This window comes from Ascaphus truei, unplaced genomic scaffold, assembly GCF_040206685.1.
Source record: "Ascaphus truei isolate aAscTru1 unplaced genomic scaffold, aAscTru1.hap1 HAP1_SCAFFOLD_645, whole genome shotgun sequence".
NCBI classification, from domain to species: Eukaryota; Metazoa; Chordata; class Amphibia; order Anura; family Ascaphidae; genus Ascaphus; species Ascaphus truei.
Window position 1 is genome coordinate 1,353 of NW_027456978.1, and position 72,089 is coordinate 73,441.

At 43.8% G+C, this 72,089-nt stretch overlaps 2 protein-coding genes across 4 annotated transcripts; one reads left to right on the forward strand and one right to left on the reverse strand.

Moving 5' to 3' along the window:
• Positions 1-6,724: 6,724 nt before the first annotated feature.
• LOC142485849 (uncharacterized) lies at positions 6,725-38,216 on the reverse strand (the record flags this gene model as incomplete). Its single annotated transcript, XM_075584556.1, has 8 exons — positions 6,725-6,812; positions 12,657-14,011; positions 14,944-15,004; positions 24,142-24,203; positions 24,292-24,346; positions 35,475-35,548; positions 37,214-37,280; positions 38,100-38,216. Coding segments are annotated over 8 exons (1,879 nt in total), but the record flags the coding sequence as incomplete, so codon positions are not given.
• Positions 25,646-32,547, forward strand: LOC142485850 (uncharacterized). Of its 3 annotated transcripts, XM_075584558.1 has the most exons (3): positions 25,646-26,342; positions 27,179-27,358; positions 30,523-32,547. In XM_075584558.1, exons 1-3 carry the CDS (start codon positions 26,099-26,101, stop codon positions 30,657-30,659), a joined length of 561 nt encoding a protein of 186 aa, XP_075440673.1. In that variant the 5' UTR covers positions 25,646-26,098; the 3' UTR covers positions 30,660-32,547. The 3 variants fall into 3 exon arrangements, 2 of the variants coding, with proteins under 2 accessions (XP_075440673.1, XP_075440672.1); XR_012798723.1 differs by having other exon boundaries at positions 25,646-27,358; positions 31,547-32,547; XM_075584557.1 differs by having other exon boundaries at positions 27,179-32,547.
• Positions 38,217-72,089: the final 33,873 nt, after the last annotated feature.

The window sequence follows — 72,089 nt, forward strand, 5'->3', positions numbered from 1 at the left end:
TTGCTTAAATATGTGTATGGAGTGATTCTGAGATTAAGTCACCGTACTAATTCATATGAGATATGCAACGCCACAAATTATAGCTATGAGAATATAAAAATTGTTATAATTCATTACCACTGTGTTGTATCTTGTCACTACAGTCTCACACAACATGTAGCTCACACTATAAGAATTAAACAATAACCCATAGGACTCAGGCTCCCACCTCAGTGATAGGCCATATAATCTGAGGTAAAATAAAGAGGGGTTATATGTATATAATATATATATATATTTTTTTTAATTCTCAATATATTTTAATACATAACACAAAAAAAAGCACACGCTTCATAGCGCGTAACTGTGTACAAAAATGGGTAAATTTATTAAGGAGAGTGTCCTTAGGAGATACACTTACAAAAGGTTAAAATAACATGTACATTGGAGAGAAACTGTATGGGGCGTCATCTACAGGAGCAGGGGGGGGGGGTGGGGGGCATAGTGATACTGTGCATCTGGTGTAGCTGCATCTGACTCCTGCCACGAGCCCTGCAGCGTTTCAAGTGCTCAAAAGAGCTTCCTTCTGTAATGCACCGTTGGAAATACAGGCAGAGCAGCTGAAAGGTAACGAGAACACAGTACCTCCTCCCACACGCCCGCCTGAGATGACGTCACCGCGTCTCTACGCGTTTCGTCACGTTGCGTGACTTCCTCAGGAGTTGATTGGTTGATGTGTCATAGCCAGTTTTATAGGGCAAAGTCCACGTAAACACGGCGAAAAAAGCTCAAAGAAGACTGGAATCAGCTCTGCTGATTCAACACACAATCGAAAACGGCTAATAGTATGATATTATTGTTAGAAAAATGATATAATCAATACTAAAATCGCATAAAATGCACTGTGTGCTATACAAAACTAACAAAAACAAACCAGTATAAATATTAAAGGTGGATACATTAGTGATAAATATAAAAATAAACACTAGCAATAAAAATCGGTGTATATATAATACCCGTAAATATAGCATAAACTAATCTAATCATTAGATCTTCAGTGGTGATAGAAAATAAATGCACTGTGGTATACAGCTACTTGAAGTAAAATTTATAATATTTGCAGTCCACCTACAATCAATGAGAAGCATTGATTTAATTATTTTGTCGAGGGAGTTTATGATTTTTCGATTAACTGGGTCAAAGTTACAAGATTATACAAAAATTGTGACAAGTTTTAGAAGTAGATAAAAAGGAATCTGTACGTTGCTTTGTATAGGGTTCCTGAAAGATTACGGGTAGATTTGGAACAGATATTAGCACGCATTAAAGAACTGCATCCGTTATAATAAAAAACAAAGAGAATATCCACCCAAGTTAAACTTCGTATCTCTGACCAACATTGTGTATATTTGTCAAGAGTTGGAAAACTTCAGAAGAATGTCAAATATTGAAAAGACCCAGAGCTAGATATTTATCCTGATCCCCTTCACCCATGATGTGATCAATGAAAAGTGTATGACCTAGATCTATATACAGATGAGGCGCGATACAAGTTCCCCGTGCATCACGTGGTGGACCGCGGCTCAAGTGCGGCCAAGCACGATCACAGCCCAGCGCAGAGGTAATTTCCCTAGAATTTTTAACGTTGCTGCCTATATCTATACTGTATATATTTGTTTATTCTCTAATTAAGTTTACGTCAAACCACTTATTTTGCTTAGGGAGTGTACAAAATACATATTGGGTGTTATTCATTCAATTGAGATGGAGCCGATAGAGGCACTATGGCACACAAACTCCCATGGATGTCAATGGCAATTTCCACTCGATGGTGCCATTACAGATGAATTAATAACCCCCATTGTCCCATCTGTAACCCCAGGGGATGCTATGTACAATAATGGTTGTGTTACCACTTATATAGTAATATTCTTTGCAAGTACCTAAGCAACTGAAGGTTCACATATCAACAAAATAACACTGCTGTACTAAAACCATGACGACACAGCACTGGTTGTTCCAAGAACAGTCTGACATTGATTGACCTGCTAAATCTGAAAGGAATTTCAAGATTAACTAAACCCTAGTATCTCTGCCTATGAAAAGAATATGAAAACCAGAAACAGGCACTCAAAACATTAATATTTGACATTTCAGTTACTGTACCAAAGTAATCTTTATCAAGCCTTAATGAATAAGCACAAGCAAAGCTCCCTTCATTACACCTTCTTCAATGTTATGGTTAGAGGTCCAAGAAAAATCAAGGTCTTGGCAATTAAAGATTGAATGCGTAATTGAGAAGACTCCCACCCCCTCATTAAGAGGTCCTTGATGAAAATAAAATTTTACTTAAAAGAAGTTAAAGCAGACATGTTTTAAAGTCTGATTACATTTGTTTAAACAAAGACCATTTCATTGCTACATTTTCATTATACCGCTCAACCCCCTTATAACGCTTTTCTTGGGGTCCAAAGAATCACATCGCGCTATAAGCAGATCGCGTTAGAAATAATGTATAATTGTATGCATTGTACAAGAAAGTATTTAAGATATCAATAATCGTGTTAAGTATTCATAAATAAGAAAAGTGGGAGCCACGCTTGCATCGCGGTATAAGCAGATTCGCGTTGTAACGGATCGCCTTATAATGGGGTTGAGCTGTATATATGTTTTGGTAAACTAGGATTGTGCATGTAAAGGCAGGCTACAGATTAAAAAAACAATACATTATGAGGCAAAGTAATACATTTTACACCTACGGAAGGGAATGCCAAACCAGTTTACATTCTTGCACCCAATACAAAATCCTTAGAATAATTCAAGGAGAACAAGTTATTGTAAAAAGTATGCCCTCTAACAGCCAGGTATATTTTATGCATCATTCAGTGTTGAATGAACGTGACTTGTTGCTAAATGCTGGCCTTATATATGGTGAGAACGTATAGTAGAGGACTTGCTATACAGGTGTAGTGTGTTAGGATCGTGCAGTAAACTTCAATTTCAGGAAATATAACTTTCTTGCTTTTTTTTGAGAACATGAATATTTTCACAAAATCTGGACATACAAAAACAATAACTATACAAGACGAAGTATTTTATATAGTAAACCACAAAGTTTAATGACAGTTCCACAATATTAACTCACAAAAACATTACATTGAACAAATACTGTATAAAAGTAACCATATACAGGTTTAGTGAACACAACCATACTGTTGAAAATATTTACATCTTTCAGCATAAATGTTGAGGTTTCCATAGTATTTGTATAACTGGGCAATCGGTGTTTTAAAATAATAATAAAAAAATTTAAAAAAAAGAAAAGAATCGCCACAATATTTAAAATAAGTATTACATTTGGATAAAACGGATCTAAATAGAAATGTTTTTACAATTAAGAAACAGTTGAACTAGACACACTAAGTGGCAGTTAAAATAAAAAAAAAACATGTACATTACAGGAATATCCCGTTATCAGTTACACAATTGCCTCGATTAAAAATGTATCCTAACATTAAAACCATGCTTTTCAACTCAACTGAATTTACTTGCTAATTGGAAGTAAAAAAAGGATAAAATGCGGCGAATTCAGATTTCCCCAAATCTGCATTTCAAATCCACTTAACACGTTAGTAATATAGCTGAGACTTCCTATCCACACAAAAGGTTTACAGGTTTATTCTCAGTCGGCACACGAAATACGCGTCAAGAATGGAAATGTTGGATTCCGTGATGTTACGGCGCATCTCATGACATGACCAACTGAGTTCTATGACAACATTTTCACGTGCGTATTATAGCTCCTGGGAGATAGGCGATGGAGAGCAATATCCACCTTCACCTACATAAGGGACAATGCAGAAACTGGAGACGTACAGCTGTGGACTCCCGTTGTAAAATGTGCAGATGCTTAATACAGGTGTAGCTAAACTAAATTTACCTATAAGCTAGGAAAGCCACAGGCTTGTGACCACAGCGTTCCCCGGCAGCAGGCATCGATAGTGCCTAGGGACAGATACAAGGAATGAACCCTCTCCCACAGGAAGCCGTGGCTTTTACCTTCCCTGGAGCCTAGGGATGTTTGTTTTTTTTCTGCCGTGGCTCCAGGAATGCTAGATTTGCCTACATTTGTAGGCAACCTAAAAGGACTTTAATGATTTACTCTTAGGATAAAATGCAACCAGCAAAGGGATTGCTTAAGCATGAATCAGTACAAAAATATACATATTTCAAAAATGATCTTGCAGTTCTCAGCAGCCGAGTCAATATCTTACTTGTAGCTCAATTTCCTGTAGATGCTAAAAAGAAGAGCAGTATATTAGAAATCTTTAATATCCCATAACTCTTCACAAATACAAAGAGATGAAAAAGACAAATACAGGGGGTCTCTAATGCTGTTACTTCTTCACCCCCCCCCCCCCCCATATCTGGCATTCACTAATCTACCAGGATCTATGGAGCATGTGGTTAACTTAATTTATCATAACTAGAATGTACACAACTTTCACGTTAACCCTTAAGAGAAGTTTCAACAGTTTATACATTGGCAGGTTCTACGTATTCTATTTTAATGTCGCGACTGGAGATAAAAATGTTACACAAATGAGCAAAACTGGTCAATTTGGGACTTCCGCCACAAACAAATAATTAGTGACATTTCCAAATATTCGCCACGCTTTACAAATGTATTATTTACTACAAGCTCTGGTGAGATGCCATCTTCAGCAAAATGTACGTGAAATTAGTTACTGTAAATACAATCTGTGCGGCACAGAGACAGAAATACACCACATGCCTAACTGGAGTCAGAGTTGGTAGTAATACTGTAGTATTTGTGTATGAATGGGAGTCTTCTGGGCTGCATATAAGGGAAACAGTAAAAATCCTGATGAACAATAGGCCTCAGCCCCTAGGAGAGTGCAAGAGAACCTGCCACGCCCTGGCTACTTTTCCCCCACTTCACAACTGCCACTTCAATGTGAGGAGCTTAGGGGGGATGGAAACTGAATGCGGAACACGGATCTCAGTCTCGCGATCCCTCTGAGCTCAAGCACAGTGCTAGGACATGTCAGTAGGGACCACCACAACCTGTTAGAGCCACCAAGAGAACCATATGATACCTCTAGCACCGATTGACTATATATATATATATATATATATATATTATATATAAATATATATATATGAACAGATGGCATTCTCGTGTATAAAAGTGATTGTAGGTGCTTGTCCCATAATAAGCAGATAGACAAAAGTATCCTCACCGGGCAGACTTTGTAGCAGGCTTTCCAGAAAGAACGAGACCGCACATCAGGCAACCTGAATTCCAAGATGTATTGCAGGTAAGTGGCACAAACACCCGACGTTTCGGTCCAGTTTGTAGGACCGAAACGTTGGGTGTTTGTACCACTTACCTGCAATACATCTTGGAATTCAGGTTGCCTGGTGTGTGGTCTCGTTATTTCTGGAAAGCCTGCTACAAAGTCTGCCCCATATAGTTACTGGAGTAATAATTATGATTCAACATTTAATTATTATTCAATTGAATTTATATAGTCACAATATAGTAAATATTGCTTTTGTGTGCGGTATGATGATCACATTTAGTAAGGTTAATACCCTGGTTAAGTTCTGCCTTGCGTCTGTGTCAAAAGCTTAGGTTCCAAGTGCAGGCCCATGTACTAAAATATATAAGGGAATGCCGGCTCTCTAATTCTTTATATGAAAATGACAGCTGGGGCGACCAAGACGGATCGCGTGTACTCAGATTTGCAATTCTAAGGACGTTCTCTCCAAAGGATCCATTAAAACCAGATTTAAATGGAGTTACCATGGGGTTGGTATGTCTTTACAACTACAGGCTAGCAAGAATTAAATGTTTTGTACAGTATGTGTTGGTGTACAAACCAATGTACGTGGTTGTTATAATGATATTCTACACATTTTTACATGTAACCAGTTGCAGATACATTAATTTCACCCACAAATTACATTTAATATGTATATATCTGAGGGGTTATCTGGAATATGATGGTGCTGGTTAAGTACTTGGAGAGACTTATGGAGTCTTTTATACTCTGATTAAAGTCGAAATAAATGAAAGTCCTCGATTTCAGGTCATAAATGTGTCCCCGGTCAAGGGAAAGTGATAAACAATCAAGACACTCCCCTACAGACTTGTAAAGGTATTTAGAGACCCGTTTTGTGGTTGATCCCTTTCATACACTCAAGCATCTACGTGACATTTATCAACATGGCTTTCTTTCTATTGTACTCTTTTTCCATAGGAGAAATTCTCTACCCGCAGATTAGTGAAGTGCTCAGGGACGAGAATGCGGTAAACACTCCCTAATTGGAATGCATGTTAAATGTGGTGAGAGATAATATAATGTGTACAGTTGCATTTATGCTTGTACTGTACTTCTTTTACATCTGACATTCAGCTCTCGTGACATGTTTTACAGGAACATTTATCACGACTCCATATATTAACCAAACTGTGATGGTAATAACAACAGCCAAACCAGGATTTGATACTAAACATTGTGCCTTTAAAAACAAAAAACAGAAACAATGCACATTTATGCTTTCAAACAAATAGTTAAGAAATGAAAAAACACATGGATTTTTACTGGCTGCTCAACAGCTAAATCAGGTTTCAAATTAAACTAAGGAGTACTGAAGAAAGCTTATGTTACTAAATCCTTTGTTCCATTTTTTAGAAGTTACCGTCATTTCACCATACCTGGTGTTGGTCCTTTGTACTCTTCTAGGTGAGCTCCAAGTATTGGGACCTCTTGGGCTCCAGCTGTATCCCCTCTGAGCCAAAGAACCTTGAAGCAGAATGAAAATTCATATACCGAGATTTGGTCATAGGAATGACAGGCTGTCGTAATTTACTTCTGTTGTAAACATGTTGTTTTCATTGGAATTAGACAGTCAATACACATTTGAAGTGAGATAATATCATAGGTAAGTTGGCAAGAGAAAACTGTGCTGTGATGAGTAACAAAATAATACCTATAACAGAAAACCTGCTGCACTGCACCTTCCTATATCGATGTTCTCTCTTGGTCATCATACCATAAATATGTCAGTATATCTACTCGTTCCATACTCAAAAATAATTCAAAACGTGTGTGAAGTCTGCTTCTCAACAGGTTAACTACAGATTTGACAATCAATTAGGTAAGATTGTTTTTCTCTGTACCTGTTCCCAAATCTCTGTCACCCAGAGTACACCAAATTATTGTAAAATGAACTTGCACTGCAAATTGATAATGAAATACATTGCTAAGTGTTCTAAACAACTTACCAGAGGCACTTGGACTCAGAGATAATGTACGATTTGAAAGAGCAGGATATTCATTCTGCAAATCAAATAGTTCTATATTATGCAAAGCACAGACTTATTATTTCTTACCTTAACTACTAAACATTGCTAATAAACATTATTTGAATTTAAACCGGTCACCAAAAGAACAGGAAATTTGGCATACTTTCTAGGAGCACGTGCCGTCCGACTTAAGAATGTAAACTGGCGATGCAATAAGGATTAAGCAATATAACATTGTCTCTTCAACTTTGTTAGCCCTTCACAGTTTAAAGTACAAAATTGAGACCACTGCAACATTAAAAAAAAAAAAAAAAGCTGTGTGTGCTGAGCACGCGCATAGTAAGTGAAACTTCTTTGACTTTTGTCACAGAAATTGTATTTGTGTTGGTGATGTTTTAATTAAAAATCAAAATACAATTTCAGTTACAAAACGCAAATAAATTTGACTTAGAATGCGCGTGCTCGGCACACATCCCATGTATTAGCTATTTGCACTAAGTGTGAATTCCTTGTGTGTATGTGTGTCAGTGTGTGTGTCAGTCAGTCAGTCAGTCAGTCAGTGTGTGTGTGTGTATGTCAGTCAGTCAGTCAGTGTGTGTGTCAGTCAGTGTGTGTGTGTGTGTCAGTCAGTGTGTGTGTATGTGTGTCAGTCAGTGTGTATGTGTAAGTCAGTGTGTGTGTCAGTCAGTGTTTGGGTGGGTCAGAGTGTGCGGGGGGGTGTGGGTGAGTCAGTCAGTGTGCGGGGAGGGGTGGGTGAGTCAGTCAGTGTGCGGGGAGGGGTGGGTCAGTCAGTCAGTGTGTGGGGAGGTGTGGGTGAGTCAGTCAGTGTGCGGGGAGGGGTGGGTCAGTCAGTCAGTGTGCGGGGAGGTGTGGGTGGGTCAGTCAGTCAGTGTGCGGGGAGGTGTGGGTGGGTCAGTCAGTCAGTGTGCGGGGAGGTGTGGGTGGGTCAGTCAGTCAGTGTGCGGGGAGGTGTGGGTGGGTCAGTCAGTCAGTGTGCGGGGAGGTGTGGGTGGGTCAGTCAGTCAGTGTGCGGGGAGGTGTGGGTGGGTCAGTCAGTCAGTGTGCGGGGAGGTGTGGGTGGGTCAGTCAGTCAGTGTGCGGGGAGGTGTGGGTGGGTCAGTCAGTCAGTGTGCGGGGAAGTGTGGGTGGGTGGGTCAGTCAGTCAGTGTGCGGGGAAGTGTGGGTGGGTGGGTCAGTCAGTCATTGTGCGTGGAGGTGTGTGTGGGTGGGTCAGTCAGACAGACAGTGTGCGGGGAGGTGTGGGTGGGTCAGTCAGTGAGTGTGCGGGGAGGTGTGGGTGGGTCAGTCAGTCAGTGTGCGGGGAGGTGTGGGTGGGTCAGTCAGTCAGTGTGCGGGGAGGTGTGGGTGGGTCAGTCAGTCAGTGTGCGGGGAGGTGTGGGTGGGTCAGTCAGTCAGTGTGCGGGGAGGTGTGGGTGGGTCAGTCAGTCAGTGTGCGGGGAGGTGTGGGTGGGTCAGTCAGTCAGTGTGCGGGGAAGTGTGGGTGGGTGGGTCAGTCAGTCAGTGTGCGGGGAAGTGTGGGTGGGTGGGTCAGTCAGTCATTGTGCGTGGAGGTGTGTGTGGGTGGGTCAGTCAGACAGACAGTGTGCGGGGAGGTGTGGGTGGGTCAGTCAGTGAGTGTGCGGGGAGGTGTGGGTGGGTCAGTCAGTCAGTCAGTGTGCGGGGAGGTGTGGGTCAGTCAGTCAGTCAGTGTGCGGGGAGGTGTGGGTGGGTCAGTCAGTGTGTGGGGGGGTGGGTGGGTCAGTCAGTGTGTCAGTCAGTGTGTGGGGGGGGGTGGGTGGGTCAGTCAGTGTGTGGGGGGGGGTGGGTGGGTCAGTCAGTGTGTGGGGGGTTCAGTCAGTGTGTGGGGGGCGGGGGTGGGTGGGTCAGTCAGTGTGTGGGGGGGTGGGTGGGTCAGTCAGTGTGTGGGGGGGGTGGGTGGGTCAGTCAGTGTGTGGGGGGGTGGGTGAGTCAGTGTGTAGGGGGGTGGGTGGGTCAGTCAGTGTGTGTTCAGTCAGTGTGTGGGGGGGTGGGTGGGTCAGTCAGTGTGGGGGGGGGTGGGTGGGTCAGTCAGTGTGTGGGGGGGGGTGGGTGGGTCAGTCAGTGTGTGGGGGGGGTAGGTGGGTCAGTCAGTGTGTGGGGGGTGGGTGGGTCAGTCAGTGTGTGGGGGGGGGGTGGGTGGGTCAGTCAGTCAGTGTGCGGGGAGGTGTGGGTGGGTCAGTCAGTCAGTGTGTGGGGAGGTGTGGGTGGGTCAGTCAGTCAGTGTGCGGGGAGGTGTGGGTGGGTCAGTCAGTCAGTGTGCGGGGAGGTGTGGGTGGGTCAGTCAGTCAGTGTGCGGGGAGGTGTGGGTGGGTCAGTCAGTCAGTGTGCGGGGAGGTGTGGGTGGGTCAGTCAGTCAGTGTGCGGGGAGGTGTGGGTGGGTCAGTCAGTCAGTGTGCGGGGAGGTGTGGGTGGGTCAGTCAGTCAGTGTGCGGGGAAGTGTGGGTGGGTGGGTCAGTCAGTCAGTGTGCGGGGAAGTGTGGGTGGGTGGGTCAGTCAGTCATTGTGCGTGGAGGTGTGTGTGGGTGGGTCAGTCAGACAGACAGTGTGCGGGGAGGTGTGGGTGGGTCAGTCAGTCAGTGTGCGGGGAGGTGTGGGTGGGTCAGTCAGTCAGTCAGTGTGCGGGGAGGTGTGGGTGGGTCAGTCAGTGTGTGGGGGGGTGGGTGGGTCAGTCAGTGTGTGGGGGGGTGGGTGGGTCAGTCAGTGTGTGGGGGGGGGTGGGTGGCTCAGTCAGTGTGTGGGGGGGGGTGGGTGGGTCAGTCAGTGTGTGGGGGGTTCAGTCAGTGTGTGGGGGGGGTGGGTGGGTCAGTCAGTGTGTGGGGGGGTGGGTGGGTCAGTCAGTGTGTGGGGGGGTGGGTGGGTCAGTCAGTGTGTGGGGGGGTGGGTGAGTCAGTGTGTGGGGGGGTGGGTGGGTCAGTCAGTGTGTGGGGGGGGTGGGTGGGTCAGTCAGTGTGGGGGGGGGGGTTGGTGGGTCAGTCAGTGTGTGGGGGGGGGGTGGGGGGGTCAGTCAGTGTGTGGGGGGGTGGGTGGGTCAGTCAGTGTGTGGGGGGGTGGGTGGGTCAGTCAGTGTGTGGGGGGGGGTGGGGGGGTCAGTCAGTGTGTGGGGGGGGTGGGTGCGTCAGTCAGTGTGTGGGGGGGGGGGGGTCAGTCAGTGTGTGGGGGGGGTGGGTGGGTCAGTCAGTGTGTGGGGGTGGGTGGGTCAGTCAGTGTGTGGGGGGGTGGGTGGGTCAGTCAGTGTGTGGGGGGGGTGGGTCAGTCAGTGTGTGGGGGGGGGGGTGGGTGGGTCAGTCAGTGTGTGGGTCAGTCACTGTGGGTGGGGTGTGGGTGGGTCAGTCAGTGTGTGGGGGGGGGGTGGGTCAGTCAGTGTGTGTCGGGGGGTGGGTTCAGTCAGTGTGTGTGTGGGGGGGGGGTCAGTCTGTGTGTGTGGGGGGGGGGGTCAGTCAGTGTGTGTGGGGGGGGGGCGGGTGGGTCAGTCAGTGTGTGGGGGGGGGTGGGTGGGTCAGTCAGTGTGTGGGGGGGGTGGGTGGGTCAGTCAGTGTGTGGGGGGGGGTCAGTCAGTGTGTGGGGGGGTGGGTGGGTCAGTCAGTGTGTGGGGGGGGTGGGGGGGTCAGTCAGTGATGGGGGGGGTGGGTGGGTCAGTCAGTGTGTGGGGGGGGTGTGGGGGTCAGTCAGTGTGTGGGGGGGGTGGGGGGGGTCAGTCAGTGTGTGTGGGGGGGGTCAGTCAGTGGGTGGGGTCAGTCAGTGTGTGGGGGAGGGGGTCAGTGAGTGTGTGGGGGTGTGTGTCAGTCAGTGTGTATGTGTGTGTGTGTATGTGAGTCAGTGTGTGTGTATGTGAGTCAGTACAGTATGTGTGTATGTGTCAGTGTGTATGTGTCAGTGTGTATGTATGTGTGTGTGTGTGTGTGTGTCCTGCCCCCCTTTCTCCTGACTCTCCCCAGCACACTTGTCCTCCCCCCAGCACACTTGTCCTCCCCCCAGCACCCTTATCCTTTCCCTGCACCCAGACCCTTTCAGCATTCCCCCCCCCCCCCATTCCTACCAGATCGCGGCACAGAGGAGATGGAGGCAGTGTCGGCGGGGGGAGAGGGAGAAGCGCGTCATCGTCAGCTGGAGCCAACTCGGAGGCTTCTGATGGTGCTGTGGGGGACGTGGGGGACGCAGCGCACTCATCACCCCCCTCCTCCCCCCCCGTTTCCGGAGCAGTTCTATGCCTCGGCCGGGGCATGCACCGGGAGGAGAGGCCGCAGGAGATCAGTGCCTGCATAGAGCCCCGGGGAGCAGTGTGGGCTTCAGTGTCCCTGTGAGGAGAGTCATGGCGTCTCGAGCGTCGCCATGACTACCGGGCATGCGCAGCATATCAATGGGCGGGGAACGGGCGGGGAATCAGCGGCGCCGTCACAACTGCGCATGCGCGGCATGGCAGCGGCCGTTAGGAGCGCCGCATTTGTCACGATGTGTGGGGGGGGTGGGGCTGGGGGGGGGAGGGGGCTTAGGGGGGGGAGCGATTAGGAGCGGCGCCGGCGGCGATCTGATTTGTGGAGCGGGTGTGATGTCAGTGTTGGGGTCGGGCTGAGCCAGAACACAGCCCGGCCTCAACTGCCAGCACTGACGTCACATCCGTTTCATTTCTGTCTCCACAATTCTTTTTTGCCCCATCACGAATGAGGTGCCACTAAGGAAGTTTCACTTCAAAAAAAGTTTGCACTCACTATAATCAGTTTTTCTCAACAATCTTCTCAGGACAACTCAAATGTTAGGAATAACAAATTAATTACCAAGCATGTGTGCAATTATATTAAATATGAATGTGTGATGGATATAACCAGCCAATAGCCTAGCTAAGGTGCCCAAGTGAGAAGATTGAGAGAAAGTGTCGCAGACACACACAATTACAAGTTGCTATAAAACTACTTCAGAGCAATTTGCAGTCAGCTCTGAAGTGGGATCCAGCAGAACTTTCTAATGCACTAATTTGCACAGAACGATAGCCTACAAAGTGAAAAAAGATCCCAGCTCTGCAAGCTGAGGCAAAGAGACTAGTAACAGGCACTGGCATTCACGGACCGTTCTACTCCAAAAAGCTCAAATGGCTAAAATTCAACTAAAGCGTATTTTTGGAACAAAGGATCAGAGTTACAGTTTTGATTTGATTCAATAAGGTGGGTGGGGAGGGAGAGAACCCATACACTGCACTATATCCAGGAGGAAGATTAGAAAACAGACTTTGGCTTAGTCAGTATGCACTCTGTTCTAGAACCATAACAGTAAAATACATTTGCAAGACCAAAAAGGCAGATTGACTTACTGGATAATGACTAGAGTTGCCATTGTACGAGGCTTCGAAAACACTCTCAGTCATGCCAGTCCTTTCCCACTGGGGACACCGGTTTGCTATATAATAAGATTGTGGCTGCAATGCACCCGACATATGGCTTTCTGGTATACTTCTGTGCCTTTTAAGCTTTGAAAAAGACAGATCATCACTTGCTGCCCTTTTACGTCTGCTTGACACTGGTGAATTGATCAGAGCATTTACAGTTTCTGATACTTGCGTTTCTTGGCTAATTGCGTTTAGGATTCTTCGCCTGGGCAAAAACATCGGATGTGGATCCCCTAAAACTAGTTTCCTGTACACGGTTTTAAGTTCTGAACTGGTTTTAGCAGGACTTTTCACTATAGGAAATGTGGAAAAAGAATGCCTTCTTCTTATGGTGCCTTGAATCTCTTTGGGCCACATAATCAGCCCTACATGGTTAGAAGTCTGTGCTGGTGACTTTATCTCACAATTCTCCAGCTTCCTTTGATTCAGCAACGCCGCAGACAACAGTTTTGATGGCGATTCACCAACTTGATAGCTTTCTCTTGGACCCAATAATGAAGAACATGGAAGTACACATCTGGTAAACCATGCGTCACTTTTACGCAAACATTCTGGCCTTGATGCGATGCCGCTCTCATTACAGATTTCGTTAGTAAAAGTCTGGTCTGTGGGAAGGGTATGTGACAAAAAAGAAGCTTGCAGTAGATTCGGCTTTGCAACTTGAAGACTTTGTTCTGTGTAAGGATCTCTGGAGCACAAGCTCCTCTGCCCACGTTCAGCAATACCGGAATTGTTCAAATCGCTTGTATCTTCAGGTCTCCAAGGCATGTGGGAATTTGCCTCATAATTAACAGTGCAACACGCTTTCTCTTTCTTAGAAATTGGGCCCAGCAGCGACTTTGAAAGCCTGGATGTGGGAATCTCTCTTTTTACTCTGGTAAGATCTGTCTTGTGCTTGTTAGCGTACCAAACATTGCGTCTGTAGTATTGAAGTACATTAACGGCTGCCCATTTTTTGCTTTGGATTTCCATCAGTCTGCTGAAAAATTGTATCATATTCGGATAAAAGTCAGCAAGAGTGACATCCCCGAATTCAGAGAAATTAGAGTCGTTACAGTCCACAGATTCTGGCTTATCTGTTTCACTGTCCTCCCCTTCCGTAAAACAAAGTGTCTGCTTACATGCTCCTGCTGTACTATCCGACGCCAACTGTCTATTGTGTCTACCAATAAATCTTTTCAGTTGTGTGGCAATGGAGACTTTTAGAGGAGAAGCAAAAGAACGGGAAGCATTGGTACTTTTATGTTCAAGATATCCAAGAGAAATATCTTCTCTGTTACCTGGAAAATGAAAATTTATAACGTTATCAATTACATTTTAAAGATCTAAAAAAAGTCAATAATTGTTCAGCTTTAACACTGTGTATTTATTCTGCAGTTGTTTTTGTAACTGGATTGGACAAGTCCCATGACCTGCATTATTTTCAGCTCTGTGACCTCCTAGTTCCAGACATACCTTCGGTGAAGTTACCGCTGTGGAAGCAGGAGATTTAAATGGCCATGATTCCAGCTTCCTATTGGCCTGCGATTTGAACGGACATTTAATTTCCCTGGAGGCTTTATACCAGTAATTTGCACCAGCATATAGTAAGATTCAGCTCCGGGGAACTCCCCAAAACTAATAAAAACCAGCCGGGTTTGCCGCGAGATCTTTGATAGATGTACAATGTTCTGTTACGTATGCTGTAGAATAGGGGCTAGTGAATATATTCTGTCATGATGTAACAATGTGACAAAACATTGACATAATGCTAACTCAGATCACACAAGCTTTCCATCTGCAATGACACACCCTCTGTGAAGTGAAGTAATGCACCATTATAACAGTGACGTCACTTCCATTCACATAAATGAAAGTTAATGCACCATTGATTGTACAGTACAGCACATTGCTTCTCACCATAAAAGAGACCGCAGTTCCTAAACAACCAACTGGACAAGACAGATATCAGATTTTTCAGTGAATGGTTTCCAAATCAACCAATTTTGTCTACAAGGTCCTTGAGCAATCTACCAAACATTACTATACAGATGCAGCCTTGGTCGTATCAGGTAGAATAAACCCACTGAAAGCAGCCATGGTTTTTACGGTTCGTTCCCCGAGCCGCAGCGTTTTGCTTTTCTTCACACAGCTCTGGCGATAGTAATACTGGCTACATCTGTATCCAATACAAAGGCAGAGAATGGCGGGGGAGGGGGGCATTTTTTATTACCGTGTTTATTTTTCATTGGCGAAACTTTTACAGAAAAATATTTTTCTCCTGTGCGTTCAACCTACAAAAAAAAGAAAAGAAAAAGATAATAGATCACGTCCTAACTAAGGCCTCGTCCAGGCTCTTCGCTTGCGTGCTGAGGCGCAGGGAAAGCGTTGTCTTTCCCTGGCCTTGCGGTTGCTTGCCCTGCGCTCCGTCAGGGGGCGGGCCAGTTCCGTCACGGAGCTGGTCCGCCCTCATTGGGCGAACCGCTCACGTGACCGGCAAGCGCTTGATTTTTTTGGATTTTTAAAATTGGGTAAGACCTACGGTTCCGCGCGCTTGCGGAAGCGTAAGCGAGCCCCTACTGAAGCCGCTCTAATTGCGACTGTAGGGGCTCAGTGCTGAACGGGAGCGCGCGTCAGCATGCTTCAGCAAGCAAGTGCTTACCATGGACGAGGCCTAAAGGTGTAATTAGCAGTGACATCTACAAGTCATACTCTACATTTTACTTGCCAATTTCCTATCAAATGGCAGAAAAGCCAATTGGCTACAGATCATAGAATTTACTTAGTAAAAAGTCATTTATTTATAAAGAGATAATATTTAGCAGCGCAGTACAACGGGCTGTGAAAGACCATAACAATAAAATGACATTAACAGACAATAAGCAAGGAGGGCCTTGCTCAAAGGATACAGTCCAAAACGTGAGGGCGTGCAAGTTACAGTGGGGAAGAAAAAAGGAAGGGTGTGTGCCGAGCATGCGCGTTCTAAGTGAAACTTCTTTGTGTTTTGTCACTGACATTGTATTTTGATTGTTATGATTTTGATTGAATTAAAGACTTGAGTATAATTTTTTTTCCTGCAGAAATTTCCATAATACCAGTTGGAAAAGATGATACAATTGACTTATGATAACTAAAGTAAGATATACAGGTAAACCCCGTTATAGCGCGACCCGTTATAACGCGGTTTTCACGTGGCTCCCGTTTAAAAATAAATAAATATATAAATCAAAATTTTTTTTTACATGTTTTTTTGCACACTGCACGCTTCACACTGCACACACTGCACACACTGCACACACACTCTCACTGCACACACACACACTCTCACTGCACACACACACTCACTGCACACACACTCTCACTGCACCACTGCACACACTCACAGGACACTACATACTCACAGGACACTGCACACACTGACTGCACACTGCACACACACTGCACACACTCACAGGACACTGCACACACTCACAGGACACTGCACACTGCACACACTCACAGGACACTGCACACACTCACAGGACACTGCACACACTCACAGGACACTGCACACACTCACAGGATACTGCACACTGCACACACATTCACAGGACACTGCACACACACTCACAGGACACTGCACAGCACACACACTCACAGGACACTGCACAGCACACACACTGACAGGACACTGCACAGTACACACACTCACAGGACACTGCACAGCACACACACTCACAGGACACACACACTCTCTCCCTCTCCCCCCCCCCCCCCCCCCCACACACAGGATAGAATGTCTGTGGTGTAGAGCAGGAGAAGCTATCAGGAACACAGACACACAGACACACAGCTCTCTTCCTAGACAGGGCAGGCTCCCCTGGCGTCCCTGAAAAGTTTGCGAGTGAGAGCAGGAGAAGCTGCTGTGCGGGTGATCAGTGGACATGTGAGTAAAATTGCCATGGAGAGAAGGCTGCAGCCCTGAGCCTCGCACTCTCCAAGCACTGCCTGCAGCTCTCTGACTGCTGGGGAGGAGGGAGGAGTAGCACAGTGCGATGATGCGATCCCAGCTCTCCCCCCTCTGTAGACACGGAACCCCGGGCGCGGCGGCCATTTTTAAATTTGTTTAATTCATTAATTAATTTAATTAGCGCGACCCCGTTTGTAGCGCGGTCGGATCGGGTGGTCCCCGAGGACCGCGCTATAACGGGGTTTACCTGTATACATAATTTGGATTTTAAAGTATCTAAATGCCGATACTTTCAAAAGTCTTTCATTCAATCAAAATCATAAAAATCAAAATACAAATCAGTGACAAAACAAAGAAGTTTCACTTCGAACGCGCGTGATCGGCACACACTTTTTTTTTAAAACTCACTTCTATATTTTGCTTTCATTCAGGATTACCCATGTTGTCCTTAGTTACAGTATGTGATACATTTGTATTTTATTTATTATTCATCCTCATGCTTGTGTTGCTGGTTCTTTTCATTCATAAATTTTCAACACACATACTAAGTTTTTTTTTTCAATTATCCTTAGACCAGAAGTGTTTGTTTATTTAGACAGTTGCATACATTGTATTGTATTGTATTGTATTGTATGTCTTTATTTATATAGCGCCATTAGTGTACATAGCGCTTCACAGTAGTAATACATGTGGTAATCAAATAAATAACAGATAATATAAATAACAGATCATGGGAATAAGTGCTTTAGACATAAAAGTAACATTTCGGAAGAGGAGTCCCTGCCCTGAGGAGCTTACATTCTAATTGGTAGGTAGGGAGAACGTACACAGACAGTAGGAGGGAGTTCTGGTAAGTGCGTCTGCAGGGGGCCAATCTTTATGTATCCTGTGTTCAGAATATCCACAGTGCTATTCATATGCTTCTTTAAGTAAGTGTGTCTTAAGGTGGGTCTTAAAGGTGGATAGAGAGGGTGCAAGTCGGGTACTGAGGGGAAGGGCATTCCAGAGGTGTGGGGCAGTCAGTGAAAAAGGTTTAAGGCGGGAGAGGGCTTTAGATACAAAGGGGGTAGAAAGTAGACATCCTTGAGCAGAACGCAAGAGTCGGGATGGTGCATAGCGAGAAATTAGGGCTGAGATGTAAGGAGGAGCAGAAAAGTGTAAAGCTTTAAAAGTGAGGAGAAGAATGGAGTGTGAGATGCGGGATTTGATCGGAAGCCAGGAGAGGGATTTCATGAGGGGAGATGCTGAGACAGATCTAGGAAAGAGTAGAGTGATTCTGGCAGCAGCATTTAGGATAGATTGTAGGGGAGACAGGTGAGAGGCAGGAAGGCCAGACAGCAGGAGGTTACAGTAATCAAGACGGGAGAGAATGAGGGCCTGAGTCAGAGTTTTAGCAGTCGAACAACAGAGGAAAGGGCGTATCTTAGTTATATTGCGGAGGAAAAAGCGACAAGTTTTAGAAATGTTTTGAATGTGAGGGGCGAATGTGAGAGAGGAGTCGAGTGTGACCCCTAGGCAGCGTGCTTGGGCTACTGGGTGAATGATTGTAGTTCCAACAGTAATGTGGAAGGAGGTAGTAGGGCCAGGTTTGGGAGGAAGTATGAGGAGCTCTGTTTTAGCCATGTTGAGTTTAAGGCGTCGGAGGGCCATCCAGGATGATATAGCAGAGAGACATTCAGAAACTTTGGTTTGTACAGCAGGTGTAAGGTCAGGTGTTGAAAAGTATATTTGTGTGTCGTCGGCAAAGAGGTGATAATTAAACCCAAAAGATGTTATTAGGTCACCTATAGAGAGTGTGTACAGAGAAAAGAGAAGAGGTCCCAGGACAGAGCCCTGGGGTACCCCCAAAGAGAGATCAAAAGAGGAGGAGGAGGTGTTAGCAGAAGAGACACTAAAAGTACGATGGGAGAGGTAGGATGAGATCCATGATAGAGCTTTGTTCCGAATACCTAGAGTATGGAGAATGTGGAGGAGAAGAGGGTGGTCCACGGTGTCAAATGCTGCAGAGAGGTCGAGTAATATGAGCAGAGTGTAATGACCTCTGTCTTTGGCAGCATGGAGGTCGTCAGTTATTTTGGTGAGGGCTGTTTCGGTGGAGTGAGCAGTGCGGAAGCCAGATTGTAGAGGGTCTAGGAGAGAATAGGTGTTGAGAAAATGGAGCAAGCGAGAGAATACAAGACGTTCAAGTAGTTTAGAGGCAAAAGGCAGGAGGGAGACAGGTCGATAGTTAGAAAGACAGGTAGGGTCAAGCTTGCTGTTTTTGAGTAATGGTATGACTGTTGCATGTTTGAAGGAGGATGGAAAGGTTCCAGAGCAGAGGGAGGAGTTAAAAATGTGTGTAAGCGTAGGGATTATAGTAGGAGCTAGAGGTTTTAGGAGATGGGAGGGAATGGGGTCAAGAGGGCAAGTGGTAGAGGGAGAAGAGGAGATCAACAGCGACACATCCTCCTCTGAGACAGTGGAAAAAGACTCAAGGAAGGCAGGAGGAGAGTTAGGAAGAGGTGTAGGATGGGGGGAAGAAACAGAGGGGATGTTCTGCCGTATGGATTCCACCTTTTCCTTAAAATAGTCAGCAAAGTCCTGAGCGGAGATGGAAGAAGGAGAGGCAGCTGAGGGTGGTTTGAGTAGAGTATCAAAGACAGAGAACAGTCGGCGTGGGTTAGACTTGTGCATGTTGATTAGTGCAGAAAAGTAGGCTTGTTTAGCTTGCGAGAGGGCAGAGTTGAAACAGGATAGCATAAATTTGTAGTGAAGGAAGTCTGCGAGAGTGTGAGACTTCCTCCAGAGGCGTTCAGAGGAACGAGTGGAGGAACGCAGCATGCGCGTGTGGGAATTTAGCCAGGGTCTAGGGTTAGAAGGGCGAGGGCGGCAGAGAGAAAGCGGGGCATGTAGATCAAGAGACGAGGACAAGACAGAGTTGTACTTTCTTTCATACATACAATGAATTTAACAGATGGGTGTGTAATATCAATTGTTACTTCTTTATAAGCTCATGTTCTGCTCATTTAGAGGGCTATTGAATCACCTTTGATGAAGCGAGAATTTACCTCACAAAATGTGCCAGGTGTGCCATAAATAGTGGGAACACCATAGCAACGTTTCCCAACATCCAGCACATGTGCAAGCAGCTCTGGCTGTTTCTGCACATGCGTGAAAATGGGAAACCTCTTCTATGCATGCGTGAGGGTGGACGGCCGTTTACACGCATGCACAAGCGGCTCTGGTCGTTTCTGCGAATGCGGTGCTGGCCTCTGTTAGTTGTTTCTGCGCATGCACGATAATGGAAAAGTTCTTCAGCACATGCGCGAATGCCATCAGGCGTTTGTACGCATGTGGATGCAACTTTTGCCGCTTCTGCGCATGCACTCTGACTGCTCCTGCACAAGCGGTTCTGATGTCACCTGCGCATGCGGCGACCACTTCTGTGTATGCGCGGTGCAGCACCAGCAAATTACGTCACTTCCGTTACACATTTTCGCCTCCGTGAAGGAGATTTTGTCCTATGAGAATTTACTAGGTGCCATTAAAGTTTCACTTCAAAAGATGGGTGTGGTTGTAAAGACTACTATGAATCTAGCACAGGGGTGGGCAACTCCAGTCCTCAAGGGCCACCAACAGGTCTGGTATTAATGATATTCCTGCGTCAGCACAGGTGGCTCAGTCAAAAACTGCCACCTGCGCTGAAGCAGGGATATCCTTAATACCGGACCTGTTGGTGGCCCATGAGGATTGGAGTTGCCCACCCCTGAGCTAATGTGTGTTGCAGTAGAGGCAGGAATAAGCAGAGTAACATAACAGGAGGATGTTGAAAACCATTCTTCGAAGGAAGGCGTTTTTCAGACACCTTATGTGAAGGGTAAGGCAAATTTGATGTTCCAGGGTAGGTAGAAAATGTTTGGACCCGGCAGAGGTTTTGGATGCAAGTTGAGGAATAGGAGACTAAAAAGTGAGATATCATGGAAAATGTGTGTGTGGAAGAGTTGTTTGGAGAGAACTTGCAATGTGTACAGAGCAGTGGTTCTAAAATGTAAGATTCAAAAATATATACTTACGGCCAATGTTTTAGGAATTGCTCTTTCATTGAAGTGAACAATAATATCTACATCTGCAACATATTTTTTCCCAAGCTTCAGATCTGAAAAATGCACTAAAGGAGCATGATCCTGTTAAAAAAAAAAATATATATATATATATATATATATATATATATATATATCACTATATATAGTATAGAATAGATCATGAAGCATATTTATATAATTTTTTAAAAAAAAGGGAAGAAGGGGAGGATTCAGCACCCACCTTCCGATTTCATTTTGGACAGACCATACTGTGCAGTGATATTTTGTGGATACCTCCCACGGGAAAATAGACCTTTAACTTGATCCAAAAAGTATGGGGTGTCACATAAATGGAATGATTTACTTAAATCTGCAGTTCAGGCTGCCGTTTTTTTTTAATGTATTTATTTTTTCATTTAATATGTGCATCAATAAAATCTGCACACTGACAAGTGATTAGCTAAGCTGCAGATCGATTGTTTCTCCTGTAATTAATCGCTGAAGATTTGGTTTTGGGGGTTCTTTACATCACCATTAGGGCAGCAGAAGATTCCCCAAGATGCAAAGTTCTGTGGGAAAGATCATGTGACCAGGCAGCCACTAGATACAATTGGTGTACTGCTAGAGAGGGCAAAAGGGGTATGCCAGAGCGTTTCAGAAGAGGAAGTGTGTGTGACTTTGTAAATGGTTGCTATAGAAACAAAAATGCTTGTTACATTATAATACATTAAAAATGTCTTTAAAAAATTGTTAAAAAAAAAAAAGGGCTACAAGTATTTTCTCATTGTACAGAACTGATTTATTAAAACAAACATACACGTAGGATATTGCTTGAACTGCAGCTTTAAACCCGTCCCCTGAGCTAAAATCTCACTTCTTTGTATTAACTAATTGCAACAACAAAATTGAAACAGAAAAAAAGCCCGTCTCTCAAAAACGAATTTTAAATAAATGGTTACATTGCGCAAACGTGGGAAATTCTGGTGGTCAGTTTGCCTCCAAACTGAAGATGGACTTCCTGTTTTTGTAAGCAACACATTCCACATCGGACAAAATAGCCACCATCCCTGGTTCAAATCCAAGCCTAAGGCTGGGTCCATAGAAGGGGAAGCAGGGCTGGACCGCGCTGACGCTGAGGCTCGCCTGCTGAAATCTGCGCGATTTCATGCCCATGCAGGCGAGCCAGCGGGCGCGATCGGAGGCGGGGGGAGACTGAGGGAGGCGGGGCAGTGACGTCGCTGGGCCAATCGCCCGCGACGCACCAATGTCAACGTCACGGCGCCGTGACATTGACGCTGCTCCGCGCTGATTGGTTGTTTTCAGCCGACAGCGCTCTGAAAAACAGCTTGGCTGTCGGCTGAAAAATCCAGCGCCTCAGCATGCCTGCGGACGCTCGCGTGAGCCCCCTCTCAAGGCATCCTCATTGAGGATGCAGGGGCTCAGCGCGGAGCGTATATATAAGAAAATAGATCAGGCAATTAAGTCACCAGCAAAACAATGTAATAAGTTAATAATGAATTTCACTGTATCCAATGAGGGAGCAGCAACAACTGAACCCTTTTAGGCACGCTAGATCGTGCGGGTAATCGCTGAGAGAGTTGTGCATCTTCATCTGCACATGAAAAAGAGATGCAGGGGTTTGTAAATCTCTGTACACTCAATTATCTCTGAAAAATTCTAGTTGTTGGTTTATTAAAAAATGTATGACAGTCATTGAATCATTTAAAACTATGAAGGAACATTAATACATAGTGACGGAAGAGTAACAGGGTAAGTTCTTTTTGTTTTTGTTTCCTGTCAATATAAATACTAATAGGGATTGGTTCATTGAACTGCTGCAATTACCTCCACACTCATTTCACTCCATGTTAGAGTGTTTTTGTCATTGAAGACAGACAGATGTAGTCAGATTGAATGATTAGAAGGACGCTCCCTCCCCATCAGAGGTACACACAAAAGCACCCTAAATAATGTAGTTAATGGCTGAACAATAAAGCAAAACATTCTCATGCAAACAATTTATTAAGCCTTAGGCAGAGGCCAGGCAGGGAGCGGGCGCTCATGCGCGGTGACGTCACTCTCCCTGCTCGGTTGGGAGATTTGTGGCTGGCTAGATGCGCACACTGGGGGCGCGGCCATGACGTCACAGAGCTGGTTCGCCCTCATTGGGCAAACAGCTCACGTGATGTGCGAGGAACAAATTCAATTTTGCTTGCTTTGGCAAGCAGGTAGGCGCCGCTCATGCACTTGCTCACACTGGCCACACATTGTCGCAATGTGTTTCATCGCGGCCAGCGTGAGCGCCCGCTCAGCGCCACCCTGACCGAGGCCTTCGTGTTGCATTCATTATCAGGAGCAAATAAATAACAGGCAGTCCTTGGTTATCCAACAGAATCCGTTCTGGAAGTAGCGTTGGATAATGAAAACGTTGTAAAGTGAGTCCCATGTTAATCAGTGGTGGTGAGCGTTGGATAACGCATTCCGGCGTAGAAAAATGGCCCATAGGGTTGCATTGTAAAGCATTGGATATGCCATTCATTGTAATGTGAAACGTTGGACAGCGAGGACTACCTGTACTTGTGATGGATGGGGTAGCTGTCATCACAAAACTGGGATGAAGCCCAGCTAGCTACCCCATAATCCATGTAACTTGGCCACCTATGTAAGGCTTATTTTGGCCAAATGTACTTTAATATCTGGGGGAGAACAGGGAAAGTATAATGCACTATGTATGTAAATCAAAGCACTTTATTCCCTGTAAATGCAAGCCCCCAGTTTAGTGAATCAACATTGTTCTGTGATGTGATTTGGGAGTCAGCCCTGTAAAGTGTAAATTGGATTAGGTGACTGTATGTGCTCATTTCTAAGATGACAGACTTGTAATGTGATTTGCATGTGTACATTTCTATAGAGGGGACTCTGTGATTTAATCAGCTGAGGTTCCTTCAGAGAAATGTGTATTGTGACAAAGGCTGGGAACGTGGAGGTGTTAAAGACATTTGGCGAGTGGGAAAGAGTGGTCAATCAGGTCTGCTCTGATTGGCCAGCAACCCGTCCCATGTAAAGGATAGCAACAGAGGGCTATATAAGAGGCACTGCTGATCAGAGAATCTATCTGGGAGACATTCTGTGAAGGAGTTTGGATCTTGACTGTGACCAGCTGGAGATACGTTAGAGGGGCTGCTGTGTGATCAGCACTCTGATATCCTGGACGAGAAGCGGACAGGGCAAGCCTTTTTGAAGCAGGCCCCTGCACCTAGCGAGGCTAGTCTACTCCCCAGGTGGTATTGTATCTTGCTTTGTGCATCTTTGTTTTGTCTGCTGGCGTGCCAGAATAAACCTCATTTTACTCAACAACCTTGTCCTATTTGGTGCTAGTGATCCCGGTGTAAAAGTTCTGGTCTCCTGTGACAGTACTTACATTAGAAGATTTCAGTTCGGAATTGCTGGTAGTATCTGGATGGCTTCCACTGTCATCTTCACCTTTAACAGAAAGAAAATATATTCTTGCAAACCAATTCATTTAGTATTTTTTTTTTTTAGGGACAGAGTAATATTTTATCCTTCTTACCGGAGATAACGTAGCTGTCACAGCACACATTAATATTATCTTCAATCGCATGCACCTGACAAGGAGTAAAACGAAAGTATCACACCTTTATTCTAAAAACAGTGAAATAATTACAGAATATGGATGTCTGGTAAATAATGTCACCCATTAAAACAAATTTCAGGTATCAGCATTGCATCTTCGTTCGACTTTTTGATAACTCCTATGAACAGCCAGCTGATAAATGCTGGTTAAACCATACTCAAGTTAAAATGATGGAATTGTGAGGCGAGAGAATTTGAGGCCACGCTGGTGAACTGGGAATCTATATTCAGCTACTGTATAAACATGCTTCATAGATAAAATCAATAATCTACTCTACACTCTGTTTTGCCAACACAAAAGGCAAATCACACCTGGCAAGGGGGTCACCCCCTTTATCATTGGAACATGTGAATAACAATCAATAAACCCCACGTATTAAAAAAAAAAAATCTAAATGTAATATCCTCATTACCCGTTATAGAGCTGGCCTAGCCCGCATGGGTGGCTACAGCTATTGACCGGGGGGTGCGGCCCCCCCCCCCAGCTAGGCTGTTGGTCGCGTGCACGATCAGGGAAGGCAGTTGGGGCGGTTAGTTTTTAAATAGAGCCAAGGAACAAGCAACTGTCACTTGTTCCTTGGCGTTCAACAGTTTCACACACTCTCCTCTCTTCTCCTGCGTTTAGTAGGTTAAAATTGGTTTGATTTGGGCCCCCCTCCCGGGGTGAGGGATTTTCCCTTCCCTCCTCGTGGTGAGGGACCCTCCGCCTCCCCCCGTGTGTTTTTGCCGGTTTTGCCAGTGCCCGGGGGGGGGGGGGGGGGGGGAATTGCAAGTAAGGCTGTTGTTTTTTGTCCTGCGTGGGACCTCCCTTCCTTCCTCGTGGTGAGGGACCCTCCGCCCCCCCCCCCCCATGTGTTTTTGCCGGTTTTGCCGGTGCTCGGGGGGAGGTTGGGGATTGCGAGTAGGGATAGGTTTTTGTCCTGCCTTTCGTTATCGCGCTGTTTTATTGGTAGCAGCGGCGGGGGGAGGAGGGAGAAGGATGAGGAGAGTGACTCCTACCTGGGGCTGATGCGTGTAGGAAGGCGCATCGGCGTGGAGGAGGTTTTTGCTTGGCGCCGTTTGCGAGCCCTGTTCCTGTCCTCCTATTGTGGCCGCTTGTGTGGCTGGGGGGGGGGAAGAGAGGCTCGCCCAGCCCACGCTTAGCCGTGCGGTTGGGCTAATGGCAAGGGAGGTCTTTGCATACACGAGTGTCATGTGGTTCCGCCTCCTGACGATGATCAGGGGGTGGTTTTTTTGGGGGGGGGCTGGGGGCAAGGCTGTTATTACGTCTGGGGGAGGGGGCTGTTCGTGGTTTGGCTGGAATGGTGGGCTTTTGCCCCCCCTCCTCCCTCCTCCTTGGGGAGATATTGGCCCTTTTCCTTCCCCCCCTTTTTTCTTCCACTCTTTTAAACAGGGGCTGTCCATTTAAAAAAATAATAATAATTAAATAAATAATTAAAAATATATATTAAAAAAAAAAAAAGGTTTAAAAAAAAAAAACGCCTTTTGAGGTTGGTCTTGGTTGTGGTTAATGGAAGCCAATTCTAAGGTTTTTCGTGTCGTGGGTGACACCATACTTAAAAAAAAAAAAAAGCTTTAGAGCGGTTCTAAGTCTATTCAAGTGAACTGGTTTTCGTGGAAAGATCGGCCAGGCAAGAGTTCAAGAGTAGTTTGCTGGCAGGATTTAGGTGGTGGAATTAAACCAGTGTTTGACGAGCCATTGGATAAATTCAGCGCTAGTAGCGATGTCCTTTCAGGTCAGCACCATGCAGCTTTTGGCGGAGGCGCACAACAATGAGGAAGGATGGTTTCAGAAGCAGATGTGTGCACTAGTGCTGAAAGCTGGAAGTGATCAAGGAAGTTTGGGCAGTCGTGGAAACGCGAGAGGACAGGGTGGTTCCCATGCTACCTGCGCTGAGGCGTGGCCATCATCAAGTGATGAAGGGGGTCCTAGTTACGGAGCACGGGAAGCGTTGGTGGTGCAGAAGGGTATGTCATGGCGGAGTTTTTGGAAATCACAGCCTATTTGGTTGAAGGCTGGGTGACTTTTGGGAGGAGCCTGGGAGATGGGTTCCCACATGAACAGGTGTGGGACATTGGGTCCCTGGAAAAACAGGGGTGGGACATGGGTCTCCACAAAAACAGGTGTGCGACATGGGTCCCCACAAAAAACAAGTGTTGGACATGGGTCCCCACAAAAACAGGTGTGGGACATGGGCCCCTGGAAAAAACAGGGGTGGGACATGGGTCTCCACAAAAACAGGTGTGGGACATGGGTCCCCACAAAAACAAGTGTTGGACATGGGTCCCCACAAAAACCGGTGTGGGACATGGGTCCCTGGAAAAAGCAAGGGTGGGACATGGGTCCCTGGAAAAAACAAGGGTGGGACATGGGTCCCTGAGAAAAAAAAAATAAATAAAAAAAAAAAACAAGGGTGGGACATGGGTCCCTGGAAAAACAGGGGTGGGACATGGGTCCCAACCTTATATAAAAAAAAAAAAAAAAAAGCATGGATGGAGGCGAGCAGTAGGTGGCTAAGTATTCCATTTCTCCCCTAAAAAAAAAAAAAAGGGGGGGATTTTGGGAGAGGGCCGACATGCTCGCCATAGCCGGTTACTGGTGAAAGGAAAGCTGGAAAAGGATAGTTGGTAATAAAAAAAAAAAAAAAAAAAAAAAAAAAATAGAGGTTGGGGGGTTTGGTCCCAGCCTAGAAGAGAACGTAGGTAAAGGATTGGTCCTTTTAAAAAAAAAAAAAAAATAAGCGTTTATTCAGGAATAAAGGTTAGCTTAATTGGGGGTTTAATATTTGCTTCCTCATTTACAGGTAAATCTGGAACGGCCGGGACGCGGTCGACCTCGCTTCGTGGCGCTGGTACGTCGTCCACGGCTCGCAAGCGGTCCGGGCCTCGGGTTGAGCTTGCTGTCAGAGGCTTAGAGGACAAGGGTCTTGGGGCAGGTCCCGACAGGCGGTTCAAAACACCGCCGGGGACTGGGGCATCGAAGGGTAAGCGAAAAAGAGTTGCTTGTTTGGGAAATAAGGGCGTTACCTTGCCGGGCATTGTTAGCTCCCCTGGGCCACAGGTGTTGGAGTTGGGGTTAGCGGGCGATGCCGAGGCAAGAATGATTAGTGCGGTGGTTAAGGGCGTTCAGTTAGCTTTATTGCCGATGACAACGTTATTATCCACTAAGCAAGCAGTGGAGGCATGCAAGTCAAGTGAGCGGCAGGGGGGGTCAGATTCAGTGCTTGATGGGGGGAGCAACCGTGGAACAGTGGGTGGAGAGTTGGCTCAGGTGTCTTTGGGTGGGGAGAGTACAGCAGGTTGTACCCTTAGCACAGTGCCGAAAGTTATTCAAGATGCGTTGGCATCGGCCACAGCATTGCCGGTGCAGGTGGCGGGACAAGGAGCTGATTTAACGACAGTTGTTAGTTTGTTAGGTGAGCATCCGGTGGTGAATTCAGGTGCTGGGCAGGGGACAGGGCTCGGAAGGCCATTGGCAGGTTCAAAAAGGCTGCCGGATGCGGCCTATGGGGACTCATGTACGACCATATCACGTTCCTTAGGCGTGCATTTGTCAAAGGAAGTAAAGGAAAAGATTTGGGCGGGTGATTACGTTGAGATTTTGTCATTGCTTCCGGGTTACAATGAAGCGGTAGCTAAATCCGGAAAAAAAAAGGGGGAGGCTAAAAAGGAGGATGTGGAAAAGCGTCTTTTTCCTCGCAAGTTCAGTAATTGGTCGCAGGCATTTGGGATTTTGGCGGGCGTTGCGGGGGAAAAGGATCCGCATTTATGCTCGGCGCTTTTTAAGTATCAGGATACGATTAGAAAAGCGTTTCAGAAACACGGGGGGTCGTCCTTTCGTGGGTCAAATAGCCTCAAAGGGGTCTGGCGGGAGCATTTTCAGGTGCGCACATCAGGGAGAGGGCGTGCAGGTGGGAAGCAGTCGGGGGTATGTTGGCGTTACAACGAGTCAAGATGCAATTTTGAGAATTGTATGTAGATTCCAACATACTTGCGCTGGGTGCGGGGGTCAGCATCCCAAATCAAAGTGCTTTAAGAAAGATAGTAAGGGTTTCAAGGGAGCAGGACAGCAGGCTGTTCAGGAAGGCGGGAACGCCAGTTTCAGCAGAGGCAATGGCGCCTTGGCTGGAAAAATACCCCAATAGACGGGCAGCTAGCTTATTACGAGAGGGGTTTAAGGAAGGATTCAGGATCCCCTTTGAGTATCAGGAGGGATCGGGGGGCGAGAGGAATTTGAAGTCGGTCAGGTTGAATGGGGATGTGGCAAAAGAAAAAATTGATAAAGAGATTGAGTTGGGCAGAATGGCGGGCCCTTTCCTTTCCCCGCCCCTGAAAAATCTTAGGGTGTCGCTGTTGGGAGTGGTTCCGAAAAAGGAGGCGGGGGCTTTCAGGTTAATTCAACATCTGTCTTACCCGAAAGGGTCGTCAGTTAATGACGGGATAGATAGGGACTTATGCTCCGTAAGCTACGCCACTTTTGATCAAGCGGCGGCTTTGGTGGGAAGGATGGGGCAGGGGGCATTGATGGCGAAGGCTGACGTTAAGTCAGCTTTCAGACTCTTGCCGGTACATCCAGATGGTTTTCATTTATCGGGCTGTATGTTGGAAGGGCGTTATTTTGTTGACCTTTGTTTACCTATGGGTTGTGCATTGTCTTGTTTTTATTTTGAAACATTCAGCACATTTTGGAAAAATACCCCAATAGACGGGCAGCTAGCTTATTACGAGAGGGGTTTAAGGAAGGATTCAGGATCCCCTTTGAGTATCAGGAGGGATCGGGGGGCGAGAGGAATTTGAAGTTGGTCAGGTTGAATGGGGATGTGGCAAAAGAAAAAATTGATAAAGAGATTGAGTTGGGCAGAATGGCGGGCCCTTTCCTTTCCCCGCCACTGAAAAATCTTAGGGTGTCACTGTTGGGAGTGGTTCCAAAAAAGGAGGCGGGGGCTTTCAGGTTAATTCAACATCTGTCTTACCCGAAAGGGTCGTCAGTTAATGACGGGATAGATAGGGACTTATGCTCAGTAAGCTACGCCACTTTTGATCAAGCGGCGGCTTTGGTGGGAAGGATGGGGCAGGGGGCATTGATGGCGAAGGCTGACGTTAAGTCAGCTTTCAGACTCTTGCCGGTACATCCAGATGGTTTTCATTTATCGGGCTGTATGTTGGAAGGGCTTTATTTTGTTGACCTTTGTTTACCTATGGGTTGTGCATTGTCTTGTTTTTATTTTGAAACATTCAGCACATTTTTGGAGTGGGTGATCCGCAATAGGGTGCAGGCAGCAGGGATCATACATTATTTGGATGATTTCCTTTTCGTTGGTCCGCAGGGGTCTGATTTGTGCGCAAGGTGGCTTTTTCATTTTCAGCCATGGCGCGCGAATTTGGGGTTCCTTTGGCGAATGAAAAAACAGTGGCACCCACGACCACTCTCAGTTTTCTGGGCATAGTAATTGATTCAGTGAACAGGGAATATAGGTTACCTCCTGAGAAGTTAGTTGTTTTGGAGAGTATGATAAAGGATTTCATGCTTCTTAGGAAGGCCTCATTAAGACAGTTTCCGGTTTTGATGGGCCATTTGGTGCTTGCAGCTCGCATTATGCCTGTGGGAAGGGTGTTTTCCAGGCGCTTGTCAGCAGCTACAGCGGGGGTAAGGTGTCCCAACCACTTCATTCGGGTCACAACAGATATTCGGAAGGATTTGGTGGTGTGGCAAGAATTCTTACAGAGTTACAACGGAAGGACGTTGTGGAGGGGGCGTCCAGCGCGGAACGATGAGCTGCAGCTATTTACGGATGCGGCTGGGTCAGTAGGGTTTGGTGTATATTTTAATGGAGCTTGGTGTGCGGAGGAATGGCCAGAGGATTGGCGAGGGACTCAGCTTATCAGGAATCTGACATTTTTTGAACTTTTCCCTTTACTAGTGGCTGTACATCTTTGGGGGGACAAGTTTGCTAACAGGGAGGTGACGTTTTGGTCCAACAACTTGGGTGTGGTGGAGGCTGTGAATAATTTTGGTTCACGGTCCCCACCAGTGTTGGTTCTGTTGAGGCATTTTGTGTTACGGTGTTTACAGCTTAATATAGGTTTCAAGGCTAGGCATGTTCCTGGGGTGGAGAACAACATTGCTGATGCATTATCACGTTTGCAGATGGAGCTGTTTCGGAGGTTGGCACCGGGGGCGGAGACCCAGGGCGAACGGTGCCCAGCAGTCTTGTGGGATCTGGTAACGGAGGTGTGATTGATATAATCAAGGCTTCACTCGCCCCGGGTACGTGGGGTGCTTAGGTGGCTGCTTGGCGAGAATTTCGGGAGGCGGAAAGGTTGGCGGGAGGAAAGATCTCGGAGGTAGACATTTTGCTGGGTCACATGATGAGTTTGAGGGACAAGTGTTTAGCTGGTGGATCCATAGGGAGAAAGATGGCGGGTATATCGTTCTTCCTTAGGCTGAATGGTAGGGTTGATGTGTTTTGTGGTAAGGAAGGTGCTAGCAGGCATGGTTAAAGGGATAACTAGCAGGGATGGCAGAAGACCAGTGACGCCGGTAATTTTGGAAGGTTTGTTGTGGGTCACAGACGTGGTATGCTCTTCCAGTTTTGAGGCAGTACTTTTTAAGGTCACATTCATCATAGCATTTTTTGCAGCTCTGTGAGCAGGTGAATTGGTTTGTGTATCCAAGAAAGGAGGGGGTGGCTTGCAGCGGGCTGACGTAAGTTTAGGAGAAGGTTTGGTGAGGTTGCTGGTACGGAGGTCTAAAACGGATCCGAAAGGAAAGGGAGCGTGGATCTTGTTGAAGGGTTTGCCTGGAAGTGTGGTGTGCCCAGTAAAAGCTTTGGAAGATTATTTGGCCATTAGGCCAGAACAAGGGGGTCCACTGTTAGTGCACATGAACGGGGGGGCATTGTCAAGGTTTCAATATTTGCGGGTCTTTCGGATGTGTCTCAAGCAGCAAGGGTTAGAAGGGGGCAGTATGGAACGCATTCTTTTCGCATTGGGTCAGCGACGGAAGCAGCACGCGTTGGGCTCGCGGTAGCAAAGATACGGAGGATTGGGCGCTGGAAGTCAGACAGTTACCGGACATACATCAGGCCGGATTTGGTAGGGGAGAATGTTGCGATAGAGTAATCACTCTGCTGTTGTTTTTCTTTTTTCCCACCATGTTTTTGCCTCCTCAGATTTCGTGGTAATTTGGATCGTGGGAGATTCAATGGTACACTGGGCGGGGAAGAGGGTGAATTCGCGCCCGTATGGAAAGAATTTAGGTTTGAGTATGGAGCAGGTGGAGGTAACGTGGTGGGGGATGAGAGGGATGCGGTGGGGACGTCTTTTTCCGCTGCTAATTTCTAGGGCCAGGGGTAGGAGGGCACCGGACATCATCATTATTCATGTTGGGGGTAATGATGTGGCAAAATTGCGGTCGATTGATTTATTCCAGCAGATTAAGCAAGATTTGGCGCGCATGTTAGCGTTTTGGCCAAAGGTGCAATTATTTTGGTCCGAGATAATAAGATAATATGCAGGTTGGTTTGGAAAGGTGCGCGTATCCCGGGGAGAGTTAACAAGATGAGGAAGAGGTTAAACAGGAAGGTGGGGAATTTCTTGGTTCAATGTGGGGGTGGGGTCATTCGTCACCCGCAGTTTAGTTTTTAATTGAGTGGATGGTTTAGGGAAGATGGGGTACAGTTGTCGGATGTGGGTGTGGATATGTTTAATAATGATTTACAGGAAGGTTTGGAAGAGGTCATAAGGGGTATGGCGGTACGGGTCTGATTTAAGGGGGTTAAACAGGCCCGTTGGTGGCGGCAGTTGGGGGGGGGGGTGTTAACATTTCTTTATTTTGCAGATAAATAAGAGTATATATTCGAGACAAGGAAGAAAAGATAACGATGGAGGGGTCAGTGGACCAATTGCTTTGTCGCGGCGGCAGTTGGGGGGGGGGGGGTAGGTGCTTGTTCCCCAGAAGTGGCTCGGGGCTGGTTATCGGGGGGTTTGAAGCAATTGGGCAGGTCACCGGGACGTACTTCCGGGTGCCCCCTTTGCGTTGCCCAGCCCTGAGCATTCTGGCGCGGACAGGTGGTACGCTATCCCCATTTGTGTTAATAAATAAGCCGCGGCCTTTTACCTCCATATATGTGTCCTCTTGTTATTTGTATGTCTTTATGTAGAGGGTTTTTATGAGAGGGGGGGGGGGGAAGCTCGCGCCTCCTTGGTCAATGAAAATGTTTACGTTTTGAAAACCAGACAACGCATGCATATAATGTAAATATCAAACTTAAGATAAAAAGGATCTATACATTTGTTAAGATATTTAATTCTGAAAGGAGCATTCCATACTAAGGTCACATATTGTAAATCGGTATGAAGCTGAACCGCATTCGTTTTGGTTCTGCGGACCCCATGCTTCCCAAGATACTAACTTCTGTAGTTGCTGTTGGTACTTACTGGATCTAAAACCTCCCATGGCACGTGGGCCAAAAGGATGCAATTTTGTTACCCCAGCAGGGGATGGTACCGAGGGTCACCAGTAGTGGATTTACAAAAACTGCCGGCCATAGTCACTTACCTGGTGCCGCGCCCCTCCTTCTGCAGCATCAAATGAAGCTACAACGTCCCATGGCTTCGCGTTACGATGGTAACGTGACGTCATGTTGTCATGGTACCGCGATGTGACACGGCAGCACGTTGCCATGGTACCGGACGTCGCTGCGTCATTTGACTCTGCAGAAGAAGCGCGGCATGACGCAGAAGGTAAGAACTTTAGAGGCCCTATTCTCTCCTGCAGCAACCAGTGGGGAAGAGAGAGGGGCCTCTTTATATTGTGGGGGGAGGGGGTGTAAAGAAATATGCCGGCCTAGGCACAGGCCTAATGGAAAATCCACCACTGGGGGTCAGAGGCAAGTATATCTGCAAGAGATGATTCCCAAAGCTGAAAATAACGCAGTACAGCTCCTGCTTCCAATCTAGGGGGGACAAAAGAAACCCAAGACCGAACCACAACTTCAATGCATGTTGTTGGAAATTCTAGATCTGCTTTGTAAAGCAGTGTAAAAAAAAAAAGTGTGACCACATAGGTATAATAATAATAATAATAAATGTACTACTAGAATAAGTATTTATTTGGGCTTTCACTGTGCGTGATATGCTATATATGAATACTTAATATCAGGAAACGCTTGTGATTAAAGTTGTTTGTGTATGGTTATATACAGTGGTTGACAAATCACCAAAAAATCTACTCGCCACACAAAAAAATCTACTCGCCACCTAGTACTAAACGTGTGCTGCTTGGGCCAATATTTACTCGCCCGGGGGATAAATCCACTCGCCCGGGGCGAGCAAATGTATAGGTTTGTCGAACACTGGTTATATATATATGGACACATTTCAACGTATGCATATGAGAGTATGCATGTGTAAGTCCCTCAGGAGGGTACGGCAGTCCTTGTCACAGCAATTCATTGCTCCCGTTTCATTTTTCTTTTTAGTCAATCCCTAACCGGGTTAGTCTTCAATTTGTAATTGCTGCAGCATTTACTAAAAAGGAACATTAACTCATAATGGAAGAAATCCCAAGCTTTGGTGGACAGAGCTCTTTTATAGAGGGACACCTAGCTCCTCCCTTACCTGTACATGTATGTCCTGTTGGAGGGGAAAGGATTACACATTATCTCCATAAAAGACTTTGCACTTATCTAAAAGGGAGTTGAGGATTTATGCATGAAATGTTATGGGAGCATGGAAAACACGGGGCATAATCCAGATGAGGAAGAGCGAGAAGAAACCACCAATGATGTACCATGCGTGTTAGTCCTGGTCTCCCGTGACACATGCTACCGGTAATCATTTGATCTCTGTACCACTCCTGAGCGGTGACGTCACCCTTGAGTGTCTGTGTCGCAGCTGCTCCCTGAAAGGAGGTGATTCCAGCCCCCGATGAAGCCACAACGGTGAAACATATGTTGGGCAGGCTAAGCGTCACCACCTAGTGCGCTGGCTATATCGGAGAGGACTGTTGCCTTCTCTCAGTTAGAGTGTTTCGGAGCCTTCTAAAGGAAGCACAACACTCTGACTACTTTCCTATTTGTCATGGTTCTGAGTACAAGACACATACTTTGTGATCTTGAAATAGCTGTTCTGCTAAACATAACAGACCTCTATGTTCATTTACCTTTGAACCCGTTGGTCTGGTACATATGTGTGTGTATATATCCGTATACTAGCATTAGCTGGCTCAACAAATATATTATTCTGAGCACACACACTACATTAAGCTATACTCTCCATTTAGGTGTAGTCCTCAAACTATATAGAACTGTATTGGTATAACTACCACTGTTAGTATAATTATATAGCAGTGGGACATTCTAAAATAGTTATTCCTAGCATACACTGTTAGTTTGAATTAGGCATACAGTTACCTGCTCCGTTTTTTAATTTATTTTAATCACTTTGGTTCACGTTAGCTTTTTGCTGCAATAAATATATTTTAATCATTTATTAATAAATAGTAATTTTTAACATAGGTATAGGTGTTCTCTTGTGCGGCTATTAGGGAGCTTTCTTTCTTTTCTTTGCTTATGATTCCAGCTTAACCTGCTCATCTGAGTGGAGCGTGGGGTGTGGACGCCTTAGGCCTCGGGCATGGTCAGTGCTTAGGCGCTGAGGCGCGCTGCTGCTCGGCAGCGAGCCCCTGCAGCCGCAATGAGAGCGGCTTTAGAAGGGGCTTCCGCAAGCGTGTCTTAAGAAAATTTTAGTTGCAGTGATGGAGTGTATGCTTTGGACCGGGAGAGGGTGCTTTCCCTATCGGAACGGGTATTTCCAATGCTGCAGTGATTGTGTGAATACACCTACCTGCATTGTTACCAATAGGCTGGCTGGGCTTCCTTGTGGGGTCCCTGTCACTTCGGTGTGCCTATGAGGGTCTGGTATTCCGACGACTCCTGATGGTTATTATACCCAATTGTTTTTATTTTTCCACTGTACCATATGTGTATTCAGTACCTTTTACCCACTAAAATATTTGTTTAGTAATGCTTTATGAGGGTTTGGGCTTGTCTTTTCTATCTATCTTAAGCAAAATAAGACTACAAAGTTGATAAATACCTTTTTCTTTGAACGATTTTTATATTTCGGTTTCTTTTTAATATTTTTATAGCAGCCATTCCATATTTTGGGTCCTAGATTTAAAAAAAAAAAAAAAGAAAGAAAAGATTGAGTAAAAATGAACACATTAAATAAAGCAGAGAAGGGGAGTCATCCGTTGAGATAATAATTTATTGGATTGCTAGACGTTATAGGTTTGCTTTTTCTTGTCATATTTAATGGGTTAAAAAGTGTCATCACAGTGCTAGGTGAACTACAATGGTAGCACAAATATTGCTGTAGTCTGGATACCCAACCAAGGAATGCTTGCAGTAGCAGCTGTTGGTATCAATATCAGGTCAGAATTAGGCTGTAGCCCGAGAGGAGAGAAATGCTGGCAGCTACAGAGACTTGCTCTGAACCAGTGGGCAGAAGTAGGTTAAAAGAGCCAAAACATCTGAGAAGACATCTACTGAGATAGGTAGGAGTGTTAAATGAACCACTCAAGGAGCATAACGGAGAGATAAGTGGATGGCTGAATAAAGATGGAAAGTATTGCAGACTTGAGGAGAGAGAAGTGGATCGTGTTCAACTTTCAATTAATGAAAGGAGGTCCCAATATGAACTGGCCGAAGACGTTCATTTTGATATCATTGGTAGGGATGACACAAACATCTTCCTACACTTACTAATAGCTACAAAGAAATGATGATCAAATCACGTGCAACCGGAAATTAATTACATGTTCTGTCCAAAACGAAGCCATTGATCTTTGCAACACTGGACACATGTCTAAAAAATTTTTTAGATATATATACAGGCATTAACGTACACAATGGGACCAAAGCATGTATGTTAAGCGAAAATGTACTTAAAGTGAAGCACTACCTTTTCCCCCCACTTATCGATGCTTCGGTACAGGTAGGGAGCCGGTATTGCTGTTCAGGACGTGCAGACAGGCGCATGCGCGAGCTGCCGTTTGCCTATTGGGCGAGGGGAATCAGCGCATCGCTACTACGGCGGTCTGTAGGGCAGAATAAGTGTCCGCACTCGCGAAGCAAGCGTATGGACACAGAGGTATGGTGCTATTGTAAATATGTCCTTACTCGCGAGTGTACTTAAAGTGAGTGTCCTTAAACTGGGGTATGCCTGTAAGCAATTCATTCTTTGACATGATGGTTAATGTAAAAAAATATGAAGCAGTTAGATCTATTCCCACCTTTCTCCAATTTCAGCGATGCCATATTGCAATTATAGAGAGGAGTGCCACCATAAAAAAAAGCTGACACGCTTGGCTACTACAGTGTAATCGGGACACCAAAACAGCAGCACTGGTGTAATTGCCTTGGTACTGCAGAATCTCCAACAAACGCCACTCGCAAATGAATGTTCCAAGTGTTTAATTAAATAGATCAATCTCTGGTCCCGATGGGATCTTTAACACTTGCAACATTCATTTGAATGTGAGACACGCATTAAAATAATGTTACAAGATATAACAAGCCAGAAAATGAAACCGTACAATTATTATGCATACAATCATACACAGTATTAACAGGTCACTTGACATTTCCTGGGGTTTGTTTTTTTAAAGTAGTAAGTAGTTTTCATGTTCATTTGGAAATATAAACACTTTACATGTCCGTGCTATTGGACCAGACTACATTTCTTGGCTCCAACAATTAACCGATTAAAAGAACAATTTACCCACTCACATGAGATTTCCCATGGACTTTTATCGGTTGCAAATACTTCCTTACCATTTGGGGTATCATAAGTTAAACTTGCAATATCTATTAGTAGATCATCTTCAAAAGGCTTGTCGTACTATGTAAAAAAAAAAAAACAGACATGAAAAGGCGTTGCAGCAGTTACTATTTACTTTGTAGCAGACAGAACCATAACAACAAATACCTTCACATTATTCAGCTACACCTCACACTTATCTGATATGGAATGTCGTGGTGGTGTGTGTTGGATACAGATATAACATTCACTGCTGGTTGTACTGCAGCACACAATCTGCTTTTTCAGGTGCTCCACTAAAATTAGGGTTGAAGCAGCATCCCCCACCAAAATAATATATATATATATAAAAAAAATAAAAATCAGAACCCAAAACAGTTAGATTGTATTGTGCAGATTTTTCTTGTTCTATTTAATTTTTTTCCAAAAAACTGGTTTACACAGTTTTCACCGGTTTATTATTGCACTGTTAAGACATCCCCATGCAAATAGCTGCTTTAAAATGTTTGTGGGTGGCAGCAACCATTTTTATTTCCCTCGGAGGGGAAGAAAAATAAAAATCATTTATCCAGAATGCCCTTACAGAATTTAGAAATGAAATAAACATTTATTTTTATGGCGGGCACAGGAGATTGTCACTTTATATGGAATACCAACTTAAAGTAGCCTGTGAAAACACATGCACAGGTGTACCAGGTGTGTTCTCTCTACTCTTGTACAGGCTTTCAAACCCATGTACTCCATTCCTCTGACAGACCTGAGAAATGTCTGCGAACCCCCCTGATGCAGATCACATCATAAATAATATATAGCACAGGCATAGGCTTTAAACGGTTAAATGAAAATATCATGTAAGAAACATCAATCCATATATTCATGGTAGAGCGATATGGCTCCTACCTTCATTAAAATCATTGTCATTTTAGCTTGGAAGACCTTCTCATTTCTGTCCAGTTCACTGTTCAAAACGCCGCTTGGGTCCAGAGGCAATTTCCCGGAGGACAGGTCAGCGAAGACCTGGGTAGGGTAAAATTAAACACGAAAAATCAAGTCTTCCGAATTCACCGACAAAGGCACTCAGGGTAGGGCTTTAACTTCTTAAAATGTCTCACTAATGTCATTGTTGTAGTACAGAAGAAGGGGCAACAAACAAGCCAATACGTTCACTAACTATCTAGGAGGTCGGTTACCTGATGTTTAACCAGAACCAAGCATAATAGGATGGAAGACTAGTGCTGGAACTTAATTTCAACATTACTGTTTGATACTCAAGACAGGTTAAAAATCAGCAGCTCACGATGCTATACCTTTTTGGTTCTTATTTGGTTTATAACTTACTTGGAATTGGGTTCCCCTTGAGCTGATCCATGGTCCTCCAACCTTCAATGGACCATTTAATTCCTGAGATATTTGTTGTTTTTTTGTGTGCTTGTTTTGACACACACAAAAAAAAACCCTACAAATAATAGCCATTTTATGTAAACCTGGCAGTAGTTCCTATAATCTTAGGTATTCTTGCTGGGTTTCAGGTAAGCTTTAAATAATCAAAAAGTGAAAATTGTCACTTTCTGGTCTTTCATCACAGAATTTTCAGTTTATATTTTATATTGTTATACAGTATTGAATAATTCACTAAGCACTTTCTTATTTAAGAATTGCACTTATATTTGGTTTTGAGCACAATTACCCTGATAACACTGTTTTATTCAAGCTTTAAATGATGTTACACTGGTGAGTTCTCTCCTTATAATGGGGCGGTTTATGAATCACTGAACCAAAATATTACACAAGGTTGTCTCTGCACTTCACTAAAAAACAGTATGAACCGGCTCCGGACACGCGCGGCAGTGAAGATACCGGAAAGGAGTGTGGGAATAGGCTCGGGTGACATTTCCAGCACACTCTGCAGTCAGACCACTACTAGAAGCATCCAGCATATACAGCTGCAATGCCTTCGAGGAGAACTACCCACTTTTCTGATGAACCCGCTGATACTGGCATCTTGTGAGTGCATTGATGACTTTACGTTGCCCCACTTAAACTACTGCACAATGCAATCACATTCATGAGTGTCCACCAAAATGGTCTCAGGGTCAGCATTTCGCTTTTTGTGGGGAGTGAAACATGACCGGTTGTCACGTTTGTAACTTTTGTAGTTTTGTTAAAGACATAATATATATAATATATATATATATATATATATTGCATAAATAAAATAGCATGTTTCCCAGGAATCTCAGGGGTGTTCCATTAGGTGCACGTCTCTCTCCACGTTGTATAAAATGGTGTGTTTTGGGAGGTATATACAGGCATACCCCGCATTAACGTACGCAATGGGACCGGAGCATGTATGTAAAGCGAAAATGTACTTAAAGTGAAGCACTACCTTTTCCCCACTTATTGATGCATGTACTGTACTGTAATCATCATATACGTGCATAACTGATGTAAATAACGCATTTGTAACAGGCTCTATAGTCTCCCCGCTTGCGCACAGCTTCGGTACAGGTAGGGAGCCGGTATTGCTGTTCAGGACGTGCTGACAGGCGCATGCGTGAGCTGCCGTTTGCCTATTGGGCGATATGTACTTACTCGCGAGTGTACTTAAAGTGAGTGTACTTAAAGCGGGGTATGCCTGTATAGCACTTGGGACTCTAGTGATAACGAGTCTCAGCGAAATTTATGAAGTTTGTCGGTGCGAACTCTAGTGGCGCAAGGTGAAACTGCATGTTTTTGCACAAACTTTTTATAACAAACTCTTTGCACAAACCTCCACGGATTTGCAAAGAAATAGTAATGTGCGTGAGAATTTGCAGACTGAACACGCTCGTCCATCTCTAATAACGTCGAAGCCATACTTTCTCACGTCTACCCTTAGGGACACCAGAGAGACCAGGTTTTTGTGACTAACCAAAGTATGCAATATACAAAGCGCTGTGTCAGGGCCCTGGAGTCCAAACCAAGGGGGAAATGCAGGCAACCATAGAAAGCTTTATAAAGAAAACACTGCTGTACTGTATTAACGGATCGACATTAAGATCAACACACAATACACACCTAAACGCAAATCAAAAAAGTGTGCAACACACACACCGACCCACTAAAGCGATAGTGAGACATATTAAAAGTCATAAGTGACCCGGCGGTAGCAAGCCTTAGGCTACGTTTATAGTGCCGGCGATCCGACTGTCAGGTGACGGTCGCTGGAAAATCAAATAGAGATGACTTCCAGCGATCGCGACCAATCCGCCGCGCTTACTATAAGCGCACACGATGGCGGCAATATATTTGTTTTGCCGCGACGTCGCCAGCACTATAAGCGCAGCCTTAGGCCTCTCCATGTTGATCAATGTAAATCCATTGGAGTGTCCATACTCTGTGTGCGCGCTCGCGCGTCTGTAGGCGCGATTCATGCAGAGACAAAAATTGTCTGTTGCGCGATGGGCCGGTCACGTGCTTGGTTCAGCCAATGAGAGCGAACTGCGCACGTGACATCACGGGCACACCCCGAGCAAGCCGCCCATCGCGCTACACTGCAGGCCAGGAATCGCCCGTGCTGCAAGCGAGCGCCATGGCGCTCCGTCCTCATGGACAAGGCATAAGGCCTCGTCCCCACTGCTAGCACGTACAAAATACGGCTCTATGGGGCCGGCCCCAGTCAGTGCATGCGCGCATATGATCAAGCGCGAGTGGCGACTACATTTTGAGAAGTCAAGAAATTTGACTTATGGTGCGGCCGAGCGATGGCCACGTCACGGTGGCGGTTCAGCCAATGAGGGCGAAGCAGACACATGAGATCATGGCTGCGCCCCCGCCGCCTCAGATTGCTCGGCTGAAGGCCACGAGCGCCACCAGGCACTCCGTTGCTCGCGCACGCTCACTGGCGCTGTAGCTTTAAGCTTAAAACCACGGGAAACTCTTTTTGAAGTTGAGGTAATAATATAGGGACATTGTGATATGATAATATAATATTGTTGCTTATGCATTCCTGTGCTTGGATTGTTTTCAGGCATAAATCCCTGCACTATTAACATTATAATGTAACATTATAATAACAGTAGTTGAGGCACAAGGGGACGTAAAGTGACTTTACCCAGGACGTAGGCAGCAGACACTGGGTTTTTAACGGTGATCACCCACTTCAAAAGGTTGTGACATTACCACTACTGCTCCTGGCGATTGCGTTTCACTCCCCCTCAATATTTGGGTGCCACGGCCCGTGCCTCGTTTTAGCGCTGGCCTTCCTCTGAGTTTCAGTTTCGATAATAAAAAAAAAAAATCATTAAAATAATGCCAACTGATACGGGTTACTTTAAATGTCCAAAAGTAACTGCATTATTGCCCAATGCTTCATTAATGGTTCCTAAAATCTGGTCTGCTTGGGTTAGATTAAAGGCAACTGTTCTACAATAAAACCCAAATCATATGGGAAGCTCATTACCAACACTACAGCAGTAATGTTCCAGCATATAATAGAGGGTTATCCTACGCCCTATACTTGGCGTGGGCCTCTCGTGAAGCAATGTGTTCCAGAGCAATGACGCAGTATTAATGGCAAAGAAACAACTGGAAAAAGCAATAAGATCATGGCATACATAATCTATAAATAAAAAGATGTCCTTAGAATTCCAGATGAGATTTAACCAAGACATTGTCAGGCAAATAAGGGGCCCCAAATTGACGAAGCCATCTTCATGGTGAAACGCGTAGGAGGAGGAGCATAGGGTTTTTGCTCTCATTCAGTGCAGTGGAGCAAGCAACATCATACAGTGGGCTCCAGCCAGTAGCACCTGTTTCAAGTTTGTTTGCCTTTCATCGGCAACCACCAGGAGGAGAGCTGACGGACGCAGTCCAGAGACTACCGGGAAGGGTCTGTGCGTCACGGCCGGAAGTGACATCAGACCCGGACACCCGGAGGGCTGCGTGGTATCGTGTGTCAACGTGCATCTGTGCAGCGTGTACTGGAGCAAATTTCGAGATTGAAGAAAGTCATCGGACCCCCACGGACCAGCAGCGATTAAAGGGTGAGCATATCGAGCATTGCTTCAACCCTGGGGTACCCCTCTATATCATAATCTGCCCGGGCAGCGCACAGTTTACAGGACTCTGACTGTACACCGGGATTCTCCCGTTTTTAACCCCTTGGAGACCCATTGAGTGCAATTGCACAACAGCTTCATCTGCACAGTTTTTAAACTTTATTGTCTATATATTGATCATCATGTTTTTGTTGTCCTAGAGGGTGATCCCTGGGACAGGATTTTTAATAAAAGTGTCTAGTTTTACCACTACCCAATTTTGACTGCGCTTCTCACTTTTTTTCTTTTTGCTGTAACATACTCTACGCTTGGATTTACCTGGAAAACGCTAAAGCCCTCCTGGTCTTATCTAGCACTTAAAAAGGTCGCAATGCAGGTCGAGTGCCCTACCATATTTCCTCTATTCCCGTGGTCACTGAAAGATCGCAACCAAAGGGTTAAACATTAAAGTATAGAGTATAGGCAGCACTCTAAAAATAAACACATCTATGCAAAAGCGCAATGGTGGTACAAGTGGAACATGCGAGGGACCCTAAAACCCTTGAAAATATCCACACGAAAACACACTCAAGTTCCCAGCACTGAAAGGTAAATGATGAGTCTCAAATGGATATGCCAAAAAAACTTTACTTAATTACAAAATCATAACAAAAAACACTAATGAATGAACAATGTAGTGTGTGTGTGTGTGTATATATACACACACACACACACACACACACACACACACACACACACACACACACACACACACACACACACAGATAAAACCGAGTAGTGTGTGAACAAAATATGAACACAAATGATTCCAAAACAAAGTACAGTGCACACAAGGGAAATACTACACAAAAGAACAGATGACCAAAAAAGGGGGAGGGAGGAAATCTGAATTTGCAGCTATACGGTTCTTTGGTTCCTGCATCACATACCATTAGCCCTGCTGGGGAATATTTAGTATTGAGGACGCTTATACTTGGAGCTTTCCAGCGTTTTGAACTTTTGCTTGTACTTAGCTTTTTTTTTTTTTGCACAAGTTTCGGAGCTCTGTGGGAAAGGGGGAAGGGATGATACTCCCGCATCAGCCTAAGTACCATATTTGCCCGAATATAGTGCGACCTGGTACTTACAGTATAAGGCCGCGCTTATAGTGCTGGCGACGACGGCAGAAGACGTCACCAGCGAAAGTTATAATTTGATTTGAAGCGACGTCCCTGATTGGTTTAGAGACAGTCACATGTGGCGACTGTCTCTAAAAAATCAAATAGACCCGGCGACAAAATGTTTGGTTGCAATGTCGCTCCGTTGCGCTTACTATAAGCACTTGCGAGGTCGTCAATGTATTTGTTTCGGATCGACGTCGCGTCACCGCCGCGGGCACTATAAGCGCAGCCTTAATATATTGATTGATATGTTAACACTGGAGGTGCAATAGGAACAATATAATAATGATAAACAGAACAAGAAAAGTTTCCCTGTTGAACGCACTCACTGTACGAGTGCATTCAACAGGGAAGCTTTTCTTGTTTTGTTTATCACTGCTAGAGGACATACCTGTTTCTTGGGCTATTACATAGGCCAGCCATTGTGCAACTGCTTTCCCATCATTGGGACTACAGTACACATTTTACATCTTTTCTTTGCCAACAAGGGAGGACCTAACTAAGGACTCGTCCATAGTGAATGCGTGTGCAACGTCACGCTCGCCTGTTCTGTCCTGCAGGCAGAAGCGACAGGGAGGCGTGGCTGTGATGTCACAGAGCTGGTTCACACTCATTGGGCGAACTGCTCACGAGAACCAGCATCGCACAGCAAATTCAATAAAGGTTGTCGCGCGAAGCGCCGGTCGCTCTTGTGCACGCGCTCACACTATACACACTTATAATGGCGCCCTAGTGTTTGTTTTCGGCGCAAGCGACGTCACTCACGTCGTCTCCGCACAATGTACGCAGCCTAAGGCTACGGCCCCTGTAACTCAGCTGCAACGCGCGCCCGCGAGATTGGCGGCGCGTGCAGCCGATTACCTGGTCTGCAGGGAGCTGCAGTAAGAGACCGGGGGGGCGTGGCGGAGGAGTGACGGGGGCGTGGCCATGACGTCACCCGGCAGGTTCGCCCTCATTGGCTGAACCGCCGGGGGGCGTGCCGTATCGCTCGACGCTAGGTCCTGCTCTCAATTCTATTGAGAGCAGGAGTAGCTCTCGCTCGAGCGCTGCGGCCCCCGCTCGCAGCGGGCCCGGCGCCATTGCGGGGAGGGCTCTCGTGCGCGCAGCGTCCGCCACAGCGGACGCTGTAGTAGGCAGCGGGGGCAAGGCCTAAGGGTCTTAAGGGAAGTACCACAGACCTTTCGGTGGTAACAGATTTTCATTGTGTTCTTTTCCTTCTCATTTCCCCCCCCCCCTTTGGTCATCTGTTCTTGTGTGTAGTATTTCCCTTTTGCGCACGGTGTTTTGGATTTGTGTTCACACACTGTGCTCTGTTCTCTCTCTATCCGTGTGTTCTTGCATGTATATATACATACAGTGTCTAAACTGTTCATTCATTCGTGTTTTTTGTTATGATTTTGTAATATGGGTAAAGTTTTTTTTGGCATATCCATTTGACACTTACTCATCATTTATGAGTGCTGGGAACATTTTTTTTCTTCAAAGGGTTAAACATCACCCTCAATAGCAAATCAAAGCTTTGCTGTCAAAGTACTCGGATTCCTTCAGTCACAGGGCCAGCAATAAACTTCAGTGTTTCTGCAAGCAGGTTAGGGGTTAAATGAGTTATTTATAAAAATGTTTTACCAGGAAGTAATACATTGAGTTACCTCTCCTTTTCAAGTACTGTATGTCTTGGGCATAGTTACAAAAATTACACATGCAGTGTTGCATGGTTTCACTATGTAAAAAAAAATGTTTTAATGAATTTTTCTGCATACTTTCAATACATTAAAATGTGGATGCAATTGTGTAAAACAAAAAACAAGAAGCCAATAATAGCTTAATATTAACGCTTTGCTGTTCTGTGCAGTGTTTTTCTTTTACTACAGTAAATGCTTTAATCAGAACTGCTGGACACAACAATCGTGTAACGCGTTTTATTATTAACAAAAAAAACAACTAGGTGTAAAAGCAGTAAAATCTGAATTCCTATGATAAAAAAAATAATACTTGGACAGTACACATGCAGTACACATGCAGTAACATTTAGCCAAACCATTGCTAACATGGCGATGCACTCCTGCCCCATCCCAGATGTCACCACATAAACCTGCAGTGTCCTATGCTGGGAATGAGAGATGAATTGTATGAACGGATGTGTAAGGCTGGTGAGATAGGGCCAGTGGGTAATCCAACCACGGGGCCCTGCAGAGAGCTGTCACTCCAGGAAGCAGACACTCTTCACCATTGCATATTACTGCCTACCCGGCCCAGAGTCCGGGCTCTTTCACCCTAATCACGGACTTCTGAGCACGGCTGTGTGTGTGTGTGTGTGCTGTGTGTGCGTGCGTGCGTCTGCAGGGGGTATCTGTCCCATCCATAGATATCAAGGGTACTGCAGCTGCTGCTGCTGTTCAAACTTTTGCTTTAGGCCCATTCCTTTGATGTTAATAAGCGTTTCTAGTACAATCTTTTTCGCTCTGTTCACCCACATCTTTACATTACCTCGTGTGTGTGTGTGTGTGTGTGTGTGTGTGTGTGTGTATGTGTATGTGTGTGTACGTGTGTATAGCATGTGTTTGAAACACTATACTGTATCTGCATAGAAAAAAAGCCTTCTTTTAGTAATGTACAGTTCAAATACTGTATGAACATGACCCCATCTCATCTCATCCCCCTGACTCTGGATACAAAACATTCATGTATTCGTTTGCAACTTTTCATACAATTTGCTTGCACCATTTCAGAGAAATTAAATATTTAAAATGGAAATAAATTGGTAACTGCAGTAACAAACAACACTGTACATGCTAATAGTACATCCATGTAAGCAGTACATACATGCTCAGGAGTTGTTTTTTTGGATCGGTATATACTTGTCATTATCCACTTCAACCATTTTAATTCCCCCCTTTTAAATTATTGTACTGGTTGATGTGTATGTATATATATATATATATATATATATATATATATATATATATATATAGATATATATCTATATATCTATATATATATATATATATTTCAACCATTATCACCTACAGTACAGTAGCATACAGTGCTCCCACTGCAGCAAGGGATTCTGGGAAATGACATGCAATGTTTACTCGCTCATCCCACAACGTGGCGGTATCAAATATAGCGTTTTCCCAGTTATTATATCCCTGCAGGATGTAGGATAATCCCAGCCAAACCCACATACTTACTACATTCCCGTTATGTCACATGTATTATTTCCTGTGAAGGAAGCGCTATGTATATTCCCATTATGGTCACAAATTGGACGATACTGTATTTCCATTATGTCTCCTATTATTTTCCCATGATATCTCATAGAATACTGTCATCCAAAACCACATCATTATTGAATGATTGAAAATGATGCTCCGTTTTATGTCAAGATTGTCTTGACACTTAGACCCCCAAGATTTCAATAGCGCCTCACTTAAAAGATGACATTATTTTTGATTCAAATGAACTTTTATGGTGCAGAAGCCGCATGGTGCCTGTGCCTACAGTGTATGTATTTGTCAGTGTGTCTCTATCTGCATTTCTGTCTCTTGCTGGCCGCCAGCCTGTGTGATGATGTCAGCCTGTCTGTGATGTAAGAGAGACATTGTGATATCATCACATACTGTAGGCAGGATGGCAGGTGTAAAGCTTCTAAAAGAGAGAGGGAGGGAGAGAGGTAGAGGAGAGAGAGGGAGAAAGAGGGAGAGAGAGAGCAAGCAGCTCCTCCCTCCCATGCAAATGACTGGAGGCAGAGGAGTAGAGGGACAGAAGCCTGTGCTGCTTGTAATGGGACAGGATTTGGGGTGCTGTTTCATGCTCTATCTCCCTCCCTCCCACTGTCTCAGGTGCAGAAAGTTTTCAAGGGAGAGAGGAAAGGAAGAGGAAAATGGAAGCTGAGGAGAGCTGGTCCTGTCCCTCTTGTTGGTAAAGAGGGGGCATCCAGAAAGAGGTAAGGAGATAGTTTTATTTTAATTCAAGAAGGAGTGCCTGGTGGCGAAGCTGGTGTGCTCTGTCACACTACAGACCCCTCCCTGTGTGTGTGTGTGCGTGCGTGCGTGCGTGCGTGCGTGCGTCTGCAGGGGGTATCTGTCCCATCCATAGATATCAGGGGTACTGCAGCTGCTGCTGCTGTTCAAACTTTTGCTTTAGGCCCATTCCTTTGATGTTAATAAGCGTTTCTAGTACAATCTTTTTCGCTCTGTTCACCCACATCTTTACATTACCTCGTGTGTGTGTGTGTGTGTGTGTGTGTATGTGTATGTGTGTGTACGTGTGTATAGCATGTGTTTGAAACACTATACTGTATCTGCATAGAAAAAAAGCCTTCTTTTAGTAATGTACAGTTCAAATACTGTATGAACATGACCCCATCTCATCTCATCCCCCTGACTCTGGATACAAAACATTCATGTATTCGTTTGCAACTTTTCATACAATTTGCTTGCACCATTTCAGAGAAATTAAATATTTAAAATGGAAATAAATTGGTAACTGCAGTAACAAACAACACTGTACATGCTAATAGTACATCCATGTAAGCAGTACATACATGCTCAGGAGTTGTTTTTTTGGATCGGTATATACTTGTCATTATCCACTTCAACCATTTTAATTCCCCCCTTTTAAATTATTGTACTGGTTGATGTGTATGTATATATATATATATATATATATATATATATATATATATATATATATATAGATATATATCTATATATCTATATATATATATATATATATATATATATTTCAACCATTATCACCTACAGTACAGTAGCATACAGTGCTCCCACTGCAGCAAGGGATTCTGGGAAATGACATGCAATGTTTACTCGCTCATCCCACAACGTGGCGGTATCAAATATAGCGTTTTCCCAGTTATTATATCCCTGCAGGATGTAGGATAATCCCAGCCAAACCCACATACTTACTACATTCCCGTTATGTCACATGTATTATTTCCTGTGAAGGAAGCGCTATGTATATTCCCATTATGGTCACAAATTGGACGATACTGTATTTCCATTATGTCTCCTATTATTTTCCCATGATATCTCATAGAATACTGTCATCCAAAACCACATCATTATTGAATGATTGAAAATGATGCCTCCGTTTTATGTCAAGATTGTCTTGACACTTAGACCCCCAAGATTTCAATAGCGCCTCACTTAAAAGATGACATTATTTTTGATTCAAATGAACTTTTATGGTGCAGAAGCCGCATGGTGCCTGTGCCTACAGTGTATGTATTTGTCAGTGTGTCTCTATCTGCATTTCTGTCTCTTGCTGGCCGCCAGCCTGTGTGATGATGTCAGCCTGTCTGTGATGTAAGAGAGACATTGTGATATCATCACATACTGTAGGCAGGATGGCAGGTGTAAAGCTTCTAAAAGAGAGAGGGAGGGAGAGAGGTAGAGGAGAGAGAGGGAGAAAGAGGGAGAGAGAGAGCAAGCAGCTCCTCCCTCCCATGCAAATGACTGGAGGCAGAGGAGTAGAGGGACAGAAGCCTGTGCTGCTTGTAATGGGACAGGATTTGGGGTGCTGTTTCATGCTCTATCTCCCTCCCTCCCACTGTCTCAGGTGCAGAAAGTTTTCAAGGGAGAGAGGAAAGGAAGAGGAAAATGGAAGCTGAGGAGAGCTGGTCCTGTCCCTCTTGTTGGTAAAGAGGGGGCATCCAGAAAGAGGTAAGGAGATAGTTTTATTTTAATTCAAGAAGGAGTGCCTGGTGGCGAAGCTGGTGTGCTCTGTCACACTACAGACCCCTCCCTGTGTGTGTGCGTGCGTGCGTGCGTGCGTGCGTGCGTCTGCAGGGGGTATCTGTCCCATCCATAGATATCAGGGGTACTGCAGCTGCTGCTGCTGTTCAAACTTTTGCTTTAGGCCCATTCCTTTGATGTTAATAAGCGTTTCTAGTACAATCTTTTTCGCTCTGTTCACCCACATCTTTACATTACCTCGTGTGTGTGTGTGTGTGTGTGTATGTGTATGTGTGTGTACGTGTGTATAGCATGTGTTTGAAACACTATACTGTATCTGCATAGAAAAAAAGCCTTCTTTTAGTAATGTACAGTTCAAATACTGTATGAACATGACCCCATCTCATCTCATCCCCCTGACTCTGGATACAAAACATTCATGTATTCGTTTGCAACTTTTCATACAATTTGCTTGCACCATTTCAGAGAAATTAAATATTTAAAATGGAAATAAATTGGTAACTGCAGTAACAAACAACACTGTACATGCTAATAGTACATCCATGTAAGCAGTACATACATGCTCAGGAGTTGTTTTTTTGGATCGGTATATACTTGTCATTATCCACTTCAACCATTTTAATTCCCCCCTTTTAAATTATTGTACTGGTTGATGTGTATGTATATATATATATATATATATATATATATATATAGATATATATAGATATATATCTATATATCTATATATATATATATATATATATATATATTTCAACCATTATCACCTACAGTACAGTAGCATACAGTGCTCCCACTGCAGCAAGGGATTCTGGGAAATGACATGCAATGTTTACTCGCTCATCCCACAACGTGGCGGTATCAAATATAGCGTTTTCCCAGTTATTATATCCCTGCAGGATGTAGGATAATCCCAGCCAAACCCACATACTTACTACATTCCCGTTATGTCACATGTATTATTTCCTGTGAAGGAAGCGCTATGTATATTCCCATTATGGTCACAAATTGGACGATACTGTATTTCCATTATGTCTCCTATTATTTTCCCATGATATCTCATAGAATACTGTCATCCAAAACCACATCATTATTGAATGATTGAAAATGATGCCTCCGTTTTATGTCAAGATTGTCTTGACACTTAGACCCCCAAGATTTCAATAGCGCCTCACTTAAAAGATGACATTATTTTTGATTCAAATGAACTTTTATGGTGCAGAAGCCGCATGGTGCCTGTGCCTACAGTGTATGTATTTGTCAGTGTGTCTCTATCTGCATTTCTGTCTCTTGCTGGCCGCCAGCCTGTGTGATGATGTCAGCCTGTCTGTGATGTAAGAGAGACATTGTGATATCATCACATACTGTAGGCAGGATGGCAGGTGTTAAGCTTCTAAAAGAGAGAGGGAGGGAGAGAGGTAGAGGAGAGAGAGGGAGAAAGAGGGAGAGAGAGAGCAAGCAGCTCCTCCCTCCCATGCAAATGACTGGAGGCAGAGGAGTAGAGGGACAGAAGCCTGTGCTGCTTGTAATGGGACAGGATTTGGGGTGCTGTTTCATGCTCTATCTCCCTCCCTCCCACTGTCTCAGGTGCAGAAAGTTTTCAAGGGAGAGAGGAAAGGAAGAGGAAAATGGAAGCTGAGGAGAGCTGGTCCTGTCCCTCTTGTTGGTAAAGAGGGGGCATCCAGAAAGAGGTAAGGAGATAGTTTTATTTTAATTCAAGAAGGAGTGCCTGGTGGCGAAGCTGGTGTGCTCTGTCACACTACAGACCCCTCCCTGTGTGTGTGTGTGCGTGCGTGCGTGCGTGCGTGCGTCTGCAGGGGGTATCTGTCCCATCCATAGATATCAGGGGTACTGCAGCTGCTGCTGCTGTTCAAACTTTTGCTTTAGGCCCATTCCTTTGATGTTAATAAGCGTTTCTAGTACAATCTTTTTCGCTCTGTTCACCCACATCTTTACATTACCTCGTGTGTGTGTGTGTGTGTGTGTGTGTATGTGTATGTGTGTGTACGTGTGTATAGCATGTGTTTGAAACACTATACTGTATCTGCATAGAAAAAAAGCCTTCTTTTAGTAATGTACAGTTCAAATACTGTATGAACATGACCCCATCTCATCTCATCCCCCTGACTCTGGATACAAAACATTCATGTATTCGTTTGCAACTTTTCATACAATTTGCTTGCACCATTTCAGAGAAATTAAATATTTAAAATGGAAATAAATTGGTAACTGCAGTAACAAACAACACTGTACATGCTAATAGTACATCCATGTAAGCAGTACATACATGCTCAGGAGTTGTTTTTTTGGATCGGTATATACTTGTCATTATCCACTTCAACCATTTTAATTCCCCCCTTTTAAATTATTGTACTGGTTGATGTGTATGTATATATATATATATATATATATATATATATATATATATATATAGATATATATCTATATATCTATATATATATATATATATATATATATTTCAACCATTATCACCTACAGTACAGTAGCATACAGTGCTCCCACTGCAGCAAGGGATTCTGGGAAATGACATGCAATGTTTACTCGCTCATCCCACAACGTGGCGGTATCAAATATAGCGTTTTCCCAGTTATTATATCCCTGCAGGATGTAGGATAATCCCAGCCAAACCCACATACTTACTACATTCCCGTTATGTCACATGTATTATTTCCTGTGAAGGAAGCGCTATGTATATTCCCATTATGGTCACAAATTGGACGATACTGTATTTCCATTATGTCTCCTATTATTTTCCCATGATATCTCATAGAATACTGTCATCCAAAACCACATCATTATTGAATGATTGAAAATGATGCCTCCGTTTTATGTCAAGATTGTCTTGACACTTAGACCCCCAAGATTTCAATAGCGCCTCACTTAAAAGATGACATTATTTTTGATTCAAATGAACTTTTATGGTGCAGAAGCCGCATGGTGCCTGTGCCTACAGTGTATGTATTTGTCAGTGTGTCTCTATCTGCATTTCTGTCTCTTGCTGGCCGCCAGCCTGTGTAATGATGTCAGCCTGTCTGTGATGTAAGAGAGACATTGTGATATCATCACATACTGTAGGCAGGATGGCAGGTGTAAAGCTTCTAAAAGAGAGAGGGAGGGAGAGAGGTAGAGGAGAGAGAGGGAGAAAGAGGGAGAGAGAGAGCAAGCAGCTCCTCCCTCCCATGCAAATGACTGGAGGCAGAGGAGTAGAGGGACAGAAGCCTGTGCTGCTTGTAATGGGACAGGATTTGGGGTGCTGTTTCATGCTCTATCTCCCTCCCTCCCACTGTCTCAGGTGCAGAAAGTTTTCAAGGGAGAGAGGAAAGGAAGAGGAAAATGGAAGCTGAGGAGAGCTGGTCCTGTCCCTCTTGTTGGTAAAGAGGGGGCATCCAGAAAGAGGTAAGGAGATAGTTTTATTTTAATTCAAGAAGGAGTGCCTGGTGGCGAAGCTGGTGTGCTCTGTCACACTACAGACCCCTCCCTGTGTGTGTGTGTGTGCGTGCGTGCGTCTGCAGGGGGTATCTGTCCCATCCATAGATATCAGGGGTACTGCAGCTGCTGCTGCTGTTCAAACTTTTGCTTTAGGCCCATTCCTTTGATGTTAATAAGCGTTTCTAGTACAATCTTTTTCGCTCTGTTCACCCACATCTTTACATTACCTCGTGTGTGTGTGTGTGTGTGTGTGTGTGTGTGTGTGTGTATGTGTATGTGTGTGTACGTGTGTATAGCATGTGTTTGAAACACTATACTGTATCTGCATAGAAAAAAAGCCTTCTTTTAGTAATGTACAGTTCAAATACTGTATGAACATGACCCCATCTCATCTCATCCCCCTGACTCTGGATACAAAACATTCATGTATTCGTTTGCAACTTTTCATACAATTTGCTTGCACCATTTCAGAGAAATTAAATATTTAAAATGGAAATAAATTGGTAACTGCAGTAACAAACAACACTGTACATGCTAATAGTACATCCATGTAAGCAGTACATACATGCTCAGGAGTTGTTTTTTTGGATCGGTATATACTTGTCATTATCCACTTCAACCATTTTAATTCCCCCCTTTTAAATTATTGTACTGGTTGATGTGTATGTATATATATATATATATATATATATTTCAACCATTATCACCTACAGTACAGTAGCATACAGTGCTCCCACTGCAGCAAGGGATTCTGGGAAATGACATGCAATGTTTACTCGCTCATCCCACAACGTGGCGGTATCAAATATAGCGTTTTCCCAGTTATTATATCCCTGCAGGATGTAGGATAATCCCAGCCAAACCCACATACTTACTACATTCCCGTTATGTCACATGTATTATTTCCTGTGAAGGAAGCGCTATGTATATTCCCATTATGGTCACAAATTGGACGATACTGTATTTCCATTATGTCTCCTATTATTTTCCCATGATATCTCATAGAATACTGTCATCCAAAACCACATCATTATTGAATGATTGAAAATGATGCCTCCGTTTTATGTCAAGATTGTCTTGACACTTAGACCCCCAAGATTTCAATAGCGCCTCACTTAAAAGATGACATTATTTTTGATTCAAATGAACTTTTATGGTGCAGAAGCCGCATGGTGCCTGTGCCTACAGTGTATGTATTTGTCAGTGTGTCTCTATCTGCATTTCTGTCTCTTGCTGGCCGCCAGCCTGTGTGATGATGTCAGCCTGTCTGTGATGTAAGAGAGACATTGTGATATCATCACATACTGTAGGCAGGATGGCAGGTGTAAAGCTTCTAAAAGAGAGAGGGAGGGAGAGAGGTAGAGGAGAGAGAGGGAGAAAGAGGGAGAGAGAGAGCAAGCAGCTCCTCCCTCCCATGCAAATGACTGGAGGCAGAGGAGTAGAGGGACAGAAGCCTGTGCTGCTTGTAATGGGACAGGATTTGGGGTGCTGTTTCATGCTCTATCTCCCTCCCTCCCACTGTCTCAGGTGCAGAAAGTTTTCAAGGGAGAGAGGAAAGGAAGAGGAAAATGGAAGCTGAGGAGAGCTGGTCCTGTCCCTCTTGTTGGTAAAGAGGGGGCACCCAGAAAGAGGTAAGGAGATAGTTTTATTTTAATTCAAGAAGGAGTGCCTGGTGGCGAAGCTGGTGTGCTCTGTCACACTACAGACCCCTCCCTGTGTGTGTGTGTGTGCGTGCGTGCGTCTGCAGGGGGTATCTGTCCCATCCATAGATATCAGGGGTACTGCAGCTGCTGCTGCTGTTCAAACTTTTGCTTTAGGCCCATTCCTTTGATGTTAATAAGCGTTTCTAGTACAATCTTTTTCGCTCTGTTCACCCACATCTTTACATTACCTCGTGTGTGTGTGTGTGTGTGTGTGTGTATGTGTATGTGTGTGTACGTGTGTATAGCATGTGTTTTAAACACTATACTGTATCTGCATAGAAAAAAAGCCTTCTTTTAGTAATGTACAGTTCAAATACTGTATGAACATGACCCCATCTCATCTCATCCCCCTGACTCTGGATACAAAACATTCATGTATTCGTTTGCAACTTTTCATACAATTTGCTTGCACCATTTCAGAGAAATTAAATATTTAAAATGGAAATAAATTGGTAACTGCAGTAACAAACAACACTGTACATGCTAATAGTACATCCATGTAAGCAGTACATACATGCTCAGGAGTTGTTTTTTTGGATCGGTATATACTTGTCATTATCCACTTCAACCATTTTAATTCCCCCCTTTTAAATTATTGTACTGGTTGATGTGTATGTATATATATATATATATATAGATATATAGATATATATCTATATATCTATATATATATATATATATATATATATTTCAACCATTATCACCTACAGTACAGTAGCATACAGTGCTCCCACTGCAGCAAGGGATTCTGGGAAATGACATGCAATGTTTACTCGCTCATCCCACAACGTGGCGGTATCAAATATAGCGTTTTCCCAGTTATTATATCCCTGCAGGATGTAGGATAATCCCAGCCAAACCCACATACTTACTACATTCCCGTTATGTCACATGTATTATTTCCTGTGAAGGAAGCGCTATGTATAATTCCCATTATGGTCACAAATTGGACGATACTGTATTTCCATTATGTCTCCTATTATTTTCCCATGATATCTCATAGAATACTGTCATCCAAAAGCACATCATTATTGAATGATTGAAAATGATGCCTCCGTTTTATGTCAAGATTGTCTTGACACTTAGACCCCCAAGATTTCAATAGCGCCTCACTTAAAAGATGACATTATTTTTGATTCAAATGAACTTTTATGGTGCAGAAGCCGCATGGTGCCTGTGCCTACAGTGTATGTATTTGTCAGTGTGTCTCTATCTGCATTTCTGTCTCTTGCTGGCCGCCAGCCTGTGTGATGATGTCAGCCTGTCTGTGATGTAAGAGAGACATTGTGATATCATCACATACTGTAGGCAGGATGGCAGGTGTAAAGCTTCTAAAAGAGAGAGGGAGGGAGAGAGGTAGAGGAGGTAGAGGAGAGAGAGGGAGAAAGAGGGAGAGAGAGAGCAAGCAGCTCCTCCCTCCCATGCAAATGACTGGAGGCAGAGGAGTAGAGGGACAGAAGCCTGTGCTGCTTGTAATGGGACAGGATTTGGGGTGCTGTTTCATGCTCTATCTCCCTCCCTCCCACTGTCTCAGGTGCAGAAAGTTTTCAAGGGAGAGAGGAAAGGAAGAGGAAAATGGAAGCTGAGGAGAGCTGGTCCTGTCCCTCTTGTTGGTAAAGAGGGGGCATCCAGAAAGAGGTAAGGAGATAGTTTTATTTTAATTCAAGAAGGAGTGCCTGGTGGCGAAGCTGGTGTGCTCTGTCACACTACAGACCCCTCCCTGTGTGTGTGTCTGCGTGCGTGCGTGCGTGCGTCTGCAGGGGGTATCTGTCCCATCCATAGATATCAGGGGTACTGCAGCTGCTGCTGCTGTTCAAACTTTTGCTTTAGGCCCATTCCTTTGATGTTAATAAGCGTTTCTAGTACAATCTTTTTCGCTCTGTTCACCCACATCTTTACATTACCTCGTGTGTGTGTGTGTGTGTGTATGTGTATGTGTGTGTACGTGTGTATAGCATGTGTTTGAAACACTATACTGTATCTGCATAGAAAAAAAGCCTTCTTTTAGTAATGTACAGTTCAAATACTGTATGAACATGACCCCATCTCATCTCATGCCCCTGACTCTGGATACAAAACATTCATGTATTCGTTTGCAACTTTTCATACAATTTGCTTGCACCATTTCAGAGAAATTAAATATTTAAAATGGAAATAAATTGGTAACTGCAGTAACAAACAACACTGTACATGCTAATAGTACATCCATGTAAGCAGTACATACATGCTCAGGAGTTGTTTTTTTGGATCGGTATATACTTGTCATTATCCACTTCAACCATTTTAATTCCCCCCTTTTAAATTATTGTACTGGTTGATGTGTATGTATATATATATATATATATATATATATATATATAGATATATATCTATATATCTATATATATATATATATATATATATTTCAACCATTATCACCTACAGTACAGTAGCATACAGTGCTCCCACTGCAGCAAGGGATTCTGGGAAATGACATGCAATGTTTACTCGCTCATCCCACAACGTGGCGGTATCAAATATAGCGTTTTCCCAGTTATTATATCCCTGCAGGATGTAGGATAATCCCAGCCAAACCCACATACTTACTACATTCCCGTTATGTCACATGTATTATTTCCTGTGAAGGAAGCGCTATGTATATTCCCATTATGGTCACAAATTGGACGATACTGTATTTCCATTATGTCTCCTATTATTTTCCCATGATATCTCATAGAATACTGTCATCCAAAAGCACATCATTATTGAATGATTGAAAATGATGCCTCCGTTTTATGTCAAGATTGTCTTGACACTTAGACCCCCAAGATTTCAATAGCGCCTCACTTAAAAGATGACATTATTTTTGATTCAAATGAACTTTTATGGTGCAGAAGCCGCATGGTGCCTGTGCCTACAGTGTATGTATTTGTCAGTGTGTCTCTATCTGCATTTCTGTCTCTTGCTGGCCGCCAGCCTGTGTGATGATGTCAGCCTGTCTGTGATGTAAGAGAGACATTGTGATATCATCACATACTGTAGGCAGGATGGCAGGTGTAAAGCTTCTAAAAGAGAGAGGGAGGGAGAGAGGTAGAGGAGGTAGAGGAGAGAGAGGGAGAAAGAGGGAGAGAGAGAGCAAGCAGCTCCTCCCTCCCATGCAAATGACTGGAGGCAGAGGAGTAGAGGGACAGAAGCCTGTGCTGCTTGTAATGGGACAGGATTTGGGGTGCTGTTTCATGCTCTATCTCCCTCCCTCCCACTGTCTCAGGTGCAGAAAGTTTTCAAGGGAGAGAGGAAAGGAAGAGGAAAATGGAAGCTGAGGAGAGCTGGTCCTGTCCCTCTTGTTGGTAAAGAGGGGGCATCCAGAAAGAGGTAAGGAGATAGTTTTATTTTAATTCAAGAAGGAGTGCCTGGTGGCGAAGCTGGTGTGCTCTGTCACACTACAGACCCCTCCCTGTGTGTGTGTGTGTGTGCGTGCGTGCGTCTGCAGGGGGTATCTGTCCCATCCATAGATATCAGGGGTACTGCAGCTGCTGCTGCTGTTCAAACTTTTGCTTTAGGCCCATTCCTTTGATGTTAATAAGCGTTTCTAGTACAATCTTTTTCGCTCTGTTCACCCACATCTTTACATTACCTCGTGTGTGTGTGTGTGTGTGTGTGTGTGTGTGTGTGTGTGTGTGTGTGTGTACGTGTGTATAGCATGTGTTTTAAACACTATACTGTATCTGCATAGAAAAAAAGCCTTCTTTTAGTAATGTACAGTTCAAATACTGTATGAACATGACCCCATCTCATCTCATCCCCCTGACTCTGGATACAAAACATTCATGTATTCGTTTGCAACTTTTCATACAATTTGCTTGCACCATTTCAGAGAAATTAAATATTTAAAATGGAAATAAATTGGTAACTGCAGTAACAAACAACACTGTACATGCTAATAGTACATCCATGTAAGCAGTACATACATGCTCAGGAGTTGTTTTTTTGGATCGGTATATACTTGTCATTATCCACTTCAACCATTTTAATTCCCCCCTTTTAAATTATTGTACTGGTTGATGTGTATGTATATATATATATATATATAGATATATATATATATATATATATCTATATATATATATATATATATAGATATATATCTATATATATATCTATATATATATATATATATTTCAACCATTATCACCTACAGTACAGTAGCATACAGTGCTCCCACTGCAGCAAGGGATTCTGGGAAATGACATGCAATGTTTACTCGCTCATCCCACAACGTGGCGGTATCAAATATAGCGTTTTCCCAGTTATTATATCCCTGCAGGATGTAGGATAATCCCAGCCAAACCCACATACTTACTACATTCCCGTTATGTCACATGTATTATTTCCTGTGAAGGAAGCGCTATGTATATTCCCATTATGGTCACAAATTGGACGATACTGTATTTCCATTATGTCTCCTATTATTTTCCCATGATATCTCATAGAATACTGTCATCCAAAACCACATCATTATTGAATGATTGAAAATGATGCCTCCGTTTTATGTCAAGATTGTCTTGACACTTAGACCCCCAAGATTTCAATAGCGCCTCACTTAAAAGATGACATTATTTTTGATTCAAATGAACTTTTATGGTGCAGAAGCCGCATGGTGCCTGTGCCTACAGTGTATGTATTTGTCAGTGTGTCTCTATCTGCATTTCTGTCTCTTGCTGGCCGCCAGCCTGTGTGATGATGTCAGCCTGTCTGTGATGTAAGAGAGACATTGTGATATCATCACATACTGTAGGCAGGATGGCAGGTGTAAAGCTTCTAAAAGAGAGAGGGAGGGAGAGAGGTAGAGGAGAGAGAGGGAGAAAGAGGGAGAGAGAGAGCAAGCAGCTCCTCCCTCCCATGCAAATGACTGGAGGCAGAGGAGTAGAGGGACAGAAGCCTGTGCTGCTTGTAATGGGACAGGATTTGGGGTGCTGTTTCATGCTCTATCTCCCTCCCTCCCACTGTCTCAGGTGCAGAAAGTTTTCAAGGGAGAGAGGAAAGGAAGAGGAAAATGGAAGCTGAGGAGAGCTGGTCCTGTCCCTCTTGTTGGTAAAGAGGGGGCATCCAGAAAGAGGTAAGGAGATAGTTTTATTTTAATTCAAGAAGGAGTGCCTGGTGGCGAAGCTGGTGTGCTCTGTCACACTACAGACCCCTCCCTGTGTGTGTGTGTGTGCGTGCGTGCGTCTGCAGGGGGTATCTGTCCCATCCATAGATATCAGGGGTACTGCAGCTGCTGCTGCTGTTCAAACTTTTGCTTTAGGCCCATTCCTTTGATGTTAATAAGCGTTTCTAGTACAATCTTTTTCGCTCTGTTCACCCACATCTTTACATTACCTCGTGTGTGTGTGTGTGTGTGTGTGTGTGTGTATGTGTATGTGTGTGTACGTGTGTATAGCATGTGTTTGAAACACTATACTGTATCTGCATAGAAAAAAAGCCTTCTTTTAGTAATGTACAGTTCAAATACTGTATGAACATGACCCCATCTCATCTCATCCCCCTGACTCTGGATACAAAACATTCATGTATTCGTTTGCAACTTTTCATACAATTTGCTTGCACCATTTCAGAGAAATTAAATATTTAAAATGGAAATAAATTGGTAACTGCAGTAACAAACAACACTGTACATGCTAATAGTACATCCATGTAAGCAGTACATACATGCTCAGGAGTTGTTTTTTTGGATCGGTATATACTTGTCATTATCCACTTCAACCATTTTAATTCCCCCCTTTTAAATTATTGTACTGGTTGATGTGTATATATATATATATATATATATATATATATATATATATATATATAGATATATATCTATATATCTATATATATATATATATATATATATATTTCAACCATTATCACCTACAGTACAGTAGCATACAGTGCTCCCACTGCAGCAAGGGATTCTGGGAAATGACATGCAATGTTTACTCGCTCATCCCACAACGTGGCGGTATCAAATATAGCGTTTTCCCAGTTATTATATCCCTGCAGGATGTAGGATAATCCCAGCCAAACCCACATACTTACTACATTCCCGTTATGTCACATGTATTATTTCCTGTGAAGGAAGCGCTATGTATATTCCCATTATGGTCACAAATTGGACGATACTGTATTTCCATTATGTCTCCTATTATTTTCCCATGATATCTCATAGAATACTGTCATCCAAAACCACATCATTATTGAATGATTGAAAATGATGCCTCCGTTTTATGTCAAGATTGTCTTGACACTTAGACCCCCAAGATTTCAATAGCGCCTCACTTAAAAGATGACATTATTTTTGATTCAAATGAACTTTTATGGTGCAGAAGCCGCATGGTGCCTGTGCCTACAGTGTATGTATTTGTCAGTGTGTCTCTATCTGCATTTCTGTCTCTTGCTGGCCGCCAGCCTGTGTGATGATGTCAGCCTGTCTGTGATGTAAGAGAGACATTGTGATATCATCACATACTGTAGGCAGGATGGCAGGTGTAAAGCTTCTAAAAGAGAGAGGGAGGGAGAGAGGTAGAGGAGAGAGAGGGAGAAAGAGGGAGAGAGAGAGCAAGCAGCTCCTCCCTCCCATGCAAATGACTGGAGGCAGAGGAGTAGAGGGACAGAAGCCTGTGCTGCTTGTAATGGGACAGGATTTGGGGTGCTGTTTCATGCTCTATCTCCCTCCCTCCCACTGTCTCAGGTGCAGAAAGTTTTCAAGGGAGAGAGGAAAGGAAGAGGAAAATGGAAGCTGAGGAGAGCTGGTCCTGTCCCTCTTGTTGGTAAAGAGGGGGCATCCAGAAAGAGGTAAGGAGATAGTTTTATTTTAATTCAAGAAGGAGTGCCTGGTGGCGAAGCTGGTGTGCTCTGTCACACTACAGACCCCTCCCTGTGTGTGTGTGTGTGCGTGCGTGCGTCTGCAGGGGGTATCTGTCCCATCCATAGATATCAGGGGTACTGCAGCTGCTGCTGCTGTTCAAACTTTTGCTTTAGGCCCATTCCTTTGATGTTAATAAGCGTTTCTAGTACAATCTTTTTCGCTCTGTTCACCCACATCTTTACATTACCTCGTGTGTGTGTGTGTGTGTGTGTGTGTGTGTGTGTGTGTGTGTATGTGTATGTGTGTGTACGTGTGTATAGCATGTGTTTGAAACACTATACTGTATCTGCATAGAAAAAAAGCCTTCTTTTAGTAATGTACAGTTCAAATACTGTATGAACATGACCCCATCTCATCTCATCCCCCTGACTCTGGATACAAAACATTCATGTATTCGTTTGCAACTTTTCATACAATTTGCTTGCACCATTTCAGAGAAATTAAATATTTAAAATGGAAATAAATTGGTAACTGCAGTAACAAACAACACTGTACATGCTAATAGTACATCCATGTAAGCAGTACATACATGCTCAGGAGTTGTTTTTTTGGATCGGTATATACTTGTCATTATCCACTTCAACCATTTTAATTCCCCCCTTTTAAATTATTGTACTGGTTGATGTGTATGTATATATATATATAAATATATATATAGATATATATCTATATATCTATATATATATATATATATATATATATTTCAACCATTATCACCTACAGTACAGTAGCATACAGTGCTCCCACTGCAGCAAGGGATTCTGGGAAATGACATGCAATGTTTACTCGCTCATCCCACAACGTGGCGGTATCAAATATAGCGTTTTCCCAGTTATTATATCCCTGCAGGATGTAGGATAATCCCAGCCAAACCCACATACTTACTACATTCCCGTTATGTCACATGTATTATTTCCTGTGAAGGAAGCGCTATGTATATTCCCATTATGGTCACAAATTGGACGATACTGTATTTCCATTATGTCTCCTATTATTTTCCCATGATATCTCATAGAATACTGTCATCCAAAACCACATCATTATTGAATGATTGAAAATGATGCCTCCGTTTTATGTCAAGATTGTCTTGACACTTAGACCCCCAAGATTTCAATAGCTCCTCACTTAAAAGATGACATTATTTTTGATTCAAATGAACTTTTATGGTGCAGAAGCCGCATGGTGCCTGTGCCTACAGTGTATGTATTTGTCAGTGTGTCTCTATCTGCATTTCTGTCTCTTGCTGGCCGCCAGCCTGTGTGCTGATGTCAGCCTGTCTGTGATGTAAGAGAGACATTGTGATATCATCACATACTGTAGGCAGGATGGCAGGTGTAAAGCTTCTAAAAGAGAGAGGGAGGGAGAGAGGTAGAGGAGAGAGAGGGAGAAAGAGGGAGAGAGAGAGCAAGCAGCTCCTCCCTCCCATGCAAATGACTGGAGGCAGAGGAGTAGAGGGACAGAAGCCTGTGCTGCTTGTAATGGGACAGGATTTGGGGTGCTGTTTCATGCTCTATCTCCCTCCCTCCCACTGTCTCAGGTGCAGAAAGTTTTCAAGGGAGAGAGGAAAGGAAGAGGAAAATGGAAGCTGAGGAGAGCTGGTCCTGTCCCTCTTGTTGGTAAAGAGGGGGCATCCAGAAAGAGGTAAGGAGATAGTTTTATTTTAATTCAAGAAGGAGTGCCTGGTGGCGAAGCTGGTGTGCTCTGTCACACTACAGACCCCTCCCTGTGTGTGTGTGTGCGTGCGTGCGTGCGTGCGTCTGCAGGGGGTATCTGTCCCATCCATAGATATCAGGGGTACTGCAGCTGCTGCTGCTGTTCAAACTTTTGCTTTAGGCCCATTCCTTTGATGTTAATAAGCGTTTCTAGTACAATCTTTTTCGCTCTGTTCACCCACATCTTTACATTACCTCGTGTGTGTGTGTGTGTGTGTGTGTATGTGTATGTGTGTGTACGTGTGTATAGCATGTGTTTGAAACACTATACTGTATCTGCATAGAAAAAAAGCCTTCTTTTAGTAATGTACAGTTCAAATACTGTATGAACATGACCCCATCTCATCTCATCCCCCTGACTCTGGATACAAAACATTCATGTATTCGTTTGCAACTTTTCATACAATTTGCTTGCACCATTTCAGAGAAATTAAATATTTAAAATGGAAATAAATTGGTAACTGCAGTAACAAACAACACTGTACATGCTAATAGTACATCCATGTAAGCAGTACATACATGCTCAGGAGTTGTTTTTTTGGATCGGTATATACTTGTCATTATCCACTTCAACCATTTTAATTCCCCCCTTTTAAATTATTGTACTGGTTGATGTGTATGTATATATATATATATATATATATATATATATATATATATATATATATATATATATATATATATATATATATATATATATATATATATATATATATATAGATATATATCTATATATCTATATATATATATATATATATATATTTCAACCATTATCACCTACAGTACAGTAGCATACAGTGCTCCCACTGCAGCAAGGGATTCTGGGAAATGACATGCAATGTTTACTCGCTCATCCCACAACGTGGCGGTATCAAATATAGCGTTTTCCCAGTTATTATATCCCTGCAGGATGTAGGATAATCCCAGCCAAACCCACATACTTACTACATTCCCGTTATGTCACATGTATTATTTCCTGTGAAGGAAGCGCTATGTATATTCCCATTATGGTCACAAATTGGACGATACTGTATTTCCATTATGTCTCCTATTATTTTCCCATGATATCTCATAGAATACTGTCATCCAAAACCACATCATTATTGAATGATTGAAAATGATGCCTCCGTTTTATGTCAAGATTGTCTTGACACTTAGACCCCCAAGATTTCAATAGCGCCTCACTTAAAAGATGACATTATTTTTGATTCAAATGAACTTTTATGGTGCAGAAGCCGCATGGTGCCTGTGCCTACAGTGTATGTATTTGTCAGTGTGTCTCTATCTGCATTTCTGTCTCTTGCTGGCCGCCAGCCTGTGTGATGATGTCAGCCTGTCTGTGATGTAAGAGAGACATTGTGATATCATCACATACTGTAGGCAGGATGGCAGGTGTAAAGCTTCTAAAAGAGAGAGGGAGGGAGAGAGGTAGAGGAGAGAGAGGGAGAAAGAGGGAGAGAGAGAGCAAGCAGCTCCTCCCTCCCATGCAAATGACTGGAGGCAGAGGAGTAGAGGGACAGAAGCCTGTGCTGCTTGTAATGGGACAGGATTTGGGGTGCTGTTTCATGCTCTATCTCCCTCCCTCCCACTGTCTCAGGTGCAGAAAGTTTTCAAGGGAGAGAGGAAAGGAAGAGGAAAATGGAAGCTGAGGAGAGCTGGTCCTGTCCCTCTTGTTGGTAAAGAGGGGGCATCCAGAAAGAGGTAAGGAGATAGTTTTATTTTAATTCAAGAAGGAGTGCCTGGTGGCGAAGCTGGTGTGCTCTGTCACACTACAGACCCCTCCCTGTGTGTGTGTGTGTGTGCGTGCGTGCGTCTGCAGGGGGTATCTGTCCCATCCATAGATATCAGGGGTACTGCAGCTGCTGCTGCTGTTCAAACTTTTGCTTTAGGCCCATTCCTTTGATGTTAATAAGCGTTTCTAGTACAATCTTTTTCGCTCTGTTCACCCACATCTTTACATTACCTCGTGTGTGTGTGTGTGTGTGTGTATGTGTATGTGTGTGTACGTGTGTATAGCATGTGTTTGAAACACTATACTGTATCTGCATAGAAAAAAAGCCTTCTTTTAGTAATGTACAGTTCAAATACTGTATGAACATGACCCCATCTCATCTCATCCCCCTGACTCTGGATACAAAACATTCATGTATTCGTTTGCAACTTTTCATACAATTTGCTTGCACCATTTCAGAGAAATTAAATATTTAAAATGGAAATAAATTGGTAACTGCAGTAACAAACAACACTGTACATGCTAATAGTACATCCATGTAAGCAGTACATACATGCTCAGGAGTTGTTTTTTTGGATCGGTATATACTTGTCATTATCCACTTCAACCATTTTAATTCCCCCCTTTTAAATTATTGTACTGGTTGATGTGTATGTATATATATATATATATATATATATATATATATATATATAGATATATATCTATATATCTATATATATATATATATATATATATATACAGTATATATATTTCAACCATTATCACCTACAGTACAGTAGCATACAGTGCTCCCACTGCAGCAAGGGATTCTGGGAAATGACATGCAATGTTTACTCGCTCATCCCACAACGTGGCGGTATCAAATATAGCGTTTTCCCAGTTATTATATCCCTGCAGGATGTAGGATAATCCCAGCCAAACCCACATACTTACTACATTCCCGTTATGTCACATGTATTATTTCCTGTGAAGGAAGCGCTATGTATATTCCCATTATGGTCACAAATTGGACGATACTGTATTTCCATTATGTCTCCTATTATTTTCCCATGATATCTCATAGAATACTGTCATCCAAAACCACATCATTATTGAATGATTGAAAATGATGCCTCCGTTTTATGTCAAGATTGTCTTGACACTTAGACCCCCAAGATTTCAATAGCGCCTCACTTAAAAGATGACATTATTTTTGATTCAAATGAACTTTTATGGTGCAGAAGCCGCATGGTGCCTGTGCCTACAGTGTATGTATTTGTCAGTGTGTCTCTATCTGCATTTCTGTCTCTTGCTGGCCGCCAGCCTGTGTGATGATGTCAGCCTGTCTGTGATGTAAGAGAGACATTGTGATATCATCACATACTGTAGGCAGGATGGCAGGTGTAAAGCTTCTAAAAGAGAGAGGGAGGGAGAGAGGTAGAGGAGAGAGAGGGAGAAAGAGGGAGAGAGAGAGCAAGCAGCTCCTCCCTCCCATGCAAATGACTGGAGGCAGAGGAGTAGAGGGACAGAAGCCTGTGCTGCTTGTAATGGGACAGGATTTGGGGTGCTGTTTCATGCTCTATCTCCCTCCCTCCCACTGTCTCAGGTGCAGAAAGTTTTCAAGGGAGAGAGGAAAGGAAGAGGAAAATGGAAGCTGAGGAGAGCTGGTCCTGTCCCTCTTGTTGGTAAAGAGGGGGCATCCAGAAAGAGGTAAGGAGATAGTTTTATTTTAATTCAAGAAGGAGTGCCTGGTGGCGAAGCTGGTGTGCTCTGTCACACTACAGACCCCTCCCTGTGTGTGTGCGTGCGTGCGTGCGTGCGTCTGCAGGGGGTATCTGTCCCATCCATAGATATCAGGGGTACTGCAGCTGCTGCTGCTGTTCAAACTTTTGCTTTAGGCCCATTCCTTTGATGTTAATAAGCGTTTCTAGTACAATCTTTTTCGCTCTGTTCACCCACATCTTTACATTACCTCGTGTGTGTGTGTGTGTGTGTGTGTGTGTATGTGTATGTGTGTGTACGTGTGTATAGCATGTGTTTGAAACACTATACTGTATCTGCATTGAAAAAAAGCCTTCTTTTAGTAATGTACAGTTCAAATACTGTATGAACATGACCCCATCTCATCTCATCCCCCTGACTCTGGATACAAAACATTCATGTATTCGTTTGCAACTTTTCATACAATTTGCTTGCACCATTTCAGAGAAATTAAATATTTAAAATGGAAATAAATTGGTAACTGCAGTAACAAACAACACTGTACATGCTAATAGTACATCCATGTAAGCAGTACATACATGCTCAGGAGTTGTTTTTTTGGATCGGTATATACTTGTCATTATCCACTTCAACCATTTTAATTCCCCCCTTTTAAATTATTGTACTGGTTGATGTGTATGTATATATATATATATATATATATATATATATATATATATATATATATATATATATATATATATATATATATAGATATATATCTATATATCTATATATATATATATATATATATATTTCAACCATTATCACCTACAGTACAGTAGCATACAGTGCTCCCACTGCAGCAAGGGATTCTGGGAAATGACATGCAATGTTTACTCGCTCATCCCACAACGTGGCGGTATCAAATATAGCGTTTTCCCAGTTATTATATCCCTGCAGGATGTAGGATAATCCCAGCCAAACCCACATACTTACTACATTCCCGTTATGTCACATGTATTATTTCCTGTGAAGGAAGCGCTATGTATATTCCCATTATGGTCACAAATTGGACGATACTGTATTTCCATTATGTCTCCTATTATTTTCCCATGATATCTCATAGAATACTGTCATCCAAAACCACATCATTATTGAATGATTGAAAATGATGCCTCCGTTTTATGTCAAGATTGTCTTGACACTTAGACCCCCAAGATTTCAATAGCGCCTCACTTAAAAGATGACATTATTTTTGATTCAAATGAACTTTTATGGTGCAGAAGCCGCATGGTGCCTGTGCCTACAGTGTATGTATTTGTCAGTGTGTCTCTATCTGCATTTCTGTCTCTTGCTGGCCGCCAGCCTGTGTGATGATGTCAGCCTGTCTGTGATGTAAGAGAGACATTGTGATATCATCACATACTGTAGGCAGGATGGCAGGTGTAAAGCTTCTAAAAGAGAGAGGGAGGGAGAGAGGTAGAGGAGAGAGAGGGAGAAAGAGGGAGAGAGAGAGCAAGCAGCTCCTCCCTCCCATGCAAATGACTGGAGGCAGAGGAGTAGAGGGACAGAAGCCTGTGCTGCTTGTAATGGGACAGGATTTGGGGTGCTGTTTCATGCTCTATCTCCCTCCCTCCCACTGTCTCAGGTGCAGAAAGTTTTCAAGGGAGAGAGGAAAGGAAGAGGAAAATGGAAGCTGAGGAGAGCTGGTCCTGTCCCTCTTGTTGGTAAAGAGGGGGCATCCAGAAAGAGGTAAGGAGATAGTTTTATTTTAATTCAAGAAGGAGTGCCTGGTGGCGAAGCTGGTGTGCTCTGTCACACTACAGACCCCTCCCTGTGTGTGTGTGTGTGTGCGTGCGTGCGTCTGCAGGGGGTATCTGTCCCATCCATAGATATCAGGGGTACTGCAGCTGCTGCTGCTGTTCAAACTTTTGCTTTAGGCCCATTCCTTTGATGTTAATAAGCGTTTCTAGTACAATCTTTTTCGCTCTGTTCACCCACATCTTTACATTACCTCGTGTGTGTGTGTGTGTGTGTGTATGTGTATGTGTGTGTACGTGTGTATAGCATGTGTTTGAAACACTATACTGTATCTGCATAGAAAAAAAGCCTTCTTTTAGTAATGTACAGTTCAAATACTGTATGAACATGACCCCATCTCATCTCATCCCCCTGACTCTGGATACAAAACATTCATGTATTCGTTTGCAACTTTTCATACAATTTGCTTGCACCATTTCAGAGAAATTAAATATTTAAAATGGAAATAAATTGGTAACTGCAGTAACAAACAACACTGTACATGCTAATAGTACATCCATGTAAGCAGTACATACATGCTCAGGAGTTGTTTTTTTGGATCGGTATATACTTGTCATTATCCACTTCAACCATTTTAATTCCCCCCTTTTAAATTATTGTACTGGTTGATGTGTATGTATATATATATATATATATATATATATATATATATATATATATAGATATATATCTATATATCTATATATATATATATATATATATATACAGTATATATATTTCAACCATTATCACCTACAGTACAGTAGCATACAGTGCTCCCACTGCAGCAAGGGATTCTGGGAAATGACATGCAATGTTTACTCGCTCATCCCACAACGTGGCGGTATCAAATATAGCGTTTTCCCAGTTATTATATCCCTGCAGGATGTAGGATAATCCCAGCCAAACCCACATACTTACTACATTCCCGTTATGTCACATGTATTATTTCCTGTGAAGGAAGCGCTATGTATATTCCCATTATGGTCACAAATTGGACGATACTGTATTTCCATTATGTCTCCTATTATTTTCCCATGATATCTCATAGAATACTGTCATCCAAAACCACATCATTATTGAATGATTGAAAATGATGCCTCCGTTTTATGTCAAGATTGTCTTGACACTTAGACCCCCAAGATTTCAATAGCGCCTCACTTAAAAGATGACATTATTTTTGATTCAAATGAACTTTTATGGTGCAGAAGCCGCATGGTGCCTGTGCCTACAGTGTATGTATTTGTCAGTGTGTCTCTATCTGCATTTCTGTCTCTTGCTGGCCGCCAGCCTGTGTGATGATGTCAGCCTGTCTGTGATGTAAGAGAGACATTGTGATATCATCACATACTGTAGGCAGGATGGCAGGTGTAAAGCTTCTAAAAGAGAGAGGGAGGGAGAGAGGTAGAGGAGAGAGAGGGAGAAAGAGGGAGAGAGAGAGCAAGCAGCTCCTCCCTCCCATGCAAATGACTGGAGGCAGAGGAGTAGAGGGACAGAAGCCTGTGCTGCTTGTAATGGGACAGGATTTGGGGTGCTGTTTCATGCTCTATCTCCCTCCCTCCCACTGTCTCAGGTGCAGAAAGTTTTCAAGGGAGAGAGGAAAGGAAGAGGAAAATGGAAGCTGAGGAGAGCTGGTCCTGTCCCTCTTGTTGGTAAAGAGGGGGCATCCAGAAAGAGGTAAGGAGATAGTTTTATTTTAATTCAAGAAGGAGTGCCTGGTGGCGAAGCTGGTGTGCTCTGTCACACTACAGACCCCTCCCTGTGTGTGTGCGTGCGTGCGTGCGTGCGTCTGCAGGGGGTATCTGTCCCATCCATAGATATCAGGGGTACTGCAGCTGCTGCTGCTGTTCAAACTTTTGCTTTAGGCCCATTCCTTTGATGTTAATAAGCGTTTCTAGTACAATCTTTTTCGCTCTGTTCACCCACATCTTTACATTACCTCGTGTGTGTGTGTGTGTGTGTATGTGTATGTGTGTGTACGTGTGTATAGCATGTGTTTGAAACACTATACTGTATCTGCATTGAAAAAAAGCCTTCTTTTAGTAATGTACAGTTCAAATACTGTATGAACATGACCCCATCTCATCTCATCCCCCTGACTCTGGATACAAAACATTCATGTATTCGTTTGCAACTTTTCATACAATTTGCTTGCACCATTTCAGAGAAATTAAATATTTAAAATGGAAATAAATTGGTAACTGCAGTAACAAACAACACTGTACATGCTAATAGTACATCCATGTAAGCAGTACATACATGCTCAGGAGTTGTTTTTTTGGATCGGTATATACTTGTCATTATCCACTTCAACCATTTTAATTCCCCCCTTTTAAATTATTGTACTGGTTGATGTGTATGTATATATATATATATATATATAAATATATATATATATATATATATATAGATATATATCTATATATCTATATATATATATATATATATATTTCAACCATTATCACCTACAGTACAGTAGCATACAGTGCTCCCACTGCAGCAAGGGATTCTGGGAAATGACATGCAATGTTTACTCGCTCATCCCACAACGTGGCGGTATCAAATATAGCGTTTTCCCAGTTATTATATCCCTGCAGGATGTAGGATAATCCCAGCCAAACCCACATACTTACTACATTCCCGTTATGTCACATGTATTATTTCCTGTGAAGGAAGCGCTATGTATATTCCCATTATGGTCACAAATTGGACGATACTGTATTTCCATTATGTCTCCTATTATTTTCCCATGATATCTCATAGAATACTGTCATCCAAAACCACATCATTATTGAATGATTGAAAATGATGCCTCCGTTTTATGTCAAGATTGTCTTGACACTTAGACCCCCAAGATTTCAATAGCGCCTCACTTAAAAGATGACATTATTTTTGATTCAAATGAACTTTTATGGTGCAGAAGCCGCATGGTGCCTGTGCCTACAGTGTATGTATTTGTCAGTGTGTCTCTATCTGCATTTCTGTCTCTTGCTGGCCGCCAGCCTGTGTGATGATGTCAGCCTGTCTGTGATGTAAGAGAGACATTGTGATATCATCACATACTGTAGGCAGGATGGCAGGTGTAAAGCTTCTAAAAGAGAGAGGGAGGGAGAGAGGTAGAGGAGAGAGAGGGAGAAAGAGGGAGAGAGAGAGCAAGCAGCTCCTCCCTCCCATGCAAATGACTGGAGGCAGAGGAGTAGAGGGACAGAAGCCTGTGCTGCTTGTAATGGGACAGGATTTGGGGTGCTGTTTCATGCTCTATCTCCCTCCCTCCCACTGTCTCAGGTGCAGAAAGTTTTCAAGGGAGAGAGGAAAGGAAGAGGAAAATGGAAGCTGAGGAGAGCTGGTCCTGTCCCTCTTGTTGGTAAAGAGGGGGCACCCAGAAAGAGGTAAGGAGATAGTTTTATTTTAATTCAAGAAGGAGTGCCTGGTGGCGAAGCTGGTGTGCTCTGTCACACTACAGACCCCTCCCTGTGTGTGTGTGTGTGCGTGCGTGCGTCTGCAGGGGGTATCTGTCCCATCCATAGATATCAGGGGTACTGCAGCTGCTGCTGCTGTTCAAACTTTTGCTTTAGGCCCATTCCTTTGATGTTAATAAGCGTTTCTAGTACAATCTTTTTCGCTCTGTTCACCCACATCTTTACATTACCTCGTGTGTGTGTGTGTGTGTGTGTGTGTGTATGTGTATGTGTGTGTACGTGTGTATAGCATGTGTTTTAAACACTATACTGTATCTGCATAGAAAAAAAGCCTTCTTTTAGTAATGTACAGTTCAAATACTGTATGAACATGACCCCATCTCATCTCATCCCCCTGACTCTGGATACAAAACATTCATGTATTCGTTTGCAACTTTTCATACAATTTGCTTGCACCATTTCAGAGAAATTAAATATTTAAAATGGAAATAAATTGGTAACTGCAGTAACAAACAACACTGTACATGCTAATAGTACATCCATGTAAGCAGTACATACATGCTCAGGAGTTGTTTTTTTGGATCGG

Excerpts from the sequence above, each read along its gene's own strand:
- LOC142485850 (XM_075584557.1), top strand. The coding sequence starts at position 26,099 with ATGTCCTTTCAGGTCAGCACCATGCAGCTTTTGGCGGAGGCGCACAAC. Across the intron at positions 26,343-27,178 it reads AGCGTTGGTGGTGCAGAAGG|GTAAATCTGGAACGGCCGGG; the intron begins GTATGTCATGGC and ends CCTCATTTACAG.